The 66807-nt window shown below is 55.8% G+C and overlaps 7 protein-coding genes and 1 long non-coding RNA gene across 11 annotated transcripts in view; 1 reads left to right on the top strand and 7 right to left on the bottom strand.

The window, feature by feature from the left end:
* Positions 1–9105: 9105 nt before the first annotated feature.
* HOXD4 (homeobox D4) lies at positions 9106–13091 on the bottom strand. The gene is made up of 2 exons (XM_062188252.1): positions 11542–13091; positions 9106–10990 (listed from the first exon to the last, which is right to left on the bottom strand). Exons 1-2 carry the CDS (start codon positions 11966–11968, stop codon positions 10650–10652), a joined length of 768 nt encoding a protein of 255 aa, XP_062044236.1. The 5' UTR covers positions 11969–13091; the 3' UTR covers positions 9106–10649.
* A 12962-nt stretch (positions 13092–26053) lies between these two features.
* LOC133766858 (uncharacterized) lies at positions 26054–30314 on the top strand. The gene is made up of 3 exons (XR_009866775.1): positions 26054–26144; positions 27709–27792; positions 29987–30314. It is a non-coding gene; the product is annotated as an uncharacterized LOC133766858 (long non-coding RNA).
* A 182-nt stretch (positions 30315–30496) lies between these two features.
* On the bottom strand, positions 30497–32294 carry HOXD8 (homeobox D8). 2 transcript variants are annotated; one of them, XM_062200645.1, is made up of 2 exons: positions 31730–32294; positions 30497–31342 (listed from the first exon to the last, which is right to left on the bottom strand). In XM_062200645.1, exons 1-2 carry the CDS (start codon positions 32292–32294, stop codon positions 31047–31049), a joined length of 861 nt encoding a protein of 286 aa, XP_062056629.1. In that variant the 3' UTR covers positions 30497–31046. The 2 variants fall into 2 exon arrangements, with proteins under 2 accessions (XP_062056629.1, XP_062056638.1); XM_062200654.1 differs by having other exon boundaries at positions 30497–31339.
* Positions 32295–37641: 5347 nt separating this feature from the next.
* HOXD9 (homeobox D9) lies at positions 37642–40210 on the bottom strand. The gene is made up of 2 exons (XM_062200630.1): positions 38948–40210; positions 37642–38609 (listed from the first exon to the last, which is right to left on the bottom strand). Exons 1-2 carry the CDS (start codon positions 39753–39755, stop codon positions 38368–38370), a joined length of 1050 nt encoding a protein of 349 aa, XP_062056614.1. The 5' UTR covers positions 39756–40210; the 3' UTR covers positions 37642–38367.
* Positions 40211–40693: 483 nt separating this feature from the next.
* Positions 40694–55308, bottom strand: HOXD11 (homeobox D11). 3 transcript variants are annotated; one of them, XR_009866768.1, is made up of 3 exons: positions 54323–55308; positions 53112–53565; positions 40694–40776 (listed from the first exon to the last, which is right to left on the bottom strand). XR_009866768.1 is itself a non-coding variant. In XM_062200612.1 (2 exons), the coding sequence occupies exons 1-2, from the start codon at positions 55104–55106 to the stop codon at positions 53330–53332; spliced, it is 1020 nt and encodes a 339-aa protein (XP_062056596.1). In that variant the 5' UTR covers positions 55107–55308; the 3' UTR covers positions 52709–53329. The 3 variants fall into 3 exon arrangements, 1 of the variants encoding a protein (XP_062056596.1); XR_009866767.1 differs by lacking the exon at positions 40694–40776 and adding an exon at positions 43612–43681; XM_062200612.1 differs by lacking the exon at positions 40694–40776 and having other exon boundaries at positions 52709–53565.
* HOXD10 (homeobox D10) lies at positions 42528–45969 on the bottom strand. Its single transcript, XM_062200601.1, has 2 exons — positions 45023–45969; positions 42528–43681 (listed from the first exon to the last, which is right to left on the bottom strand). The coding sequence occupies exons 1-2, from the start codon at positions 45765–45767 to the stop codon at positions 43404–43406; spliced, it is 1023 nt and encodes a 340-aa protein (XP_062056585.1). The 5' UTR covers positions 45768–45969; the 3' UTR covers positions 42528–43403.
* Positions 55309–61609: 6301 nt separating the features above from the next.
* HOXD12 (homeobox D12) lies at positions 61610–62583 on the bottom strand. The gene is given in 8 exon segments (XM_062200587.1): positions 61610–61771; positions 61773–61849; positions 62000–62261; positions 62263–62316; positions 62318–62359; positions 62362–62511; positions 62513–62554; positions 62557–62583. Coding segments are annotated over 8 exon segments (816 nt in total).
* Positions 62584–66088: 3505 nt separating this feature from the next.
* The window catches only part of HOXD13 (homeobox D13), a 3293-nt gene continuing 2574 nt past the window's right edge, over positions 66089–66807 (bottom strand). Inside the window, 1 exon segment of the mRNA XM_062200574.1 lies at positions 66089–66807. This exon segment is cut by the window's right edge and continues 902 nt beyond it. The gene's annotated coding sequence lies outside the window, so the exon portion shown is untranslated.

Here is a 66807-nt window from a genome sequence, read left to right as displayed (position 1 = left end):
GAGGTGGGAGGGAGCTGGCTACAGCCCGGGGCACCGGGAAAGGAGCTCGGATGTGTAGATGGGCCTGGGTGGACCCTAGTCAGAGTCTGCCCTGAGGTTGATGCCAGTAAGTACCCACGCCATCCTTGGCCTGGGCTGCAAAATACCCAAGAAACAAGCATCCTTTCCACCTCCATCCGAAAACACAGACCAAGCTGCCCACCCACCACTGCTGGGGCTCAGCAGGTGCCGGCCCTGGTCAGGTGAAAGGAGAGACCCAGTCCCCCTCTTGCATCTGCCCTGTGCAATTTGTCCACCCTGTAGTTTGCAAACACTAAACCGCACCCGGGAAAGCCGCACACAAAGCGGTCCCGGTGCTTCTAAAGACCAGAGCGCACAGCCATAAGCCTTTGAAGTGACCTTTGGCTCGCGCCGCAATAACTCACCCCTTAATGAACACCCAAACGGAAGCGTCTCGGAGAGATCCCAGCCCGGTAGGGCTCCTAACTTAGAGGCCTGGCTTCAGCTTCCCAGCCGGCCCGGACCCAGCGGGGCCGGACACCCGCCTCCCGCCCCCAGCGCGCTCTCGGCTGGGCCGGGCCCTGAGGGCGGCGCGGCGGAGGTGCCAGGTACCAGGGTTCTCAAGCCGGCGGGTCCCAAAGCCGCTTTATAGAATACATTCACGTGGCGGACGCCAAATTTCGCATTTTGATCTTTTTTTTTTTTTTTTTTGAAAAGAGGTTCTTTAGAAGTAGGAGCGTCCCTCAGAAGAAGAGCTAAGTTGGGAGGTCACTCAGGGCCACGATGCCCCGACGTCTCTAGCTAGATTTTGCTTTCCTATCACGGAGACTCAGGGTAAGTTCGTGCGCGCCTGGGCGTTCTGGGTTGCGTGGTGCTCTCTGTGCGCAGGCTTGGGAAGGAGAAAGGAAAGGGGACCCCAAGTTGGTCAAAGTTGAGCCATCAGAAGAGCCCCCAGCATCTCCTCCTAGCCTCTCGCCCCTCCCCACGCACCATCCGGCGCCAGGTCTAGCTCTGACCTCCTGCTTGCCCAGAATGGAGAGCTTTAACCGGGCTGGCTCTGGCCAGCGGGCTCCCATAGCCTTTCCACAGCCAGAAGCAGGGAGAGCTGGAGGGAGCTCTGAGAGCTGTCAATGAAGAGCTGGTTCCAGGCAGCACCCCGGGAAAACTCTTTAGGATAGGGCCAGTGTGGAGCCTTGGTGGGGATTATTGAAATTTTCGGGGAAGTTATAAGTGAGTGCTCCATGGGGCCAAATGAAATGCTGCTCGCGGTAATTGGATTCAGCTGACTAAGCTGGCAGGCGTGCAGCTCCAAGGCAGCCAGCGAAGAAAAATGTCCAGCGACTTTAAGTTCTGATGGAGCCAGGCACAGGCCATTGACAAAACAACTTGACTGCTCTCTTTTGATGGTGATGCCCCTGGAAGTCTGTCCCTTTCCTGCCAGGGACCTGGACCAATGGAGACTAAGGGATTGCTCTTTGCTTTTGAGGTTCCATCCACTGATCTGGCCCAGTGTTCCCACGAGTGTGAAGCCACTCACTCGGGCTCATGGAGTCGCTCACTCTGATTTTGGCCCAAAAAGACCTGAGATGAATTGTCCTCTCCTTGTGCAGCCAAGAGCCACGGGGAGCAAGTAAACAAAAGGATAGATGGGTTGCAGGAACCAACATATGATTGAGTTTTCACTCGGGTTTCCTTGGGGAGAAGCACTCAGAAACCCTAAGCCTTTTCTCTACCACTACTGCAGTCCAAACCCCAGATCGGTGAGGGGCAGTGCGGAGGAGTGTCCTAAATTCTTCAAGGGAGTTTGGGGTGCTTTTGAATTGGAGGGGGGAGGGAAGCAGTTCGTTAGCATGTTAACCTCGCAAGAAAAAATACTACACCAACATCGAGAAGTAAAAGCCGCGTGTGTAGAGCTTGCTCCCAGAACAATGCAGGGAGCTGGCTGGCCACCGAGTTTATTTTAAATACATATAAATCAACACGCCTGCACCCAGCCCGGCAGCCCAAGACACGGAATTAATATGACGCTCCATCTTACTTTGGCAGTGACAGTGCAAAAAAAAAGTTTTTATTCATTTCAATTTCAGCCTATTCGCCTAACTGCACATTTACGCCCAAAACACTTCCCCCGGCTCCCAAACCCACATTGTATTGCCTCCTCAAACTGCCACCACCAACCCAAATGCCACCGGCCACCCTCCCAGCCTGGCAAGGTAGTGTCCTCCTAACCTTTTGGTAGGCGGGGAACGTCCCCACAAAGCGCTCCTTGTACGATTAATCACAGTCTTCCATGTATATGTAGAAGTGTATCTAGGTCTATGCGGACTGCCTCACCAATTGGCAATAATCAAGATCACAGATTACACAAAATAAATCATATTTAGCATCCCGCTTAGGGCAGCAAGCAGCCCCTTGCCCAAAGATTTCCATTTTGTCATGCAATTGCTTACCTGGATCCCAATTTATCATAAACCTGGTGTCCTCGGCCTCAGAGTGGGCGCCAGTGGGGGCCAGAGCTAGCTTTCCCCCTTTGTCTGCAGACAACACTGTCCCAACCCTGGTCTTGCGCGCTCGCAGGCGCGGCCATATACCGGAGCACACGGAATTCCCGGTAGAACGGAACCAGGCTGAGGTTCAACTACCAATAAACGCAGGAGGAACGAGTTCGTAGTCCCCGAGCTGGCTTCTCCCGCTCTGCGCGCGGGTCGGTCCGCCCGCCCGCCCGCCGGTCCGCTCCCAGGCCCAGAGCGACGGCCACCCGCGCCCCCACCTACTCCTGGGTTCCTGCCCAGCCCTCCCAGGCCCCCCAGAGCTCGGGATTTGTTTTGCTTTCGGAACTTGGTCCTTTCTGGATTTGGAGAGAGCCCCGGAAACCCCCTCGTAGTCGGGAAATTCAGAGGCTGCCTTCAAATGCGAGCATATTTGTTCACGTGACCCCGAGGGAAGATTGTACTGATTGAGGCTGAAACTTTCACGCCATCCAGCCCCGGAGCGCAGCCAGGCCTGGGGGCTGGGAGGAGGGGAGCAAGAGGCGCGGGATCCGGGCCCCTTCCCTGGGGCGGACGCGGGTGGGTGTGGGGCTGAAGGAAAGCCCCCCAACTCGCAGTTTGGGACAAACCCAGCCCCAGCCTGGTCTTCCCCAGTGGGATGGGGGTTTGAGAATCTCTCCCCACGAAGACCTCTGACCCAGGCCCAGCCTTCTGCCAGACTGGTCGGGGGACTGGAAAATTTGGAAGCTGGCTCTCAGAGACGTCTCTGAAGAGGGCTGTGGAGCAGCAGAGGCCCAGGGTCCCCCGGCTGCCGGCCGCGCCCGCTGCTCCGCATCCTCCCCAACCCCAGACCAGAAGCGCTTCACGCCGCCTCCCCGGAGGCGCCGCTCTCGTCCGGGTGAGGCAGCGGCACCGCACTGATCCCCGCTGTCTGCTGTGGGCTCTCTGTCCTAGATGGTCACCCCACCACCACCAGCCCACTCTCTGGGGGCCTTGGCTCTTTCCACAGACTCCCGCAGCCACGCCGCCGCTTCCGAACCAGAGGAGGCACCCTGCAGCCGGCCAGGACCCGGGGCGCCCTGGCTTCTTTACACCCTGGGCACCCCTACCCGGGTCCTCGGAGGCCCAGGGCCGCCTAGGCGCCAAGGCGCGGCCCGCTGTGACCTGTGCGGCTCCAGATCTGTACATCGCCGCCTATTCCACGGGCCAGAGACTGCTGGGCTGAGGCTTCCCGCTTCTTGCGGCGCCTCCAGGAAGGCCAAGGGGGCTACGGAATCAGTGCTGGCTAGGCTTACCTGGGGATAGGAAACTTCTATTTTAGAAATATTAGATCAGGAAATTATGGCACCAATTCTTCACGGGAGAAGGAGTCAAGCGCGCCCCGGGGACAAGGGGCTATTCTCCAGCTCCTGGCTCGTCGCGAGCTCCTACGGCTCTCCCAGCAGTCCACCCCCAGCCCGGCCCGCACCCCGGAATCCGGCACAGCTGGGAGCTCTTCACCCCATCCCTGAAGTCGGCTTTTATTGCCTACTCTGCTTCCCAGCGGCATCTGGCAAAGAGCTCAAGCCCTGTCGCTGCTTGCAGGGTCTTAGAAGGGCGAGAGCGCCCCGTAGCCACAGACGAGCACTGGAGAGGGGGTAAAGTCTTAGCGCCCCCACCCCAGAGGCGTGGGGAAGGGCCCGGAGGACAGGTCGAAGGCCTGAGCCCCCAGACCTGTTGGCGAGCCCCTCCTTGTGTTCACCTGTTCGGTCCTCACCAGGATCCCGCTCTGGGGTGCCTCTCCCAACCAGACCTTGGGTGCTACCCCCGGCCCACCCCACACCCGAACGACCCCGCCCCCTAGCCTCACGCCGGGGGCCGAGCCCGCGGCCCCGCAGCAAGTGTTAATCCCCAGCCAAAGAGGGGGTACTGCTTTGCGAGAATTTGTCTCCAGGAAAGGATCTAAGCCTTCTTCAATCGGAGCATATGTTCATAGAGCAATAAACCGCAAAGATTTACAGTCCTCGCCCGGCCCCCAACAGCCTCGCACCCTTTCAGGAATTACTTACGATGATTTATCACACCAACTCGGGCAATTGTCACACTGATAAAATAGCCCGGGCCGGTGCCCGCCAAGCCGGGGCCTTGGAGGCTGGTGGCTGCCGGGCTGCCAGTGGGGCTGGGGAAGCTTTTTGTGGGTTCCTCTCCGGGGCCTACCAGGGCACGTCTGGGTGGGTTGAAGTGGGTGGGGGTGGGAGGGGAGATGATTCTCATTGAGAAAAATGCAAGCAGCAAGAGAAAGCGCCCGGAATCGGCGCCCGAGTCACTCGCTAAGCACATAAACATTTGTCATCTTTGAATAATTGAATTAATGTGTTATTGTTTGAATGTATAATTCATAACGGAGGAAACTTTGTTTCTGTCCTGACGGGGAAACATACATACACCAAAAGAAAAAAAGAAAAGAAATGAGCACATACACAAGCCCAAAACAACCGGGGCACGCAGCCAGCCCCGCTCGCCGACAACATCCGAAGACGAGGAGCGCATCTCGCGGGGACCGCAGGGAAGGAAGCCGATGGAGACAGCCTCTCCGGGGGGCGTGCGGGGCGGCCCCGAGGACGTAGACGCCCGCCGCTGCCCCGGGCGAACCGGGGCTGTGATGCGGCAGCGGCGGACGCCGGTTTTCTCGGAGTGCGGGTGAGAGAAAGGCCGGGAACGGAAAGAAGCTCGCTCCGGCCTCTCCGCCAGACCCCCTTCCCCGCAACGTGAGGCGCCTCCTAGCCCGGAGGTCTCCCGCTCCGGCGGCTGGGACGTCTCCCCCCCACCCCCCCACCTTGCTTTTATTTTAGGACATGCAAAAAAATAAAAACAAAAAATACAATACATTACAAACTTATCAAGGGCTGAGGAGGCTAAACTCCTGCCTGGGGTGAGAGGAGCCGCAGAGCTGGGGTCGGGAGGGAGGAGAGTGGGAGAAGGAACTCGGAAATCATTATCTGTTGGTTAAAACCTGCCTGGGGTAAAATTTCAACCCGATTTTATAGCCTTCTATTATGACGCAAAGAAAAATTTACGACCCTCGCTTGAAAAGAGGGCCGGGGCCTTTTCTCGCCGGTTTAAGAATAGGCAGCAGATGCCGTGACAGCGACCATTGTTCCCGGCAGACACAGGCGACCGGGCAACCCCGGCCCGCGCGCGCCAGGCGCGTCCCCCGGCCGCGCGGGTGTCCACAGCGCCCGCAGTGTCGGGGCCGCCTGCGCGCACCCTCGCCCCTCACCCCTCGCACCCTCGCACCCCGGCGTCCGCACACCCCTCCCTCGCCCCCTCCCTCCCTCGCCCGCACACACTCGGCCGCTCGCGGTAATTTTTCATAAGTGCAAAGCTTTGCTGAACCAAAGGTCACCATCCAAGCCACTAACAACTTCTCGCCGGCGCGCGGTTCCAAATCAGGAAGCAAAGGGAACTATTTGTCAGCGGTCCTGACAGCTAAGTTCATTAAGGATTTAAATCTGATGAAATAAAAGTCGCCAAAATATTTACCTGCCGGCCGCGCGCCCTTGCCCGCCGCCGGGGCCCGGGGGTGGAGGGCCGGGGGCGCCGCGCGGCCCCCCTCGGCGGGCGATATTCTTGGGATCCCTGCACTTTCCAAGTCGGAGAGAGCCCTTTGCGTGGCAGATTAATGACGACTCCGTGTTTCTTAAGGGACGTGCTGAATTAATTATTTCGCCAATCACGTGGTCGGGACTTGTAGAAATCTATTCTTATCATCTTCCTCGCACTTTGAAAATTCTCCGGGTTATGAAAGGCCCTCCCCCGGCTGCCGGCGAGCCCTGGCCGCCCAGCCCGGCGCGGGGGGCAGGGAGGGCTCCCCAACATGGCGCGCGGGCGGGCGGGAGGCGCCGTCCGCCGAGGGTCCCGGCTGGCTGCGCTGCACTCGGCGGCCTCGGCGGCCGTGCACTCGCCTGCTCCTCGCCCCTGCCCGCGACTCAGTACACACCACGGTATTGGTATTGATGTATTGGTGGGCACGGGAGGAGCCATTAACCAGAAGACGGGCAGAGGACAATCATAAAATGTGTCTGAATATTTAAACTTCTGTCTGCGCACTTATAAATACACATGTCCACGCGTCTGGGGCGAGCCCTTCCATATATTAAGGACACATGTCTGATTTTATGCATTCTGCTCATTTCCTGTCTCCAGCAAGCCCCCCCCCCCCCCATCTATTTTGGGACTCCTGTCTTGGCCCTCTCTTCCAGGCCAAGATGTGAAAAAGCTCTCTAGGTTAAAAAAAAAAAAAAATCATGCCTGGTACTTTTTATAGTGGGGAGTATTTATTGTTGTCAGAGGGGCGGAGGGGCTGGAGGGAAGGAGGGGCAGGTACCAGAGGCCTCAGTGGGGCTGGGCAGCACCAGAAGAGTAGAAGGAGCCCAAGATGGGAGGCGAGTGGAGTCAGGTCAGAGCAGCCACCAGCCAGCCTCTGCTCCACTCTGCCCAGAACCCAGCTCTCTTCCCAGCTTTTGGGAGCAGGGGTGGAAAGTTCACTCACCCAGGCCATCAGAAAGATCCCTCCGAGGGCTGAGAGGCCGAAGGGGTCTGGGGCTGGCCCTGGCCAAGCAGAGCACCATCCTGGAAGCCCCTAGGAGCCCAGGCCTTGACTTCTTTTTCCTTTCGACAGATCCTGCCCACCGCGCTACAGCCTGAACACAACCCCAGCTCTCCCAAAGCTCAGAAAACATGGTGGCCAAATTGGGAGCTTGTGTCTACTGGGGGTGGGGGTGGGGTAAAAATATAATTGCTAAGTCTTTCACTGTTTAACCTTCAGAGTTCAGGCACCAAACAAACTGGTGCCTAACTTCCTGCAGAAAATGATCAAATAACTGATTTATCCTGAATGTCAGCTTTCACAAAGAAGGCTTCTGTCAAGGCACCAAACAGGAGGGAGACTTTGCTACACTTTTTATTATTTCAAATATAGATCAATGAATTACATCAAAACTACAGGCAACAATTAGTATAAATAATACTTTAATCAGTGGCAGCAAAACATTGGTCAATTCTATTAAAAAAGCATCTCATGTGAACAGATTCCATGGGCTCACTGACAATGTCGTCTCACAACAAAAGGCTGCAATGGACACAGTGAGAGGGGGCCCGAGGAGTAGCGTCCTCAACAAACACTTTACTCCTCCCCCTCTTCCCCCAGCCACCACCCCAACACAGGATTTGTTTTTTTAAACACCCAAACAAACACTCTGGCTCATATTTGGGGGAACAGACTTGAAATAAATAATAGCACTGGACTCTGGGGCCTCCCCATGCCTAGGTTTCTCCAGAGCACGTTCCCAGCTGCAAACCCATCTCCTTTCCTGCTCTAGGTGGTTGGGGGCTCCTGCCCCCTCCCTGGCCCATCCCACCAGTCCAAATGGATGCTGAGGTCTGAGTGGGACTTCAGGGTTGGGGCTGCCCTCTGGGCCATACAGCCTCCAGTAACATTTCAGAAGACAATACCTTGAAGCTGAGGAGATTTGAGACTTACAAACAACAAAGACTTTTTTTCTCTGATGAAGTTACTTTCTACATTGGTAGGGCTCTGTTTGAGAAGGAGCTTGGATTTTCTTCATGGAAATGTGCCTCTTGGCTGTCCTCCGGGGTGGGGGTGAAGGCGGTTAAGCATTGTGGTATTTGGTCTGAAGCTGGGTGAATAACCTGAACTTCTGGGGAGGGGGCAACCTACATAAGAACCTCATATATATATATATATATATATATATGTATATATATATATATATACACACACACACACACACACAGAGTTGGTTGCTGTGAAAACATACATGTCCCCCCTCCTATGGAGCAGGTTCCGTGTATGCACAGACTGAGATTTTAGGAAAGAATCTTAGCAACTTTCTGACTTGCCTAAGGATAGCAGCTCTTTTCAAACGCCACATCCAAAGATCACTCTCCATGTTGGGGGGGGGGGGGGGAAGAAGAGAAGGGTAGCTAGAGTCCAAAAGGTTAAGGGTTTAGAGGTCAGTCCTCCCGGCTGAAATACAGCTAATCGAATAGAAAATTTGTCCTCTGGATGAACCTGATTCTGTAATTTAGCCGAACTTCAGTAAAATACCTTTTCAGCTTCTCAACGTGAGAGCATCAGAAAAAAGACATCTTGACTATGTATGAACTCTGTGCTTTTTGTCATACAAACAATGATGCGAATAATGCAGGAATATCCATCTTTAATATCCCGACGTGGCGATATTCAAGTATTGCCATGTGCAAGTCTGAGAGCCAGGCTCACCCCAAGGAGGAACAAAGAGCTGTCCCCAGGGTCTATTACAAAAGACCAAGGCTTGGAAGATACTTTAGAGAATCGGAATTTCAGCCTAGGGACTCCAGTGAATACCTGCTCTCGGCTCTCAGGAGACAGAACCAAAGAACATGCTTGCAGAGAAAGACTTTTCTGCCTTCCACTCAAATATATTTTCAAAATCATCACTGAATACTTCTAAAGTACTCCTAAGCGCCGAAAAAAAAACCCAAAACAACACCATTCTGGATCTCAGAGTTAAGTCTTAAGCTGACTCATTCTCCCTGCCCCCTTTTGTCACTTTTGGGTAGCTACAACTAGGGGTTTCTTTCTTTTTTCTTTTTTTTTCTTTGAGCCCGGGGCTTTAGAGTCTAAACTTTTGAAGACTTGTTTCATCTGAGAGTATGAACTCTGGTCATTACCTCTGACACCTTACTCCTTATCCTTTAGAAAATGAGCTTTGAACTCTTTCCAGGGAAGGCATAAGAAAAATGACTAAAGAACATCTCTCCAGTTGTTTGAGGGTAATTGTTTTGAAATCAGCATTTTCAGGCAAAGAAGAGGGCCTAAAAACCTTTCCATCTTTACAAAATCTCTGCTTCTAGTTCATGGAATAAGAAAAAACCCTTAGATTTTTTTTTTTTAAATCAGAACTTCAAAGGAAAAAACAAACCTAACACTAATTACTGTGGACTTCTAGATTCAGTGAGTTTTGTTTTTTGTTTCCTCTTAAAAAACAAAACATTCTCACCTTCCACATTCTCCCCAGTGCATGGTCCCTCCCCACTACAGGCCATATCCCAATCCCTACAAAATACTGTTCTGGGGTGGGGGGTATATTTGGAACATTTGGAATCCAGTTGGAACAGAAACTCAGTCATTATCTAGCCACCCCCAGAGCACAGAGGTTTTGTTTTCTTTCCCCAGAAGGAAAATGTTGGACCATTTGGTTCCTTTTCCCCCTCTCCTTTAATCACCCAGAGCTGGTTGTAAGCTCAGTGCTGGGGGGTGGGCGGTGGGAAGCACATGTGGAAATATATTTTCAAGAACTCAGCTTTGAATGGATCCTCTGCCTCCCTCTAGAAGGGTCAAGAGCCCCCCTACACACACTCCCAGGGACCGGATCGGGGTGGAGTTCAAAATGCGTTTCCTGCCAAAACTAAGTCCATGTTATCTCTGATTTAGCTCCCTGAAGCTCAACCCCTGTCACTAGCTTAAGATTTTTGGCATGAAGGTGTTAGTTATTTCTGTACTCCATTCCCCAACAAATAAATACTTCGACAAATATAATCTAAACACAAAATCACCCGTTTCCATTCCCTTCTTAGACATCTCATGGGGCAAGGGGCCGCTGGGAGCAACACTTTTCTGTGTGTTTGTTTTTTGAAATCACACTGGAAATCACCTAGACAGCCCAGAAAGTTCAGAAATCCTGGCCCAGCTCTGGCACTCTTGTACTGCGAAGCACCTAGCACAGGGAGGCCAACCCTGGGCCTCAGCCACCCCACACCTCTATGCCACCGAGCTCTCTGGAGGGGTGGGGTGCCGGAGAGCGTCCCACCTCACACTGGGATAAAGCATCCAAGCTTCCCTGGTAAATTCACAATCCAACAGCGGAGATTTTCAGGAGATTTTACTTTCTCAGGGGATCCTGCCTCGTGATGCCATCCTCCGAGAGAGAATCCCGCCCCCCTCCCAGCCCACCCCGCTCTAGGGAGGGGGCTGCCCTCGGGCAGGGTGCTAACCTGGGTCCCGGGCCCACCCCCACAGTACCTTAGAGCCCAGCGAGGTGACAGCAGGCCCAGCCTGCCCCTGCAGCCTCGGCTCAGCCGGGCGTGCAGGGAGGGACGGGCCCAGGGTCCCCGCTTCTATAAGGTCGTCAGGTCCGTGTGGTGGTCCTTGGCCATCGGCTGCAAATGCTGGCCGGGGGTGGCTGAGGAGGAGCAGGAGGAGGAGGAGGAGGACGAGGAGGACGACGATCTGCCTTTGGTGTTGGGCAGCTTGTGATCTTTTTTCCACTTCATCCTCCGGTTCTGGAACCAGATCTTGATCTGGCGCTCGGACAGACACAGGGTGTGTGCGATCTCAATCCGCCGGCGCCGGGTCAGATACCTGTTAAAATGAAATTCCTTTTCCAGTTCTAGGACTTGCTGGCGGGTGTAGGCCGTTCGGGAACGCTTGGGCTCCCCGCCGGTGTAGTTGGGGTTCACTGCGAGACAAAACAGGAGAGGCAGGTCAGCGCCCGGCCCCTCCGTAGGCCCTGCGCCTCCTCCGCTCACTCCCCGGCGCGCCCCGAGGCCCGCGGCCCTCCCCAGCACTCCCCAGCTCGCTCGCTCGCTTCCTCCCGCCAGCCCTCTCCCCGGCGCACACACTACACACTCACCCCCACCCACCTCCTTGCACCCACCCCCTGCTCTCGGCTCTCGGGCCCCCAAAGGCGCTCCCTTCTCCCCGCCCCTCGCCCCCCAGGGCCCCGGAACCCCGAAGCATTTCCAAGACCTCCCTCTCCTCCGCCGCGCTCCCTGCGCTCTGAAAATGGAGTCCTCCCCCACCCCACCCCTCCCCACCCCCTCGGCGCCCACAGCCAAGCAACCAGCCACATGGTCCCGGCCTGCTCCCTCAGCTATAAAAATTTATGGGGAGAGTAATTGCGGCGCCCAAAGAAGCTCCTCGAGCTCCCACCCACTCGCACCCCCCTCCCAGGGGCCTGGGCCCGCAGGCTGGGGTGGGCAGGGAGGAGGCTCGGGCCCCGCACCTTACCCGAGTTCACGTGCACCTTCTTCATCCAGGGGTACACCACGGCCGGCTGCTTGAGTGCCGTCCCGGGGGGCGGCTGCTTGGGGCCGCCCGGCTGGCTGCAGGCCCGGGCGCCAGGCAGGGGCGCGCGCGGGGGCGCAGGGCACGGCTCTCCCGGGGCACCGTAGTGACCGCCAGGGCCCCCGGGCTCTTGCCCGTGACCCCGCACGGGCAGCGCCGAGCCGGGCCCCGGGCCGCCGCCTCCGAAGGGCTGCTCACCGAAGTCGGGCCGCGAGTAGAGCCCCGGGGGCTGGAAGTCTGCGCCCGGCGCGGCGCCGCCGTAGTAATCTGCGCCCTGCTCGCCTAGGTAGCCGCCCTGCAAATATTCCTCGCACGGAGGGAACTTGGGGTCCACATACTTGGAGTTCACCATATACGAACTCATGGCCATTAATTTCAGAAGGTAGAAAATACTAATTTTTCTCGTGTTGTCTTTTTTTCTCCTTCCATAGGGCCCTCCTACTTGCTGTCAACTGAATAAAGTTGGGCGGCCATGTGACCAGGTCAGCCAATGGGGAGGAAGCGAGTTTATCACCGGGTTGGTGAGCATCTCATAATTTTCACAAATTTAACTAAATAACATACGTGTAATCAACTGACTCGCCCTGGCACATCCGAGGGCCCGACCACATGTTAGCCTAGTTCCAATCCTGCACCCCCACTCCCCTCAAGAAATCCCAGCTTTTGTCTGCCCCTGACTTTGCTAACCCTGGTGCCCTCTCCACTCACCCCCGCCCCGAAAGCAGCACCCCCAGAAAGTGGGCACAGTTCACAGGGGAAATCAGTCCTCCTCTTGGGGTGCCAGGCAACGAAAGGTGGATGGGCACGGTGGCCTCGGAGTTGGGCAGAGTGCCCCAGGCAGGCAGGGCTCCCGCCCATCCCGTGGGAGCCGGGATCCTGTCATACAAAGGCCGGCTCCCGGCTTTGTCTTCATCAGGGTCACCCAAAAGTTACCAGAATCTGGCCAGCCTGAATCAGATTAGGCAATGAGTAACCACCACGCTTTCTGCCCGCGCCCAGGCACCAGTGTTCCTATCAGAGCTGAGCCACGCCGACAGGAATGGCATGGGGCCCATGCAGTTGAGGGGTGGGTCGGGAAGCCGCTGAGGGCACCCTCCCTTCACCCAGATGCACCCCAAATGTTCCTGCCGGCCTTCCTCCCACAGGCGGCTTCTCAATGGCACCGGGCTCCACGTGGGTTACCTTTGCACTCTGTGCCCCACGGAGGGCAGAGCTGGGGCGGGAGCTGGCTGGCTTCCCTTAGTCCCGGGCACCCCACCACCCAGCCCTTTGGCCCTGCGCATTCGCTCAACCAATTGGGGTTTCTTTTTGCAGCCTTCTTGGAAGATTGTTTAAAGGTGAGGCGCTCCTAGAGGAAAAGGCTGCTCTGCCGTGAGCAGGCACAGGGGATCCCGCTGGAGTCCAAGGTAATCAAACAGAAAGGGGCAGCTGAGCCGCACCCGCTGCCTCTGGTCCCCACCTCCGTCTTTGGCTATTTCGGAGAAACGTGAAGTTTTTGCATCGACCATATATTCCCCTAGAATCGAATCTGTGACTATGTGGATACCACACAAATTCGGTTCTACAGGGTATATATAGACAACGTTACAAACTCTGGATCCCACCCAGAACAGATACCCAGACGGCTGCCAGCCCCGGCCTTTTCCTCTGAGCCATCACCGAGCCGCCGCAGCCACCCGCGGATCCAGAGACAGTTCAGGTAGACTGGCGGGCTTGGTGACAATTTGCTGCAACGAGTTCCCTCATTCTTTTGCCAGGGCTGGGGTTACCAAGCAGCAGAGCAACCAGGACATTCTTCTTAAGAAAGAAAAGAAGAAGAAAATAAGCCATCCCAGAGATGGCGGCTTTATTACCCCCTTCTCGGGATCCAAATACACCCCCCCCCCTCAAGTGGTATTTTCCAGAAAGGAGCAAATGCCCTCAGCCAGCAGAAGAAAAACAGGCGAAAAGGCGACTCTGCTCTGCCCAATCCTTTCTGCCACTGCCTGGCCAAGCCAGGTTGGCGGCCAAAGCTCCTTCTTCAGTAGTCGCACATTTACCTTCCCGGGCCCGGAGCCGGCTGGCCTCTCCGTCCATGCTGCGGCTTCAGACCCCGAGGCAGGCGCTGCTCGCAGGCACCGAGCTGCCCAGGGCTGAGGCCGGGCGGGCTGACGGTGAAGGGCAGGGCGAAGGGTCATTCGAAATCATTTACAAACATATCACAAAGTTTCATTATTTTCACTTTGCAGACAGCAGCACACAAGAGTACAAAAGTTCACCAATTGCGCCCGCCCCAGCGCCTCCATGCTGCCCAGGGATCGCCTCTCAGTTCAGGGCACCAGGAGCTGAGCCAAACTCAGGGGCCAGGCAGATTTCAGGGCAGAGGGGATGCCCTGGCTCCAGCGGTGCTCTTGGATGTCTGGCACCAGTCCAAAGGTGTCGTAAATTCTTTTTCATGGTTTTGATTCCCCCGCCCAGTAAAAAGAAAAAAAAAAAAGTTTTAAGCCTTGGCCTGGACCTGGTGGGGTTGGGTAGGGGGAACCCCACCCCCACCCCATCCAAAACCAGTTGCTGGCTTCTACTCTGCACTCTGTTTGCCCCCTCCACCCATCCACTCAGGGCTTCAGTTCCACCGTTTTAACTATTTCCTAGGCATTTACCAGGGTGCCAAGTCTTTCCAGGGCTCCAAGCCTGTGGAATCTGTTTGTGTTTCAGGAGTCTCCCCAGTCCCCCCCAAGGCCAAGCACTTTTACGTAGCTGCCTTCCTGGAGACACTGGGCCTAGGCTTTATCCAGACAAATTGGGGGAACCTGCTGGGCTGGGTGGGGAGCAGGACGATTGTACACATTTTCATATTTGTTAGACTCTGTGACCTGCATTTCACCTTATTGCTCCACTTGTTCAGACAGGTCAAAGCCAACGAGTTATTGATGAACAAAAGCGTTAAATATTCACCTCCCTCTCAACCGCCCATACTAATGCTTTTGATCTCTCGCGCTTTTTGTGCTGCGTTCAGCTGCAGGGAGCCAAACGTGGGTTTGGAAGAGAGCAGCCTCGGCAGACAGAAGCACCTAGAGCCAGGGTACCGGAGGAGAGGGCAAGACCAGGAATCTTGGGGACACCAGAATTTTCAGCCAGGAGCCCAGAATGCCTTTCACTTGAACCAGCCGGTGCTTCCTGGGAACTGTGTGCTTGTGGGATCTCACTTCTGGGTGAGCACAGCTCCTAGGACATTGACTAGGCTACCCAGCCCAGCTTCTCCAACCAGGAAGACAGGGTGTCTCAGAGAGGATGCTACCGCCCATTAAAATAAAATCACCTCTGTGTTGTAGTAAGGGAGGGGCTGTTCCCCCTGCACACACACACACACACACACACACGAATCTTGGATCACCACCACCACACAGACCCCCTAAGAGCTGTACCTGTCTTTCTCAGCCAAGGACTCCCAGTTTCTGGCTCCACCCCACCGCACCCCGCCCAATCTGGCTGTTTCCTGGCAGCACCAGCCTCTCTGATGGGAAATTGTTGAGCTGTAGTTAGAGAGCAGTAGCGGTGAAGAAGGGCCATGTCCCTACTGGCTCAGCCTGCGTCCCAAACTCAGGACTCACACCGCTGGAGCTGGGGTGGAGGAGGGGTAGGAGAGGGATGGGAGTTGGCTTAATGCTCAGAATTTGCAGCCTTTTCTGAAAACGGCCAACTCTACACATTCGTGGCCAAAGAGGGTTGTTTGTTTTGTTTGTTTGCTTTAAATATTAGAAAACTTTTTTTTTTTTTAAGCAGAAGAAGGTTGGGCCAGGCTGGACCTGGTTGATCTGCGTTGGGGTGCAGAGGGGGATCGCGCTGCTTTGGTATTTACTGCGGGAGGCGATGCGAGTCGGAACTCGTTAATAGAGCGGGTTGCTAATTAGCTGCAAGCTCTTAACCGAAGCGAGCACTCGCGCGGAGGTGCACCTGTGCGAGCTCCAGAGGCCCTGGAGGGCCCGAAAAGGGCTGCGGAGGAGGGTGGGGCCCGCGGTGCTGTCCCTGAGGCAGGTGACTTCGACTAGGCCCCAGGAACGCTTTCCAGGAGCTCAATTTAGAAGTCCCCGCAGCCCCACCGCAGCCGCCTCCCAAAGAGAGCTGTCTTCGCTGGCCGGGCCTGGCTCGTTGCCCACTCCCTCCCCAGGGTCAGGACCGCCTCTTCGCGATTCGGAAGACGCGGGAAGGTACTCACCGAGGCGCTCTCTCACCGTCCCGAACCTGTTGCAATGAAAACAGGGGTCACTTAAATTCCACGGGATAATACAGCAAAAACAGATAACAGGGAAATGGCAAGGCCCAGCCACTCGTCTGATACTCAGCCTTCCCTGCTTCGGGTGCCCGCCTCCGGGAACTGCGCGGAAGTTCCCCCCGGAGCCCGAGCCCGCAGTACTCGCGGGCAGAGACACAGGGTAGGAAAGAGGTGGCTCCCACTCCACGCTCCCAAGGGCAAAACCTTACTGCTTGTTTGGCCTGACTCCTGCTGCCTGTGGCAGAGTTTCCCCAGTGGAAAAACGGGCAGCGGGGAGAAAATGGGCCTTTGTTTCCTCCTGCGCCATCGCCATCGGCTGGGTGGGTGCAACTCTGCTGGGAAGAGGTGGCCTCCCCATCTGTCCTCCACCCTAGCTCCCCTACTCTGTCGCCCTGGGAGCAATTCAACCCCCACCTCCTTTCCAGTTCCAGTTTGTTTTCATATTCTCCAGCCTCGAACGGTGAACCCCCACACCTGCCTTTTTGTCCCCAAAGAAAGATCAGCCAAGACTGGGACTTACCTCCCCAGTTCTGTTCCAACTCAAAACAAAGGGCAATTTCCAGGGGGCAATGAGGACCCAAATGATAACCAGGCAGGAGGAAAATCAATGGGTGCAGAGGTAATGGCAATGCTTTAGATTGTTATCCAGCTCTACGGACGTGGCATCAATTTTTCAGCATCGCTGCTGAGAGCCCGCAAAACGCGTCCAAAGCAGTGGTCCTGCCAGGGGCTGGTGTCCAGTTGTAAGTTTTCCATTTGTCCCAGTTTTATGCTAGGACAGCAGTCCTCTTGGAGGAAGCTCAGAGGGCAAAGCCCCTCTCCCCCCACACAGCCCACCACCAAAGTGTCGTCCCACTTCTGCAGCAGATGCTCCAGTGTGGGGAAGAAAGGGCCAGTAAGTTCCGCGTGGGAGGCGGGAGCCCTCAGCTCCAAACTTTCCTGTCCAGGAGGGAGGAGAAGAAAAGTGGGATGCCCCTGCTATTTGTTAATTTAGATTCAGGCTAAAATTAGAACGAACTTCCACAGGACTCTCCTGGGCAGAAGAGTCAGGGCAGCAAGCCCGCCCACCTCTGGAGCCGTCCTGGAGAAGTAGTAAGTGACTTACTGTCTCTCTTTGCCAGTGGGCAGGGGAGCTGCGAGTAGAACTGTCTCCTTCTGAGCCCTGCGCTGGCTGGAGCCTCTCACTTTCCTATCGCTGCTCCAGGAACCAAGCATCTGCACTTGTATGCTCTTAACCTAATTTATGGTGGGAATTATATTTTGGCTTGTCAACTCTCAAGCCATAAAACAAAGTTTATTGGAATCACGTGCTCGTAAATAGCCACTCAGGTCCCATCTCTGCAGAACCATAAATAACCTTTGGCTTTAAACTTTTATTCACTAAATAAAGGCTCACTGCAACTGTTCACTCAGATTTAAATAGTCCCAAATATCCAGGATGCAAGGGCGGTCAGATTCATATCAACACCCCAGGCTTTTCAAATAGCATCTTTCCAGCGAAGGCTATTTACACTGGGAGATAGTACTATTTGGAAAAGGCTGGTTGGTGGGCATGGCTTATGATTCTTTGGCTTCATGCGCTGTGAGTACCATGGCTCTTTATTTCAATCGTTTGCTAGCTTTAGATGTGGTAAAGAGGCCAAAGGCCGCCTCTCACTGACTTAGACCAGAAGTTGGAGGTTATTTGTGATTTTGTTCAAGTTTCAGTAGAGAAGTAGTGGTTAGGGAGAGGCTGGGTGGGCTTGGGGGTGGGGTGGGGGTGGCATCTGGAATTAACACTTGGCTTCCTCCATATTGTCGTGGATGGGCTTGGTGAAAGCCGGGAGCTGAGGGTAGCCATATGCCTAGAGGTTTCTATAATTTGCTTAGATCTGAAAGGGAAGCCTTTGCAAGTGACCAAACTGCTTAAAATAGCAAGACTTGGGGTTTGCTAAAGTGAGACAGGGAAGAATAGCTCCATCGGAATCTTTGGCAACCAAAGCTCTGAAGGAGGTTATAAAACAATAAAACAGCCCTGGTGTGAAGAGGACGGGGTGTGAGGAAGCAAATGAGGCTCCCGAGGTACCGAAGTCCCGGAAGTCATTCCCACACTGCCCCCAAGATCACAGGGCCCCAAGGGCCCAAAGGTGGGCGAGGGTCTTCAGAGGGGCTCCCCAGGCACTGCTGCCCCACTGGAGGGAGAGCCCCAGAGCGCGCCGTCCTGCAGTGCTGGCCAGCCGGCCCGGGCCGAGCTGAGGGGCTTGGCTCTGAGCTGCTCTACAGGGGAGTGAGGCACTCTGCTTGGCAGAGGTGGGGGAGACAGGTGGGGGGATGGGAGTGGGAAGGAGGCCCCCAGCTCCCACTGAGGGGTAGAAGTACAAGGAGAACTGACCCCTCCCATGGCCTGCCACAGTGGCTACCCAACAGTGAGAAAATGTGTGACTTTGCCTATTCTGGTAAAAGTGATTTCACCAGCAGATTCTGCCGATCTGTGTGATCTGCAGAGTGCACACTTGCACACGACTTCTAAACCCAATTCAGTTGCAACCGATCCCATCAGAAAGTCCCAGCCAGCCCTCCTCACAAAGATCTCAGCATCCTAATTTCTACCCTCTCTACCACATTTGCAAGCCCATTTTCTCATTTGACTTTCATTGGCTAGAAAGCCGAGGGCTGTTAGCCTGCACAATAAGGCATTTCTCTCTCTTTGAATCTCTGAATTTCTCTCTCTCTGAATCTCTCTGTGTCTCCCCGCCCCCCCCCCACATTCTATTAGCTATTTAGGAATATCTTTTCCTCTTACAGCACATAGCATCTATTTTAAAAATGTAGGTGAAGACCAGCCCTTCCAAAAATGGCTTCTGATTCTGCCAGAATTAGGTGACCAGTTTTGAAGTTAATCCCTGTTAATCTCCTGTTTAAAAAACAAAACCTGCAAAAATAAAGTTTGGGGAGCTAAACTTTATTTTTCCCAAAAATTAATACAAGCCTGTAAGATTGCTCTGCAATTTTGATGAGGTTTTTCCGGAGGTAGGGGAAGAAGGCAAGGCTGAGGTGGAAGCACTTTGAGCATAGTTGGGGCTAAGGAGATGTGCTTTGGAGTGAGCAGTGCTGAAAGATGGTGACTCGGATTTGCTGGCAGCCTTTACTGTGGCTTACAGGACACGATGAAGCTGCACAGCTTCCCCCTATACACCCAGACAACAGCAAAGTGGCTGGGGTAAAGAAAAGGAGGAAAGAAGGAATACATGGAAGCAGATACCCTCAATTGTCTTGTGACCTTAGGTTAGCCAGGCAAAGTGGTTAAGGAGAGTGTAAGGGTCCACCTTCCTCCAGTCCCCTCTTGTCCCACCCCCCCCCCACCAAGGTCCTGAGCTTCTGTGATGGAAGAGAGTGGTGATAGGGAAGTGAGGCTGAGCAGCAGTGGGAAGAGCCGAGCTAGAACGTGCCCATTTCTCAGGGGCCTCAATGCTGCTGCTGCTGGTGGTGGTAATGGAAGTGGACGTGGGGCAGGAGAAACTGAGCCTTCCTTAAAACTTGTAAGGAAATGGTTTCTGGGTAAAGCGGAACTTCCGGTCCCGCCTCTCCCCCATTTGGCTGGAAAGGGTCAGTTCTGGGACTTCCTGCCTAGCATGCTCCCACCAGACAGGGTGCCTTGAAGGACTCCTTCAGCCCTGCACCCAAGGCAGCTCCCAGGCCAGACAGCGAAGGCAGCGGCCCTGGTCTGAATGTTATGGGGCCAGGCCTCTGTCGTGTGTCACCAGGAAAGTGTCTCCTCGTGGCTCCCATCAGGCCGTTGCCTGGAGGTCGGGCTCTCTTTCCTCTCAAACTAGAGGTCTCTACAGCCACAGGGGAGGGATGGGGATGGGGCTCTGGACAAACTCCAGGCAAAGAGGGGAAGATGGAAGACAGAGAGGCTGGTTCTTAAGGATGCAGGCAGGCGGAGGGCAGAGCCAGGGAAGGGCTGAGCAAGGAGTCCCAAGCAGGAGAGAAATGGGAGTCCCTACTCCCGGCCCTGTATGCCATCACTGGAGGAAGAACACTCCTCTCCCTCCTGCCTTACCATGGAGCACTAGCTTGGCACCTCTGGGAAGAAGAGGTGATCCATAAGGGGAAGGCCAATAGTAGGGGCTTTGAGGCAGGGTGACTGACTCAGGGTCCAGGGCTGGAAAAGGCCACCTGACTCCAGGGAGAACCCAAGTGAGGTCCCATCGCAGCTCAGGGTAGCTTGGGAGCTGAGGTGCCACTGCCCAAGCCATGGGCAGAACTTTGCCTGACACTGTTGGCAGTGGCCAAAGATAGCATGTGTGAGTTGAGAGAAAAGCTGGCCCACGAAGACCCCCAGTTAAGTCACAAGTGGCCGCTTGCCCCAGGGCTGCAGAGGCCCTCTTGGCGAGACTAGGGAGAAGTCACAGAAGTCAGAGCAGGGGTGTGCACCCAGGTGCAGCTTGCAGCTTGATGTAGGACGTACTCGTTCTTCACAACGAGAGACTATCAAAGAATTGGGTCAAGAGAGATTTTGAAGGCTATCTTTCTAAGGCCACCTTGGCTCGCCAGGGGCCTGGTTGGAGCCAAGGCTCAGCCACAATCCTGGAGCCCAAATCAGAGGGCACAAGCGGAAGAAGGGGTGGTATGGGGCAGGGCGGGGCTCCCTGGCCCCCTCCACTGCTCTCTGGACCCAGATGTCAAGAGGCTGAAGAGGGTTCTTGCCCTGTGCCTACAGGAGAAGAATGGGGAGGAGCAGCTGAGTAGGAGGTCAGGGTGGTGTTGGCAAAGGTGGCTGGGGGACCTGTAGACACTGGGACCTGCAGCCTTCTGCAGGAGTGCAAGACCTGCCCGTGTGTGGGTGTCAGGCCTCCCCTGGGGGCACTGCCCACTGAGGAGCGGGGTGGGGCACTTTCCTCCTGGGTTTGGCCTTTACACATGAAGATGCCTCTGAAGCCAGGACAGTGATGGCCCAGATCCCTTGAGCGTGCTACAACTTGGCTGATCAATCCTCTGCCTTGTCTACCACAGAATTCAAGCACTGGGTAAGCCCATTTTCTCTCAGTTCTAAAAACCTAAGCCTGATTGTTGAGCAGAAAACCAGTACAACGATAATAAGGAACATGCATGGAATTTTACGTGCCAGGGAGTTCAAAGTTCTTACCCCATGAGCTAATGTATCTAAGAGCTAGTGTCATGCCTGGCGCCTTGTACTGCACAACCTTTGATGGTAGTTACTACCCCTGCTTTTGAAACAAGGAAACGGGACCAGAGAGTTTGTGCTACTTGCCTAGGGTCCCCCAGCAGGTAAGTGGTAGAGTATGGATTTGAACCAAAGACAGTCTGAACTCAGGGCTTGCCTTCTTTGTAATCTTTGAGCCAAAAGTAAAGGATCCATGCCCTGTCCCTAAAATGGAAGCAATCATTCAGCCTATAGGTAGTGACCTTTTAAGAAAAAAAAAAAAAAAAAAAAAAAAAAAGGTGGATGGAGCCCTGGGGGATGCCTAGCTGTAGAGGAAGAAGAGAGGAGACTTGGTCTTTGGGGAACAAAGAACCAGAGCTGGAGAGGGAGAGAGCGAGCCCCTTAACCAAGCTAATCTCAGACAAAATCGTGCATCCTAATTGCCCTGAGGGAGATGTTTCCAAAATGCGGTCCTGAGTAGCCCTCTCTCTGTACCTATAGCCTTTCTGATTCCGGTGCGGCAGGTGTGGGGTTCGCCCCACAAACCTGCATCACAAAAAAAGAGATTTGGATGCAGCTCTGCACTGCGAACCCCTGCCCTAAAGCGGGAGAGGAAGTGGCAAGGGATGCCTTGCCAGGAGACAATGGGAGATCCGCGGGGTCGGGTCAGGGTCAGCGGCTGCAGTTCAGCGTCTCCGCTGGTGCCGGAAACACCCGCCTGGAGCCCACTGAAGGCCGCCGACAGGCAGAGGTGTGGGTGGTGTGACAGTAGGCACGCTCTTCGGGGTAGGTCCCGAGGCACAGCACGTGGGATTTGCCCCAGGCGCTCAGTCTCCAGAGAGTCCCAGGACCCAGGCCCTGTTCTAAGGCATCAGCGGGGAGGCCCAGCGGCTCGCTGCAGTAAGAATGCGGGCCGCCGGAGAGACTCTGCGGTTTGGGGTGCAGCTGCCCCCTCCCCCACAACAGGGAAGTTGTGCGCCCCGGAGCGCAGCGCTCAGAAATCGCGCCCTCTCCGGGAGGGCGGAGAAAACGAGGTGGCCGCCACCCTAGCACCTCCCTCCAGGCGCCCGGGCCTCGGCGCTGCCTCCACTGCCCTTCCGGGACTGCGGACCCTCTCCGGGGAGGCCCCACGTATTCTGCGCGCGGGGTGGAGCCCCCGAGCAGGAGGGGCGGCTCACGTGTCCTCCCCTCCCCCGCCAGCTCCTGCAGGCGACATCTGCGGCCGCAGCGCAGCCGGCGAGACGCTTGTCCTACAGCGCCTCCTCCTGGACGAGGCGCCGGACAGCAGAGCAGGAAGACTCCACCAGCCCCGGAAACCGAGGCAGGGGGCTTCCTCCGGCGGGCGCAGCTGACCAGGCCCCAAAGGAAGCCCCGCAGGGTCCCCGGGGGTGGCTGGAAGGAGTCGAGGGGGCCCCGAGGCCGCCTCTCACCGCCACCCCACTCCAACCCCCAGCGCAGAAGCAAATTCGTGGCCCTTAAACGCGCATCCCTCATTAAGCAGGCGAGCCCAGGCAGACAATCCCTCCAGCTTGTCGTTTATTTATTTATTTGCCTGCTCTCCGCTGAGCCGCTGGCCCCCACAGAGCCCTAGAACGTGCTGCGCCGGCGTAACAAGATCCGGGAATGGCGAGGCAGAAAGGTCGGCCTGAAGTTTGGCGGTTTGAACAGGCGCCAGGAGGAAGGGCCTTTTCCCAAAACAGACAGGCCAGGGTGAAAAAACCCATTCACACCTCTCCCCCGCCCCCCAGGGTGACACACACAGTAACACCTGCAGGGAATTCTCTTTCCTCTGGCCACTGGCTGGTGTTTGCAGCATACTGCTAACGCACGGGTTTACATCGTGGCAGGCGGTTTATCGTGAGGATTTGGAAATCAGGTGGTCAAGGGCAGAGCTGCCTGGCTATATTCAGAGGGAAGGCTGAACCAAAAGCGGGCCCAGGCGCGAATCCCGCCGGACACGTCGGGTCCCAGCTTCCCGCTCCGAGGCCGCGCGCCCCCGCCCCCCGCCCGCGCTGCGGGAGGAATCCCGGGATCGGGCCACTTCACTGCACATGCGCCAGGCGCCCGGCGAGCGTGCGTGGCCGGCGCGCGGGGGCACCGAGTCGTGCCCGCGCCGTGCGGGGCGCGGCGGCGCGCACTGCTCCCGCGCCTAGCTGCCGAGGCGCCTGGAAGCCCCACGTCAAAGAGACAGGAAATGCGCTCTTCTGTCCCAGGAAAACCTGTATTAAAACCTTGGCCCGTCCTTTCCGATTTGCAAAGCCCTGTTCAGTGGTGCCAGCGGGCGCTTCTCGAGGTTGTCGTCTGGATCCCACATTGCCCATCGGGGCACCGCTTCCCTGATTTCGTCCATCGAGTCGGGGCCAGCCACCCTACCACGTCCAGGGAGCCCAGCTTCTCCCTCACCCTGCAAAGCCTTCACGACCAAGGAACTAGTCCCCAGAGAGCGGGCATCTATTCACTGCGTGGCCCTAAATCGGGTTTGAATGAGAATTCCCAGCGGCCTCTCCGCAGCTTCCGGCGCCCCTGCACACCCTGCCTGGCCGCCGCACTGCGGCGAGGCCGTAAATACCTCTAACAGCTGCCTGCCAGCCCAGGGTGAAATACTGTCTTTGTTCCGATTTCCCTGTGTCTCGAGCTCTGAGAACGGAACTCTGCCGAAATACGTTGACTTGGAGGAACACGCGAGGGGCAGCGTGCCCGGCGGCCTGCCCCGCTGCGTGGCCGTGTGCGTGGCGGCGCCGCAAGCCCGGGTCGCAAGCCCAGCTACCAGCCTGGCCCGCCGTCCCCGAGGCCTGGACGTGCCACCGGCTCCCTCGTGCAGAGACAGACCGAGGTTCGGGCCCACGGCGCTGGGAGCTGCGCTTCCGGGCTGCTGCGCTCGCGGAGCAGCAGTGCTTTCCATTTTGTTTCATTTTGTTGTGTTAAGAGACAATGGAGGCTTTTCCGGCCTCGGCCACAGCGTTCCCAGTCCCCTCTTGGACTGCATGGCCCGGGTTCAAATGCAGTCTGCGGATTATTTATTCCCTGAGATGCAACCGGCCGTTTCTTTTACAACAAGCTCTTCATGCGACCAAGGGGGCTTACAAAGAGCCCCTCAGTCCTCCGTGTCTGCCCTGGACACCACCCTCTGCTGCGTCATCGGACCTGCGGCTCGCCCACGTCTTTAGTCGCCCGGGGGCGCTGGGCCACCAGACCTAGGGACAAGCGACCTAGGCTCTGAACACAGGGTTTGTCCATCGGCGCCCCAACTCCACCCCGTCCCCACCCCACCCCACCCCTGCCGGTGCAGGGGCTGCTCCGGCGGGGCCTAGGAACCCTGATCCGGGAGCCTGCTGCTCAGTATGCAATGGGTTTTAACGACATCGAAGACTGGTTTTAGCAGCCATGGTACCCGAGGTGGGGAAATAGTGACAAAATACAGACGTTCCAATTAAAAAAAAAAAAGTCATCTATGAGTTTCTTATGAATGATCAGTTCCTGATCCAGGAGAACCTCGCGCACATCAACTGGCCACAAAATGTGGTCCTCCATTTTGAAAAGGGCGTGATTGCATCTCTAATCTCTAAAAATGACAAAGATGTCATTTATTGTTCAGAAACACTGTCACAGCGGACTACTCGGGGCCCAATACGTTCGGATTCGCCGCTGGGTGCTTTGGGCTGACACCCGCCACGGCGCAGGCCTGCCCGGTGCGCAATGCGGCAGATTGTGCTAGGGCTTCACGGCTTCACCGCGCGCTCACGAGGGAATGGGCCACAGGATTTTCGACCTGCACCGTCAGGTGCCACTCAAAACCGGCGTGACGAAACTGCAATTTGTGTGTGTTTTTTTTTTCTACAAAGGGTTTTTTTTTTTCTTTATGCATGTTTTGGTTCAGTAGTTCTGAAGTAAAGGGTAAAAATGTTGCTGTATAATATTTATTGATAGGCAAAGAAAACAATACATTTACAAAGAGAAAAGACTTTCTTTTCCTGCTCTGGCAAATGAGAAACACACGCGATGTTTGAACTCAGAAATGCTTTGCATTTCTGAAATGTCTGTTGGGTTTTCCCCCCAAACCTACACCAGATTCTCTGATACTATTATCACCCTTCCCCCACCCCCGCATTCATTTTGTGACATAAAATCATTCAATTTCACCTGACGGATTAACGTTTGTGGAAGGAATCAATCTAGACTGGTTACAGAAATTCTCTGAGAACTAGAGAAACGTCTAAGAATATTTCAGATTGCATCTTACACAAGGCCCAATCAACCATAAACCCTAGAAATTAGCCGGCTTCACTCACCAAAGCCTACATTTAAAAATCAGGCACATCCGGAATACCAGAACCCACCCCACCCCCACCCAAGCCCCAATCCTTAAAAAAAAAAAAAATCACACACAAAAACACCTGTTAGCCTCTCCGGTACCTCTGACCACAGACAAACCGCAAAGCCACCGTTGTGTACTAGAGGGTGCCTTTCGCGACCCGCCAGCGAGGCTGAGGTGAACAGAAACCGTCGACACGCCCTTCTTCCCGGGGGGCCGCGAGTGCTCTCCACCCAGCCCGCGACACGCTTCTCTGGAGAAAATGGGGCTTCTCCCCTCGACTTCTGAGCCCTGCCCGACCCCACCCGGAGCCCCAGGGGACGTGCTGGGGCTGGAGGGACCAGGGGACAGGGGACCAGCGACCCCCAGGTTCCGGGGGAAGGCAGAGGGGGCCCGCCCGGCTCCCGAGCTGCACCGGGCGGTCGGCGCCCTGGGCTCCCCGCTGGCAGCGCTCGGGCGCGGAGAGTGGGCGACTCTTACCCGGAGGCTGCCGAGCTGCGGGCGGAGGTCGGCCCGGGCGGCTGCTGTAATCCATTAGGCGCTGCCGGCCTTGGCGCACTCCCGGCGGCAGCGAGCAGCTCATGCTGGAGAGGGAACCGCGTCGGAGGCGCGGGGCCGCAGTCCCCCGGAGCCGGCCGGCTGCTCCCGGCAGGCGGTGTCAGCGCCGGCGGGGGGCTCGGCGCCTGGGGCTTCTTCCGGGCTCCCCCGCCGGGCTCTCGGCCGGCTCCGGAGGCAGCCGCGGTGAGGTCCGGCTGGGCGCCGGGCGGGAGCCGAGGCCGCTGCGGACCCCGCAATCCCGCAGCCGGCGACTGGAGCCCACCTCTGCAGAGACAAAGGTTAGAAAAAGAGGGGGTGAGGCTCTGGGAAAGCAGAATGCGGGGGAAAATTCGCCTGGGAAATCAGGAAAAAGGCCGTGAAGGAGAGCGGCGCCTGCACATGACCAGCCGCAGCCAATGACGACCGCAAATAGGTCATAAAAAGGTCTATTACCAAGTTGTAAATTTTCTTCAAACAAAAAGGAATTTACTGCAATTCCTTGCGGATTTTGCACAGACAGCTCGCAAGCGCCATGTTTTTCCTCTCTATCTCTCCCTCTCTTCTCTCTTCTCCTTCCTCTCTCGCTCCCTCCCTTCTTTCCTTTTCTCTCTTTCTCTGTCCCTCTCCTTCCCTCAGTTAGCTCCCTAGTGTTCGTTTTCCTGTCTCTTCCTCTCCTCTTTTCTAGGAATTTTTTTTTCTTTTGGTTTGCTGGGCTCCACGTCTCTGCGCAGCGAGCCGCTGCGTGGGAGGGAAGCGTGGGCTCCGTGCGGCTCCCGCGCTGCGCCCGCGATCCCGGAGGACACCCCGCCCCCCATCTCTAGCCCTGCTGGGGCGCTTGGCCTCTCCTGCTCCCCTCTCGCGGAAGGGCCGCCAAGCACTTTCGGTTTTTGTCCCCTTGCTTCTCCCATCAAGCCAATACCAGTGGTCTTGCGCAGAAAACCTGGGCTCTGCAGGCCAAGAAAGCGCCCCCTCCCTCTGTTCCGACATAAACTGGGGTCCCTCCCATTTCCTGGGGTGGTGGGAGGGTCGACGACCCACTCCAAGGCCGGAAATGGCTTCAGGTGCTTGTCAACCTGTCCACAATACCCTCGGAGCGCCGGCTGCAGGGTCCTTGTCCCCACGGAGGCATCTTCCCGTACGGGCTCAGCTTAGGGGGGAAGCAACCTTTCTGAAACCCCTCACTTTAGGTTCCCTCTGAGAGTAGTTCTTATTCTTATGGAATTTAATTCTAGTTACCCCCTTTTCCTCCCCTCCCCCAAATGACTGTCCGTGGAGAAGCCTGCTCACTGCAGCACTGAAGAAGGGATGCATTTGTTCAGGAGAGGTGTGGCTCTCCAACATCAGCCCAGAAAAAAATGTCTGACTCTTTTTCCTCAAAGGCAGGCATCACATCCCCTTTGTGTTTTTCATAGGAACTGCTCCGGTGAGCTCCCCTTTCCCTGAAATGAAATTGGCTGGCCCCCAGCAGTGCCTTTGTGGAACAGGGCTGTGCAGGCTTCTGCACCTGTGTCAGAGATAAACCCCGCCTCCGCCCCACCCAGTCCTTTCCGAGGTAGCCTTTTTAGATTGCTGGTCTATATATATATTTATAAAGCTTCGCAGTGAGTGCCTGTGCCTAAGTTCTCAGCTATGGACATCTTCCCAGTCAGTAAATACCTGGGTGGTGGTAGACTTCAGCACCCTCTGGGGCAGGCCATTTGTATCCATGACCTGAGATGCTTTTTGATTAGACTTCTGTTGTCATCTGTCAGCAAAAGTCACCCTCTTTCCAGAAAAGCCAGTGGGCCCTAACCTTGCTGCAGGGAGCCCCACAGCAGCCGGGGTCTATTAAAATGTCCTCACTCCTCCTTTGTACCCCCCTAGATGCCCAAGGCTTCAGCAGGCGCCAGGAAGCAGAGGACACAGCTGGGATGTGAAATAGCAATACCTGCATTGATGAATAAAACGGTATTTTTAAAATTACATAAGTGAATGGGGCAAGTTGTTGGGCCCTCCCAAGTCCAGAACACTTTACGCTGCTCTATACATAAGGAACTGAGTAAAGCGATTGCTCAATTCCAGGTCTTTTTGAGAAATAATTTCAATCATCATTTTGGCTCATTATCTTCTCCCCTTTTACCCACACAAAAGCTTTATGGCTCTCCTTTTCAGCTTGGGAATGAGGACTGGGCAGACTCAGCACTGAAAGAGCAGCCATATTTGCACACTTGTCCCCCTGTGCGGAGGTAGACAACATACCGGGCTTTGTGGAACCTCACACAATGGCGTCCCTAAACTGACTTTTCTCTAGAAACCACTGAGACCCACATCCTTCTATTGTGTGTTTCTGGTGCTTGCAAACAGAGAACCTAAATCACTCAAGGCTTGCTTCTTTCATCCACTGTTCCCATTGGAGGGTCCTGTTTTTCTCTAAGCAGGCTGCAGTAGTCTAGAGCAGAAAAGCACCACCACCGCCCGGGTTGCAAAGTGTTCTCTGAAGGTTTATGCAAATTTCTGCAGCAAAAATGTCTGCACGTTGCCTCAGTGCAAATGTCGCAAATTTGAGTCAGTCCGGGGGGGCTTCTTGTGCACTCCCCACTGCCAGTCTGTGTCCATGAAACATGACAGGCTATACTAAGATAGAAGGTGGCGAGTGTGTGTGTGTCATTCCGCAAGGTCTTTATTTGGAGACAAATCTACGTCCTTTCCCAACGACAAAACACACACACCTATGTTTATAGACAACATTTTCTGCACTTGTGTCATCTGTGGATGTGTACAAATCCACATTCTCAAATCTAGGCAATACTGCCACTGAAGTGTTGTTTGTACATTAGCTGCATGGTGAATGGCGCTGATGGGGCCAGAAGTACACTTCCACAGCAGCACAGAATGCTAAGGAGGTGACATTTTTATCTCCTCTTGATTTCCACACCCACCCATGCACTAGGAACCCTCACCTGATCATCTCACCACAATCAGTGGCTCTAAAGGTGACATACGGGGAGCGTTCTGTGTGAGAGACAGCAAGTTTTGCTGATATAAACAGAAATCGCTTCCATCAAGGGCAGCTGGAGTTTAGCCAGCACCAGTCTTTGGACAGTGTATGCCCAAGGCTGTTCCCCGGCCATGGTCTTGGCCAGCCCTTGGCATCCTTGCTCTGCACAGCCAACAGCACCCAGAGCAAAAACGGTCCCCAATCCAGTGTGTGCTTGTGCAGCTGTCTCCTCCTGTGCAAATGCTTAAGCCCCCAGCTACCCGAGACTTAAAACTGTCTTTCCTGGCTTAGGTCGGCAAATGTCACAGCCCTGGAGTCTTCCCGAGGCTGGGGCTGGGGGCCTGGGGACTGGGGGGGGCGGGGTGGAAGCCAAGGTGCTGCACTGCCTCTGACCTGGCCAATGCCAGACGTTTCTCCGTCTGTGAAGCATCAGGCAAACAGCCTGCTAATACCTGAGGGGCTGACGCTGGCCCCAAACTAAAGGATTCCATTTTCTTACCTGTTCAATAAAAACTATCCTAGAGATTTAAAAAGTGCTTCTTTAAAAATAAATGAAGCTAGATAAAGCAGAGAGCTCCTCCATGTCTACCTAATAAAGGTGCTTTCTCATTTTCAGAGAAACATTTCTTTACTTGTATTTCTCTTCTCTCCCTCCCTTCACCCCCACCCCCCCTAAAGTGGCAGCTGCAGGAGCAGCCTCCAATGGGAAATGGATATCTTGTTAACAACAGATGCCAAGCCCCAGCATCAACCCGGACGGGCGCAGTGGAGTAAGCTCTGGTGTAACCTGGACTCTGGGTTGTCCCCCACTGGGCCCACAACTCTAGTCCTTTTCAAAGTTCAAAGCTTTCACAGTATCTTAGCAGGATTATTTAGAGCAAGATGGAGTAAGGATAGCCTACCCAGCCCTCTCTGGAATGACAGCCCCCTCCCAGCCGAGGGACTTGTGTAACCCACGTCCCTTTCTTATCAAAGAGAAGCCCTGAGCCTGGAGCCAGTCCTTCCCCAGCGCCCAGCCCATTGTTTGTGACTCGAGAAAGGGGGCATCTGCGGTGGCGCTCAAAGACACTGCCTCTAGAAAGACGTTCACTTCTTTATTCAGGAGCTAGCTTTGTAACCCAGCGGTTGTTTACACTAGGATTTCTCTACGTTGGTTTCAAATAGGTGAGGCCATCATTTTCCTGAAGAACAGCAGAGGACGTACCAACCGACATCAGAGACAGGCACAGCGAGGAGGGTTAAAAGGAGTGTGCAAACGCAGCGAAGGCATACAAATAAATATGGCACCTACTCAAAAACCGGAATCGCAGTGCAGCCCCGCCGCGGAGACAGACCGATTTCAGGCGAACACAAGCGCGGTTCAAAACGAAAGCAAGTTGAGAAAGGAGAGGCGCTCCACGCAGCAGCTCGCCCAAGTGAGAAGTTAAGGAGCGAAAATGTCACAATTGGTTTTTCAAGTATTCCTTCACTTTCGGTTAGTTATTTGCCGTAATTTGCATGGATGAGAGAAGAGTGACTTTGACGTTGTCCTCAAACTTTCGTCACTGGCCCAACAATTTTCCTGAAGTTTAAAGGAGCTGCAGAGCTGCCCTCACTCTCCAGCTACCATGTGCTTTTCAAATATTTGGCCCAGACTTTTCCCCGAGATATTACATTTACAAAGTACTAAAAACAAAACAAAACACCCTTTTACAAGTAAACAAAAGGCACCCGAACCATTCATTATAAAAGCAGAAAGAGAAAACCATAAATAATGTTTTAATCAAATAATATAAAGTACATATTCTGCAGGCATAATTCTTTTTAAAATTAATAGACTTACTTTAATTTACTCACCATAAAGAAACGATTTAAAATGTTCAAGTGCACTTGATTGATTAATAAAGCATTTTATACTCAATTATTTAGTGCTAATCATTAGGAAGTTTACGTTGTTGAGGAAAATCGCCAGTTCAGACTTAAAAACTATCATTACAAAAACTATGGCTACAAGGTCAGTATCAAATTACCCTTTCATAGGACAGCTCAAGGACTGCTTCTATGCGATACTAGAAACTTTAAAAACACCCACATTCCTTTCAAAGCGCAGAAATCTCAAGAGCAGTGGCATGAAGGTAGCTTGCAACACAGGTAAGCTCTTTTCCAACGAAGACCACAGGTGGGGCCCGCCAGCAATGCTGGCCATTCGTTTTAACAGTCTGCGATAAAACTTGGAAGGTGGAAGTTAATCTGCTGGGCCTCCAGCCCCGTCTTCCTCCAGCTCCCCAGCCTCCTCTTTGGTCTCCCCGTGCTTCGCCTCCTGTCGGGAAATGGGAAATCTGTCCTTGTTGTTCTCCTTTTTCCACTTCATCCTCCTGTTCTGGAACCAGATTTTTACCTGTCTCTCCGTGAGGGCTAGGGCGTGGGAAACCTCGATTCTTCTTTTCCTGGTCAGATAAGGGTTAAAAAGGAATTCCTTTTCCAGCTCTAGGGTTTGGAACCGACTGTAGGTTTGTCTTCCTCTTCGTCTACCAGGAGCTGCTGATTAAAACAAAGAAAAAAAAAAAAAAAAGAGGGGGAATAAAGGTTTTTAAAGTGTAATGGTGCCTCTGTAAGTTGCTTGGAGGTTTCTGAACAGGTCTAAGGGGCGAAACACTCAGGCTCTTTAGCGCTGATATATATAGGTGTGCAGGCAAGAGAGGCAGAGAGAAGGTCTTGACAATTATTCTGTCCCCATCAGCTTTACATGGTTTCTACTTAAAAAAAAAAAATGCCTGTATTACTTTATGAATAAGAGCCACTGTGGCTACACAAGAAGGAAAAGGAGGGGGAGAGGGAGAGGAAAGGGGAGTTTTAAAGCTAGAACGTGAGATGAAAGCAGATTTCTCTCCCTCTCCCCGCTTAAAAAAAAAAAAAATGCATCCCAACCTTGTGCTCTCATCCAGGGAAACATTTGAGAAGGAGACGAGCTCTGATTTAAGTGGTCTGGGTCCTCGCCAATATTACCACTGGACGATTTACAGTCAGGATATTGTACCAGCTCGGCCTCTTGCTGGGTCGTAAAAATCGGCTGTCTCTGTAAGTTATCGTATCCGTAAAACTTCGCGGGCTCCCCGTGACAGGCAATCCCGCCGCAGGGGGGAGGCGGCGGCGGAGGCGGAGGCTGCGGGGGGGCGGCCTGGTAGGCAGCGGCCGCGCTGCCCCCGCCGGGCTGGAAGTAGTCCTGGCCGGGGCCCGGGCCCGGGCCGCCCCCGGGCCCAGCGGGCGGCGGGGACGGGTGCGGGTGCGCGTGCGCCTGCGGGGGCGCGTGCGGGAAGCCGGCCGCGCTGTTGCCATAGAGCTGCAGGGCGGCGTGGCGGCCGCCGACCTCGGGCGCGAAGTGACAGTCGTAGTAAGAGGGATTGATGGCCTCGCCCGCCGCCGCCGCCGCCGCCGCCGCCGCGGCCGCCGCCTTGTACTTGGAGTACAGCGGGTTCACGAAGTACGAATTCATCCGGGCGACGGCGAGGGCGGCGGCCGGGGCCGAGCGGGCTGCGAGCGCGTCTGGGCTCGGCCGCACTGCCGCGGGGGCCGCTGGGGCCGCGAGGCTACGTCGCCGCCGCCGCCGCCGCCGCTGCTGCCGCCCGCCCGCCCGCGTCGCCTCTGAGGCCCGGCAGCCGCGGGCGCTCGACTACTGGGCGTTCATGCCCAGCGCTCGCGCCCGCCGCCCCGGCCTTGCGCCGCCTCCCTCGCGGGTCGCGGGGCCTCGCCCAGCCCCCGCGCGCCACCGCCCGCCCGGCCTCTCCCGGCGCGCGCCGGCTCGGCCGCAATATAATCGCCGACGCCCCGGGTGACCTGCCCCGCTGCCTTCACTGTTTCCTCTCAGGCACCAGGCGGCCCTAGCGCACCGGGACAAGAAAAAAAAAAAAAAAAAGTGCGCCCGGCCCACGGGGACACGCTCTGGCTTCTGCTTACAAACCCCCGCTCTGGAGGGAAAAGCAAAAAAAAAAAAAAAAAAGCTCAACGCGCTCTGCCGCCGCCGCCCCTCACCTCGCCCCCCCCGCCGCCCCCTCCCAGCACTCGCGCCGCCGCCGCCGCCGCCGCCGCCGCCACGGCGGCTGCAGCGCCGGTGCGCGCCGACGAGGCATTTTCGCACCACACCGCTCGCGCAGAGGCGGCGAGATGGGGGCGATGGGCGCGCGGAGGGATCCGCGGCGGCGAGCGGCGACGCCCGACGGGACGGCTCACGCCAGCCCGAAGATGCCTCCGCCGGCCTTAAAGGGGGCCCATAAAGCTGCACTGCCAAGGGCTGGCTTTGCCCCGGGCCCGAGAGGACGCGGGCCGCGGGCGGCGGGGAGGGGGCGCGGCGGAACCTTAGACTTGGGGGAGCCAGGGAGGCCACACCCAGGAGGCTGCGGAGTCCAGGGCTCCCTCCCAGAGGCGCTGGAACGGCCCAACAGAGATTGGCCGTGGCTTTCGCATCTGTAGCCGCGCGCGCGCGCGCGCGTAACGCAGGGAACAGGGACAGGCGGTGTTGACGGACCGGACCGTGCGTTTGTTCGGGCCTATCTAAGTGGTTTGATGAAAGGCCGCAAGCGTGACCCCAAATCCTGGCGTTATCAAAGCCCTGCTTTTCCAGCCGAGTGGGCCCTGTGGAAATGAGATGTACATTTTACCCTTGACGCACTGCATGCCTGGCTGAGGCTCCCAGGTTAATTGATATTTAATGGAAATCATGCCCATGAATATAGTTTCCATCATTTCACCCTTGGTGGACGTCAGTACCAGGCGCAGGGCGGGAGGCTGGAGAATGCGGGCGGGGGCGGGGGGGTGGAAGCATTAGCATTGCCGAAGGAGTAAACACAAGAGGGGACAGAAATGTTGCCAGGCGGGAAGGGGGACTCACGCCGGGGTGGGTGGCATTTCCTAGGGCGCGACGCGCGGCTCCCGGGGCTCCGCGGACCGGCGCAGGCTGGGGGGCCCGAGGCCCGCCCGTGCACCCGCGGAGCCCTGGGGCCGGCGTGCGGATCGCGCCGGTTCCAGGCAGCGGCGGGCGGCCCCATCTCCCGCGAACAGCCTCGTCCGGGAAACAGCTGCCGAGAGCGCGGGCGCGGGCCTCAGCCTGGTTACCCCTTCTTCCGAAATAAAAAGATGCGCCCTAGGGCAGAGAAGCGGCCCGGGGCTGGCGGGCCGGCCGAGCGTGACTCGGCCAGGTGCTCCCGGTTTTCGCCGCTCTCCCCAAGCTGCCTGGCCTTCCGCCGCGCACGGGCTCCCCAACACACTCTTTTCTCTCTCCTCCTGTTTCCATGTCCAATAAATGCAGTGAGTCTTGGTTGTGCGTGTGTGTGTGTGTTTCCTCGCCTACTCGGGCTATTTCGTGGGTTCTTGAGCGCGCGGGGTGAAGTGTGGAGGCTCTGAGCCCCTTTTCCACGGAGATCACCCAGCGACGTGATGGTGCCAGGCCTCTGGCCTGGCCTTGGGCACGGATGTGGCAGCCACGCCCGAGCCTAACGGGGGCGCTCGGGCCTCAGCTCAGCGCGCCACGCTGGCTCTCCACGCCAAGCGCGGGCGTCTGGCACCGCGGCCGGTCCCCAGGACGCGGCGGGCGAGCGCCTCCACCCAGCCCTCGTGCCCTGGGGGCCGGCCCTGGCCGTGCGCGCGCGGCTGAGGTCGGAACGGGCGGACTGATCATTTTTACACGTGGAGAAGATAAGGTCGAGAAGCAAAGGCATAGCGAGAACATAACGTGTCTGAATCAGTAGTCTGCACAGGGAGTGGCTGGAAGTGGCGAAGGTAAAGCTAAGACATCTGAGAAGATAAAAACTGAATTCTTAAGTTACTACAGAGGGCGTGCAAAAGACTGTGATGGGGGTGGTGGAGGGCAAGGTTGGTGTTCTGTTTGCTTTTTGTTTTGGTTTTCCTGCAGGTTGTCGCCAGGTAAACTGTCTTTTAAGTCCTGACCAGAACGAACTGATTCTGACAGTTAAAGATTTGTACTTGGACTTTACAAATACCCAATTAAAAGATTACCATTTTCAATAAAGCCTTTGGAGCTCACTTTGTAGTTGTGCCTTTTTCTTTCGCTGTTTGTCTCCCGGTGTGCGAGAGGGTTTGGGAATGAAATGGGAAACAAACGGAACTGAGCTCAGATCTCAAAGCTACAGCGCACCTTCTAGAACTGCGAGGTTCCTGGGGCTGGGGTGAGACACCCGAACACCTTAAAATTCCTATCTACACATTCAGGCCTCATTCAGTAAACATTACCACACAACAATTCCTCTTCCAGCAAAAACAGTTTCTTTAAATTATTTAAGCGTCCTGTCCACAGTATTTATCGAAAAAGAGCACGACTTACTTCGTAAATAAAGACGTACGCTTTTACACGTTTCTGTTTGATAGAATGCATTGATTTACTATAACGTTTTATAGTTTCAGCTGTGCTATAATCCAAATTTTCTGAAATCCCAACTGAGCCAAAATTTTATTTCTAACAAACACGACTGGAGAATTTAATAGTGCACACTTGTTTATTTTTTGGTTAAATTTATCCTAATTTGGGATTAAAACTAAGATTGTAAGTATTTTTAATCAAAACCTTACTCCGCCGCAAGTCCAGCTTTACGAGATCAGACAGTGGAGCAATAGCGCTCTCTAGTGGCCAAATGCCAACTCGATCCCACTGAGTTTAACTTCCCCTTTTATTTGGCTCAAACCAATTCCAGTCTTGTTCTTTAGTTTGACTGGGGCTTGGACCGCTGACACTAATAATGCTTCATCTATTTGATTGTCAACAAGTCAAGTGCAGCAAACAGGCTCCTGAATGCCGAGGATATTCTCATTTGTGCTCCCTAGAGCTTCCAGTAGCGACTTTTCCAAAAGCTTTCAGCCCTTCTATAATCAGCCAGCTGTGCCTTTTAAGCACAATTATAGGACAAGCTAGATTTAACAAAAATAATAAAAATCACAAGTTTCTAAATATCAACTTTAGAGAGACTTTTTTTTTTTTTTCAGAGAAGCCAGGCACTTTGACAACTCCTCCCCCCCCCCAAAATGATAGAAGTCAAACATTGCATTTTATTTTTTTCCTTTAAAGCTGTTGCTCTTCACACTAAATCATGAATATGTGCTTTATTAATTTTGTAATTTTAATAGCTTGGACCATTTAGCTGGGCAATTTGAGAGGGATCGAAGCCAAAGACGAAGCTTTCCGCTGCATCTCTGAATGGCTATTGGAAAGTCCCTGTTTAGCTTGAGTTGGTTTGAATCTATGAACAATAAATGGGATTTTAAAATTTTATATCAAAAGTCACAGACTGAACTGAATTGACTAAGCATTCCGCTTGAATTTTTCTTTTAAAAATAGCGGTTTAGATGCTTCCTGTGTGGTTAATCTTTTCTCTCATTTTAGAAAATACTTTCTGCCAGTTCAGGTGTAACGATTATATTTTTACAAGAGAATAAATATAATTTCCAACCATATTTTTTGCTGCGACGTTTGGAATGGAAGGCTGGATATTTCTGGGACAAGGCAGATGCTTCCTCCCCCCCACACCCTACCCCATCGAATATGGGAAGCTCTCCTCCGAGTAAGCGACTTAAGATCTTCCTACTCCTGGGTTTACAGGCCGATTTTTTAGAGAACAAGCGAGACCCCGTGCCTTAGGCAAAAAATTATCAAGAGGCTCCCTCCCTGGGCTACTTCCCAATACCTGGCGTATTTTAAAAAGCAGAAAGACATCGTCTCCTCCTTCCTACCTCTCATTTTTATTTCTGAGGCGCTTACACCTCACCCAGGGGCGCCTAAGCCTCTGCGCCTCCTTGGTCCTACGCAATCTCGTTGATATTTTATTGTCCAGAATTTAAGACCCAGTTTTGTCTGCGTTTTTCCTTCTCCCTCACAAACACAAACATCAAAATGAGATGGTTTCAAAGCGAAGCGCCTGGCCTGCAGTAAACTCATTACCTCCAGACGTCTCGCCGGCTCGATGGCTTTATGGCACCTTGGCTCTTCCTGTTTTCAAAGAGCTCTAGGTACGGGGCTGGCCGCAGGGGCGGGGGTCCGCAGCACCTTCTGCCGGATCTGGGCCTTGGCTTTCCCTCCCAGCCCCCCTCTGCTTTCCCTTCTAGTCCCCTCCTTCATCAGGATCCCCAAGATCTCCGTCACCGCCCCCGCCTTCCGCCCACCCTGGGCCGCCCGGCGCCGCCGCCGCCTCTGGGGCCTGCTATGGCCGTGCTGCGCGCTGCTCCGAACCCGCACTTACAATGACCTTCATATTAGCCCCTGAATGCAGCCCTCAGAGGCCTCAGCGTTGGGTGGGGAAAGGCGGGCAGTGGGCTGGGGGTGGCCGGGGAGGAGTGACTTGACCCGTTTTGATCCCGTAGGGTCACTTTGGGGCTCTGGTGGGGAGGGGCGGAAGCGGCGCAGGCTGAGCGGCCTGGACCTCCCGGAGCCAGCCAGCCCCTCCGACCTGGGGGAGTTGCTCCAGAATGCAGAGCTGGTCGCTCCCTTGTTTGGAGATGGGGCTGGAGCCTCCTTGAGTCCAGGAGGGCCTGGGGTGCCTGTCCACCCGCACCTCTGCCCTCTGCCCCCCTCCCCATCTCTGTCCCTGCGGACTTGGCTGGGTGCTGCTGCCAGGGTGACACTGGGCTCAGGGCACAGAGTTCAGGAGGCGCTGGAAGCAGGCTGGGGGAGCCCCTGAGCCCCTGTCGCCACCCCTGGGCTGCGCCACGCGAGAGCCCTGGAGGTGGTCGCACCCCGGGTTTTTAGCAACATCTCCCTCCCAGGGATGGGGCGCAAGTCCTGTGAGGGTGATATTTTGCAGAAACACAGAAAGCAGGCACACAAGGTTCAGGGCCAGCGTCTGGGCTCCATTGGATCAGGTCAGCATTTATTGGTAGGAAGCGGTAACATTTACAACTGGTCCTTGGGCAGGAACCGGGAGAGTCACCCGCCGCCGCCACCCACGCGAGCTCGGACCTCCCGGGGAGACAGCAGCTCCTCCACTGCACCCAGGGCAAACCCCCGACCCACCCGAGGCCCCCGTCGCCACGCTAGGCCTCACATGAGGTTTCCGCCAAGGGCCCGAGGGCTCCCTGAGGGAAGGGGTTTGTGCAACCGGGGGCATCCCGGCTGGGCTTCCGCGCGGGGGTGTCGGCGCCGTCCCACTCGGCCTTGGTTCTCCGAAGTGGGGCGCGTTCAGGCCCCTCTGTGGGCGGCGTGGAGGGGTTGAGGGCTAAACTACAGCACTTTTCAAAAACATGGGGGAAATGTACACAGGACAGGAGAAGGCTCCTCAAACTAGCGTGCACTCACAAAATATAGCATTTCCGAAGGAACCCACGGAGCAGGAAAGGGAGGGAGTGGGAGCGGGGAAGACCCCCCACGGCCACTTGGGTTCTCCACGACAGAAGCGAGCAAATACAGAGTCCCCCAAATACCTCACAGAGACCAACCACACAGTCACTTCTACCTAAAGCAAAACAAAACGGAAAGTCCGCGTCGCCGGAGAGTTTCTGGAAACCAAGCACCCACAAAGGGAGAAGCCCCCGCGGCCTCGGAGCGCTCCCGCCGCCGGCGCCACGCCGGGTCAGTCTCCTTTGGGACACTTCTCCTTGCTCATCTTTTTCATTTTCATCCTACGGTTCTGGAACCAGATTTTGACCTGTCTCTCGGTGAGGTTCAGAATCCTGGCCACCTCGTAGCGCCGGTCCCGGGTGAGGTACATGTTGAAGAGGAATTCCTTCTCCAGCTCTAGGGTCTGGTATTTGGTGTAGGGACAGCGCTTTTTCCGGGTGGAGCGAGCGTGGATCCAGTTCGCGGCGGGGTTGTCTACGCAGAGGGGGGTTTGGGAGTGAGGGGCGGAGGGGAGGCAAGGAGAGACGACAGGGTGGGGAAGAGAGGTCGTTAAATTAATTTCACCGAGGATGGCCGCTTTTCACAACTTGGGGGAATTATCATAAAAAGCCTAATGCCCGCGCTCTGTTTACCGTACAAGCCGCGCGCCCGGGGTAGGTGGTTATGGGAAGCTTTTTTATGGATGCGTGTTGCTCGCCTAGGCTTGGGTAGGCGTCTAGACGTTTTTATAGGTTAGTAAAACTATCAGTTTTGCACATTCGAGCCTTACAGGTTCCAGCAATAAATCAGGGGGCAATTTCTTTTGCACTTACTTGGGTCAAGTTGCTGCTGCTGCGGCGGCTGCGGCTGCTTCTCCTCCTCCTTCAGCGGGCAGCCCGGGCTCGGGTGGTCGCTGCAAGCCGAGGGCTCCGACGAGCCGCCCGCCCCGGGCCCGGGTCCCCCCGCCGCCGCTGCCGCCTTGTCCCGCAGGAACGAGTTGCACGAGAACTCGGGGCCGCCGCTCCCCTGGGACTCCCGGGCCGCGGAACACTCAGTCCGTTTGGAGGAGGAGGACGAGGAAGTGGAGGAGGAGGTGGAGGCGGCGGCGGCCGCGGGGGCCGGGACCGCTCCGGTTTCAGGCTTAATCCCGTAGTGGCGCCCGTTGGCTGGGCCGCCGGGGCCGGGGCCGGGGCCGGGGCCGGGGCTGGGACCAGGGCCCGGGCCGCCGCCTCCGCCACCACCACCGCCGCCGCCGCCGCCGCCGCCGCCGCCACCACCGCCCGCGCCGCCCGGGAAGCCCGGCAGCGGCTCCATCCAGGAGCGCACGTAGCGGCCGGGCTCAGAGGCGGCGGCGGCCAGGGGCGGCGGGGGCACATACGGGTGGTAGAGGCCGCTCATCGCCGCCGCCGCCGGGGGCTGGGCGGGCACCGCGGACCACGAGGCGGAGAACACGGCCGATTTGGGGGCAAAACTACACGAGGCGAACTCAGCGGCGGCGGCGGCCGGGCTCTCGGCCACACCTGCAGGCCGGCCCTGCGCGCCTGGCCCCTGCGGCCCGAAGCGCGCCGCGAACACCTCGTCGCCCTCATGGCCTATGAGCGAGTCCACGTAGTAGTTGCTGAGGGTGCCACTGGAGGACATTTTGAGGCGCCGCGCGCTCCCACCCAAGGTTACACTGCCCGCCGCCGAGCCGCTCCCCGCCGGCGCCGGAGCCGCCGACTAGTTCGCAGGCTGCAGCCTCCACCATTGGTCGCGCGGCCCACGTGATCATATTTACCAATACCGGGAGTAAATCAGTCCGCTAAACTGGGGGTTGCTGTGATTTAAAAAAAAAAAAGAAAGAAAAAAATCATCATCAACATAAGCGCCGCAATTAGAGCACGCAGGCCCAGGTCCGTGCACCCGGCTCGGCGCCCGGACCCGGCCCAGCCCGGCCCGCCCGCTGGTGGCGGCTGGGACCACAGGCTCCACGGCGGCCGGAGGAGGCGCTGGGGACTATTTGTTCGCCTCCTTTGAGGCTCTGGGTCCTGCAGTCCCGACCTCGGCGTTGGCTCCCCGGCTCCAGAGCCCCGAACCGTGCGTCCAGGGCGCACCCAGTGCTTGTCCAGAGCCCGGAGCAGCCGGGGGCGCGCAGAGCTGGGTGCCGCCGGAGGCAGGCGGGCCTTCGGGGGCGGCCCCCTGGCGCCCGCGGGGAGTTGTTCTCCCCTCGCCTCTCTCCCGACCCAAACCCACCCCCCTCCTCACCCAGACCCACACACACGCTCGCTCACAGCTTGTCGTGTTGTTTAAAACAGGTGGAAGACCTCTGTAATGATATTATGCCTTTCAATAAAAATTTTATGAGGTGTATTTGATTATAGATTAATGTGTCCCTAATAAAACGGACGGATGGAGCAGCTCCGAGGGCCCCCTCCCCCTGCCACACTCACACACGCCCGCGCAGCCACAACACCCCGACGTGAGGCGAGGCACACGCCGCGGCCTGCGGGACGAGCTGGGGCAGCAGGGCTCGCGGGCCGGGCCGGGCCCAGCCAGGCGCGCCGGCGGCCGCCGCGGCGGGGGCTTCTGTGTGCCCTCGGAAGGGCCGGGGGCGGTCGAGTCGGCATGGTGAAGACGGCGGCGGCCAGGGTGCCTCTCCTTCTCTGGGGCTGCCGGGAAGGCCCTGGAAGAGAACACGCCACAGGGCAGAACCCAAATACCAGCGCGGGCCCGCTCCCACCCGCCGCCCCGGCCCTGCCTCAGGCAGGCCGCCGGGAACCGCGGCTCCCAGGGCGCCGCTGCTTTGGCGCGGTGAGCCCGTGGAGGCCTCCGAGGGGATTCCGGGGAGCTGCAAAACCCTGCTGCATGGGCCAGGTCCTAGAGCCACTCCCTTCCCAATTTTTTCCCCCCTTGCCTCCTGAGGGAAAGCTGGGCAGCCTTGAATCTGAGCGAAATGCCCATTGTCACTCCCAAATCCATGGTACAAAGCCTTGGGAGCCCGGCTGGGAGCCGAGACAAAAGCAGCTGCGGCGGCGCCGGCGGCGGAGGGCATATTCCTTGCTCTACAAGTTGCCCATCGCACCCGTGGAGGGCTCTCAGCCCACCTCCAGCCCAGGAAAGGAAGGGGGTAAATGACTACTTATGGCCTGATTGATTGCCTTTGCCATTGGCTTTCTGATTTTGTTCCAGAGGGGCTGCGTTTGCCTGTAGCACAGGTTTTCCGCTGAGGCACGGCCCCCTATCCACAACTAATGGCGCTCCTCACAACGCTGGGAGAAACAGCCAAGTTGAAAGTACCCAACCAACATGAAGTCTGGGCGAATCCTCTCCAGAGTTCTCAGTCTGGCATTGATGCAGATCTCGCTCTCTCCCTCCTCACCTTCCCCCCCCCCTCCAGAAAATGACACCCCTAAAGGGTTCTGTCTTTGAACGTGGGAAGGTTCTTGGCTTTTTGGGAGGAAGTTGGAAATTCTGAATAAATACTGAGTCCTAAAGGCTGCCAGAGCACCTACATGGATTGTACTTAGGGGGAAGAAGGTGCCGGGAGTTTAAGGGAAAGAATCTGTTTTGTGAAGCTCCTGGAAGCTGTTGGGGACTCTCGAATCTGCAGACAGGACCTGGGACAACGAATTCGCTCTCAACTCTTCCTCCCTTCTCTCTGGCGGGACTAGAAGAGCCTGGGTCCTCGGGGGGATCTTTCAGAAGCGGGTGAAAGCCATGGCCTCCATGGGAAGTCAGGTTCACTTGCAAATTCTCTCAGTCACCTCTCAGGCATTTTCTTGCCTCAGTGGCTCAGGCAGTATTTTGTACTCAAATACAGGGAGGGCTGACAGGGGAGAATCTTTCCGTTTCTTCCTTTAAAAAAATTTCATGTGGGCCTCTAAAAGGTAATGGCTGAGCATAAAACCTTTCCACAAGGCAACCAAGGCAAAGTGGGATGGAAAAACTCACCCATCCTTGGCTTCGCTGGGGCCTGGCTGTCTTGCGCTTGGGGTAGGGCTGGGGATGAGGAAAAGGGGGCCAGAATTGGATGTGCTGCAATGCTAAGCCGCTGCTTTGTCTTGGCTCCGAAACCAAGGCCCCGCAGTTTCCAGGTGGGCAAGACTAATTTCAACCTAGCCCCTGACGATGGCTCGCTAGCCAGAAATCACCAAGATCCCACTGAAAGCATTAAAAAATAGCATAACCAAAACCAATGACAAGAAAACACAGATGGGGAAGCTGAGAGGGAAAAGCGGCTTGGGGCACGCACTTACTCACCAGGCTCGGGCTGGAGGAGGGAGGCTCAGACCCAGTGCGCATGCAGTTACGCTGCTATCATTTAGGGTTGGGAGAGGAGAGGGGATTCCTCTTTGTCCCAATTATGAAAACTGTACACCCAGGCTGATTACCACTCCACTCTCCCCACCTCTGCCAAATTCCAGCACCCTAGGCCTCTTCCAGCTTTTTCCTCCCCTCTCCCTTCCTCTGCTCCTTATCACACCCCCGCCCGCCTGCTCCAAACAGGCAGTTGAGTGTGAAGAGAATCTCACCAAAGGCGTTGTTCATGTCCACCATAGCATTTCCATTTCAGAAAGCAGAGGGAGCAAGCTCATTTCCAGAGTTTATTGCATTATACATGCGACCAGATCATGCACAGAAAGGACAGGTTGCTGTTGTACTTCTACCAGACCACAGATGCACCACAACGGAAAGGCTACAAGGCATAAATCGTCAGTATTTCATCTCACCAAGGACAATTGCTAAGTTTATTTGTGAAAAGATACATTGTAATGTGCTTTTTTAGTCCCCCTCCCCCCAAAGCTTGTGGGTTTTCTTAAAATTTTTAAATATATATGTAATTTTAAAAGTACTGGATGTATTCAAAATGCTATGAGTTCATGGGCTAACCACACACAGAGACCTTTTGTGTTAGGAAGAACATGAATAAGTCACATTGCTGGATAGATGGATAGATGGATAAATGGGTGGATGACTGGATGGATGGACAGATGGCTGCTCTACAGTTCCAATAAGTTAAGACCCAAATGAAAATGCGCAGTAATAGTTACCCTGCATTACGATGAAAAAAATAATAAATTACACGTGCTAAGTTTTTTAATATATATATATATATACTCATAGGGATTACAGATCACTTGCAGCACGAACAGAATGACCCCAAAGTCACATTCTAGCAGGAAAACAAAACAAAACAAAACAAAAAACAAAGAGCAATGAAGGTTTTGTTTCCGCCTTCCCAGTCCTCCAGCACTCGGCCCTGGAACGCGGTGCCCCCTCTCTGATCCTGGCCTCCCACCGGCCTCGGACCTAAGAAAAGGTGAGGTTGGCGGTCAGTTCTCGGATCCGGTTCTCTCGGCTCATCTTCTTGAGTTTCATTCGGCGGTTTTGAAACCAAATCTTGACCTGCCTGTCGGTGAGGTTAACGCTCTTACTGATCTCTAGGCGGCGCTCGCGGGTGAGGTACATATTGAACAAGAACTCTTTTTCTAATTCCAGCGTTTGGTGCTTAGTGTAAGGGCACCTCTTCTTTCTGCCACTCTTTGCAGTGAGCCAATTGCTGGTTGGAGTATCAGACTTGATTTCCTCTAACAAAATCAAAAGGAGAAGAAGAAAAAAAAAAATCAAGAATTTTTTTTCTCTTAGTCTGTTCAAATGTACCCTTGGCCATGACCCTGCTGGCAGCCAGGCCGCTTTGGTAAATGCTGGTAGTTTAATGTTACCTACACGAGGTGGACCCTGGAAGGGGTTTGAAACTGATGCCAGATGAGACCTAAATGCCCAAAAGGACATGATGGGAAAACAGCGCATCCCTTTCTCTCTCTCAACTTTCTGACTTTCGGAAAACAACAGTACAATAGCAAACTTCCCAGGATCTCCTCAGTAACATTCCAAGTGGTCAGCTCATCACAGGGCCACAGTGGAAGAAGCCACAGCCTGAACAAGCCTAGCAACCCCACTACTGCCTCCATCCCCACCTCTGCTGCTCCCCCCTCCCCCGCCCCACTTGCCTGGGCAGCAGGGAACCCCGCAGCCAGGCTTGTATGTGGCCGTTCTATTTCACAAGGTAATCGAGGAAGCAAGAACACCTTCTCCACCCTGTCTGACATTGTTGTACACTCTCCCCCAGAATCTCCTGACTTCTCATGCCTTCCTGTGCCCACACAAAAGCATCCCCTCAGACACGTAGCCCCTACCGTGGCCCACCTCTGGGCGCTGGGGGAAAGGCTCAGGGTTCCTTCTCCAGAGCTAGAGCCCTGGCTCCTTGTCCTAGCCCAGCCTTGCGGCTGGCCCTGCAGAGTGGGCAATGCGTCCCATTCTTCTCCCTCTTCACAGACGGATTGCAAAGCCTGCGGCAATTTCCCCAGACAAAGCCAAGGTTACCCAGCCCGGCAAAGGCAGGAAGCCGTGTTCCCCGACCCAAGCACCAGTCGGCCCAGCCATCCCGTTCCCCTCGCCGCCCCCTAAGCTCGCAGGATGCGGGGTGCACACACTGGAACACGAACACCGTGCCTTGGACCGCCTTAAAATGATCACTGGACGCAAGGCAAAACTGGGAATGCAAATCTGAGCAGGAGAAACGAGGCTCTGGGGCCGTGTTTACGAGCCGCAGGTCCCCTTTGCTCTCTTTTGTTGTGTTTCAGTCTAGCTCAGGAAAAATAAACCCAGCAAGCCTTTCCTCTGTCCGTGCACCATCAGCGTGGGGCCAGGACTGGCGGGGAGAGCCAAGGCAGCGGGGAGAGAAGTGGGGACCATCTCAGGGCTGAGATTGCCCCCCTCTAAGTGCCGGCAGGAGCAGTACCTGCCAGGTCTGGCGCCCGCCGCCGCGGCAGCCTGTGCTCGGCTCTGGGCACCGCGGGCGGGCGCGCCCTCTCCGCTGGTTCCCGGGCTGCGCGCCCCGCTGGGGTGGCAACTCTGCTCATACCGACCTTTGCTTTCCTTCTCCTGCACTTCGGGACTGGACACGGAGACCTCAGCCAGGCAGCTCCTCTCTTCGGGAAGGCCGCCTTTGGCCTCCGGGCTCTCCACCTGGGAGACTTTGGTGGGCTCCTGGCCGCTCGCGGGCTCGTTCATCTTCTTTTCCATCTGCAGCTGGGCGGCGGAGAGCTGCGGCTTGGCCGCGCCACGAGGGTTGAGCTGGAGCATGACAGTGGAGCTGCCTTCGGGGCTGTTATTGTACTCTTGGGTTTTCCCGGTGGCGTAGGTCTGACTCAGTCTAAAATATCCAGGGACAGGAACCTCAGGGTTCTCAACGGGACAGGACTCGGGGACCAGCCTCTGGTACGAAGGGACCTCGGCAGAAATGAGTTTGTTGCGCTTATCAGAATACATGCAGCAATTGGATTCTTCTTTAATGTTGGTGGTGAAGGAGCAAGTGGGGACTTGCTGTGTAACAGGTTGCTCTATTCGACAAGATCTGTTCGGGTCTGTCCAACTGTCTACTTGAGGTATATAAGGATGCACATTCATACCCATATTTTGGTGGTTCACTTCTCTTTTGGCCAGAGACGGGAGCAGTCCACAGGTTTGCATTCCATAGGTCCCCATGTCTGCGCTAGGTGGTGGCATGTACATGCTGGCGCTGCTCGAATAAAAACTGTCACTCCTGCAGGCACTGATCAAGGAATCTACTAAAAAAGTATTAGCAGCAGGAGAGCTGTTGGGAAAGGACATTTTGGGGAGGAATTTGAAGAAGAGAGATTGTGTCCTTTGTAGGCTGACATCTCTAGGAAAACATTCCCCGTGTAATTGTGGATGCCTCTGCCGACCACATGACAACCAAGCCAATGAGATTTGAAAATGGCCTTGAGCCGCAGCCTCCTTGCAGGTCACGTGCTCCCGAGCTCGGCCGGCCAGCCGCGTAAGCACGGACAACAGCGACATCTACTACGCGGCTGCGATAGTGCGCGCAGGAGACAGCCGGCCCAGAGCTCTCCGCCGCCGGCCCGCCCGCCTCCCCGGGGATCCCTCGGGCCGCCTGCCCCACTTGGCGTCCCACGTCCCGGCTGCCGGGCCCGCCGGCGGAAGGAAAGGCTTGGCCAGAGGGGCCTCCGGGAGGACACGTGCGGGGAGGGCAGCCGGAGCGCTGTGGCGCCGGCACAAGGAGCATTCCCCTTCCCACACTCAGGCAGAACGCGCCCGAGAGGACCAGGTCCCGGGGAGAGGGTGGGGGCGCAGGCTGGTCATTTTAGTACCAGGAAAGCCAGGGAAGGTGAGTAGGATTCTCGGGTCCCTGAGGCTCCCCCACCCCAAGGATTCACAGACAGGGTCTCTGGCGCAAAGACGCGGCCAAGGTGTCCCGGAGAGCGGAGGCGAAGAGGGCCGCGAGTGCCGAGAGGCTACGCAGTTGGCCGGCCCTGGAGCCCCCGAGGAGGGGTCCAGTCCCGGCGCCGTCCTCTCCTTCGGCTTTCCGCCGCGGCTCCGACCCGCTCCGCGCCCCGCCAGCCTCCGGGAGCCCTGGGTTCTCACAGGAGCCACACCCTGACCTCGGCGGGCCGGGGAGATTTCAGCCGGCAGCGAAGCCTTCGCCGGCAGCTCCCTTGTCCACTAAGGCGTCTCTTGCGCTCTCAGCGGGAGAACGAAACCGAAGTTTCCTTCCCTACACGCCCTGATAATGGGGAGCAGCGAGGAAGGAAGAGTGAAAGGAGAAAAATGTAAGGGTAAAACTGACCCTCAGACCCCAGAAGTTTTGGAAAACTGGGCCGAGAAGGAGCAAAAGAAATGCAAAGGTGTCATTTGGTTCGTCTGCGAAGAAAAATATGTTTTCCTTTTATGGATTTTGTAAAAGCATTGGTTTCTGACAAGTGCAAGGTACAAAAGGTTGTGGAATTTATTAATACATATTAAGAAGAATCAGGGCGATCAATAAAATTCTCATCTACATTCTTGGGCTACTTGGTAATTTTCTTGCTTCTGAAGGTTTTTAAAGAGTTATACCCGCTGTTGCCACACACGGGAAGATATTTTATTAACAAATCAATCGAGACTTTGTAAAGGATAAGATTAATAGTTAAGATTTAGCATAATGGCGTTCGCTTTATGAATTATTGAAAATTATACTATTGATTTTTCCCCTTCACTACCAACCAAGAAGGTCAATTTTTGTTTTAACACAAATCGTCAAATATAAAAAGCTATACTTTTGTCAGAACTTGAATTTTATAGTTTTGGACAATGCCTAAAATTATTTGACAAGGGTTTGCTCGGCTAGGGGGGTGGGGAGGGAGGTGAATCTGAGTCCTCTGTTTCCTTTGATGAGGCAAAGTTCTATAACAAGGATATGGTCTGGGGTTGGGGTCCAGCTCATTAAAGAACCACCACCACCATCACCACCATGGAAACTCAGAGTTTTATGAGAAACTTCAACAACTTCCTCCCTCCTCCTCTGGTTGCAGGCGGTGAGCCGCCCCGCGGAAGCCTCGGCCCCAGGGCAGCAGCAGGGAGCTTTAACCTTGATTTCCAAAGGCTCCCGGGGTGAGGGGCCCCGGCCAGCCGGGATGCAGGAGCCGTCCTTTGGCCTCCCCAGGTCCACTTTCCTCGCAGACAAGAAACGCAAACGGCCCGGGAAACTCTGACCGTGAACCAGTTCTCTGGCCGGAAAAGCATTCGCGTTCTCTTCCCCACACTCGCCTGAGCCTGCACTGGCCTTGGATTTCAGGCTCAGAGACTGAACTTGTGAGCAAAGCCGATTTCTGCCTCGGTTGTTTGGAAACCAGTAGCCGATCGGCTCCTTAAAAAAAAAAAAAAAGAAAGAAAGAAAGAAAAAGAAAAAGCACCCCCCCCAAACACTTTGTGCCCCCTCCCCAAAAGGAAATTCCACTGGCCTGGCCGAGGAGGCAGTGAACATTATTTTCGGCCTTGGGACTGCTCCCACCATCCCCTCTCTGTGCCCTCACCCAAACAATAACCCCTTTTAAAAAAAACTCCGCGGTGGCAATGAGACAGACCTTTTAAACCTTTACGCAGCTGTTCAAATGCAACATCATTGTCAGGTTAAAAGCCTGGCGCCTCTAACTGTTCTGGCTGCCACATCTCTGCAAAGCCAGGGGTTTAAACATTACCTCTGCACCAGGATAGTCGTTTTTAAGCTTGTGGGTGGGGATTGAAGAAGGCAGGAAAAACAAAAAAAAAAAAAAAAAAACAAAACGAAAAACAAAAACAACTTTTGACTATTGACAGTTAAGGTTCTGTTTAACACTAACAGCCACTAATCAGCACCCCCAAATTTGCTTTCTGGAATCACAGAGATCTTGTTCTGAGCTATGGCTAACAGTGCCCAGGGCTGGACAAACTGCCCGGTTCGCGCTCTGCCGGCAGGCGCCCTGACGCCAGCCTGGCGCCCCAGCATTGTCGTCCCTCTGCGTTTTGGCCAGGAAGCCGCCAGAAACTCGGTTACCCCATTTTTTGTATCCCAAGCCAGACAAGACTGTTCAATCTAATCAGGAATTTTATGCCCATCAAATGCCCTTTCATAATCTTTATTTACACTTGAAGAAAACATCCAGGCAAAAAACAAGCAATTCCTTCTGGAGCTGGTAGATATACAGAGTGCCTGCACAGGCGAGATCTGTCTTCCGAATCTGGGGACCCTGCCTGGGTCTGCTCCCAGTGGATTTGAGTTCAAAGTCACCCTACATTGGATTAGGTTTTAAATAAGTTTTCACTGGGGGGGGGGGTGTAATATCAATATAATTTTGAGCTTATTTCTCATAAAATTCTATTTTGTTTTCAAATTTCTGCCTTCAGAGTGGCTCCTTGAGGCTAGAGAATTTCAATATTTTACAGCAATTTTACTATAAAAATATCAAGCAAACTGGAAATAATACAAGAGAATGATATGGGCCAAGGAGGATGGAGAGTGTGTCCAAGACCCTAAGGCTGAGATAAAGCAAATGGGATGAAAAAGCAACAGCTTTAAAGGCCAGCCTTTATTTTACTTATAAGTATTTAATATAGCTGCTGTTTTCGATCATCTTTAGATCAGATGGAGCCGTTACCATTAATAATAAATCAATATTGCACCATAAAGGAGATGAATACCCATATTTGTATCCAGACACCCTTCTCCTTGGCACAGTTCTTTCCAGAGAAAAATTAAAGGTGTCGCTTTAGCAAGAAATTAGTATTTATAATCAAAAAGTGACTGGTTATTGCATTCCGCTGTTTGGGGGAAGAGGAGTGGAGGCTCTGGGCCCCTGAGAGGTGGGCCTTGAGCTGCCTCTGGGCTTCTTCCCTCTTTGGGGGGCAAATTGGAAGCTGCCTTCCTTGGATGCCCCTTTTGCCAAGATTAACAGAAATGGAGGGGACAAATGGGAAGGCTAACAGAAAGGCGGTAAGGAATCGAGGGCGATGTGTAAACCAGCCAGCAGCCCAAGATTTCCTCTGCACACACACACACACACACAAAAGACTCCTACTTCCCGCATTTTCCCTCCACTTCGGCGTCAGAGACCTCGGCGGCGCAGACTCCTGAGCCGTGGGGGGAGGTGACAGCCTTTTAGCCCTGAACGGTCCCGATCCGATCCCCGGGCCCTAGTCAGGCACGCCTTGGGTGCTTCAGGGACGAAAGGAACCGTTGACCGCTGAGCAACCGTGGTCCACAGGCGGCTACCAGCCAAGGCCAAGGGGCCCCGCACAGCCAAAAACGCCGCTGCTGCCGGGGCCACCTAACAAGTTACACAACGACGTTTGGGGAGGGGGTTCCTGGCCCACGGAGACGGAAGCCCCGGTTAGGTCGGCGCAAAGGTCCCTTCACAACAGATTAACTGGATCCACGACTACACTGGTGGAGCCAGGGACACCCTGGGCTGGGGGTGGGGGCACCCACGCCTCGCCTCTCGCTGGCGCCTCACTGGGGGCTCAGGGCGCCCAGCCTCCCTGCCGACGCCAGCTCCCAGAGATGGGAGAGCGCCAGCGCCTTGGTCTGGGGCTTGGAGCGCGGGAGACAGAGACCACCGAGCCGATGAGGCGGGCGCTCATTCTGGGAGCTGCGGGCTCTTCACACTGAACTTCGCGGGGCCAGAGGAGCAGCCATCCCCTCTCGGAGAGGCCCACGTCCTGGAAACCTGCTCACAACCTGTAGGCTAGCGGACGCGGAAAGAGACGCTCCCCAATGTCAAAGGCTTTGCCGGGGCTGGGAGGGCGTGCGGCGAATAAACTGCTTCTGAGAGTCGGTGCCAAAACCAAGCTCCGCACCTCAAAGCCGGCGGGCGACCTGGAAGGGTGGCCAGGGTTCTGTCGAACGCGAACCCCTTTTGCTTCAAATGCATTCCCGTTCCACAAGGCCTCGAAGTATCAATGTTTCCCAGGACTGCCGGCTGCCTCCCGCGGCGGCATCCGGCCGGCGCGGCCCCGGCACCCCAAATCGCGGTGCTGCCCGCGCCTCCCCGTCGCCCCGCGTAGCCCTGCGCGCGCCAGACGTGTCCCGGGCTTCCTAGCCCCAAACGGCCACCTCCGTGCCTGAGGAGACTCATTTTCTCCGAGACCACACTCAGCTAAGTTGCCGGCGCCCTGATCCGTCTTAAACAAAAGCCTTTTAATCATCGCAGGCGGTCTGAGAGCTCGCAGGACGGACGCGGTTTTCGGGAGGTGGAGAAGGGGGGCTGGGGGGAGGACTCCTGCCTCCGACATCGCTCTACACGCTCAAGCCAACAAGAAAATTGATTTCCCCTAATTAAATTAACTCTCGGCGGCCACGACCTATTTCAAAACCCAGATTTGTCTATGAAAAATCTCTCCTCTTTATCATCAGGTTATAGCCAAGTATTCTTGGAACAGCTTTATTTTTAAGGAGACAACGGTTAGGTGATCCATCTCCTATCTGAAAAATATTTTTTTGCTCCCTTTTCTCTGTCTCCAGACAACTTGCCACACCTCGCGGCTGCTTAGAACAAACAAACAGCGAACACCTTAGCTGCCGCCTGTTTCTAACGGGCTGAAATCGCCCATTACAACCCAGTCCTGGAAACAGAGGTACCGTGCGGCCTCAGGGCCGAGCGCGGCTTCTGGAACGTGAGCGCGCCCTCGTGTGGCTCTCTAGGCCCCTGCAAACGGGGAATGGTATCTCGAGTTCAGCCTGACTATCGTGGTGGGCACACAACCTTGCTACATTGAGACGCAATTAAAAAAAAAAAAAAAAAAAAAAAGGAGAGAAAGAAATAAACCAGTTTTAACTTTCTAGAACGATCTACTATTACAGCAACTATTTCAACCGATATCCAGAATTCCAAACAAAGGAATCCCCTTCCGAACGAAATTATTCCAACGTAGGCTTTGTTTCTATTGCCATATTTTACCAAAGGTTGAGAGATGCTTTCTAAAACAATATAAGTATATTTTCTTGTGTCCCATGTCATAGGAGGTTCTCTAATTTATTTGACAGGGTGGCAAATTGCTTTCAAATGTAATGAAGGTGTAAGCCTGAAGAGAGCTTCCTCTTTCAAGTGCCTGCTTTAAAAGCTGGTTCTTCAATAGAGGAAAAAAAAAAAAAAAAGACCACAATCTAAGATCTCCCCAAAGACCCCCAACACTTCTTAGCCATTGTGAAAACACACTCATAGGCATTTCAGCCTAACCTGTATTTTTCTAAAGAAGTCAATTGCTATTGAATTGCACAAATGTTTGGAGGGAAATTAAGGTTATTGATCCTGAAATTAGGAATTTTCTTAGATTTATGGTGGGCCCCTGATATGATTTTGTGTGGTCATAAATGTGGGGCAGAATCTGGAAGTGTGTGAGCATGCATGTGTGAGGGTGGGTGGCGGCTGAAAATCACAGAGGAACCTTAAGGCGCCTAATTATTCAGAAAGGTTAAAGGTGATGACCTTGACATTTTGGAAGTTCAAAGGCATACACTTATGCACTTATGTTTTTCCTTCCCCAAAGAAGCCTTAATTTTTAAAAATTACATTTCGAAGTGCACACCTATTCAAAAGATGCATGGGGTGCTGTGCATCTCATGGATTTATATTTTTACTTTAGACTTAGGAGAGGTTAAGAGTCATAAGATTCACTTCACTCTTTTCAGAGAAAGAAGATTTTCTCACTTCTCCAGTTTATTGCACATTGCGGAAATCTCTTTTGGGCCCACCAGAAGGTGTATAATATAACCCAATTAAGCTGTTTAGAACTCTGGCTTTTATGGTGTTGTCTAGACAGTTCAAGGTTTTGTAAACAGCCTGGCCTGGCCCTGCAGCCCGAAGTGCGCTGTAGCCCGGACCACATTCTTTACCTGGAAGCAAGGCTCGGGGAGAAGTGGGTGTGGGCCCCCGCCCTCTGCCAGCCAGGGGGCTCCCTCTCCCTGCTCCTGGACCTCTCAAGGCTTCTCCGCCCACTGAGAGATAATCTTTCCACAAATTCACCCCCACCCCAACCCTCCATGGAAGGTTCTAATTGTGGTGTCTTCTTTTAAGGGACCCTGAATCCTTGTCATTTTATGAAGAGAGACTTTGGATTTTCTAACCGGTTTTTAAAAAAATTTTTTTTGTTATCTTCAGAAATTCCAAGTTCACTGGATTGAGGTGAGGATGTTAATCTGCTTCTTTGGTTCCTCATCACTAACGTAATTTTAAAGACAAGTGTAGCCTGCAGGAGGTGGAAGGGAATAATTTCTATTTTATCAGAATCAAAAAGCAGTTCACCAGATTTCCAGGTGCATGGGGGAGAGGGTTATTGCCGCTAAAATATCCTAACCAAACTCTAAACTTCACAGAGGAAAACCCATACAGTGTATTGAAGCTTTAACCTCCATTTTACTAGAAACCATTTATTCACACAAAAAAGACAGGGACTCATGCCTCGACATGACAGACCAAAGGTACATTTCCCGGAGTTTAAATAATCTGCGTTGACCGACGAGAAAGGAAGGGACCGTTCAAGCTCAGAACAAAACACCAGCGCCTTCTAGCCCCGCGGCCTAACTCCCTGCAGAGCCCACCGCGGCCCCACGAGGACTTGGAGAGGGGGAGGGGTAAGGACAGCACATTGGCGGTAAAATTGTAAAGGGACGTTTTCATTTACCATTTTCCCCTTATTAGGATCCGCTCGGCCAAGTCCCCGGCCTCGTCCGCAGGATGCAGTGGTCGCTGGGCGGTCCCGAGTTGACCGTGGGAAGGACTGGTGAAGTTCCACAAGAAGAGGCGGCATGAAACCCAAGGACACTGGGCCTGCGGTGGGCAGGCTGGTGGGGAGGAGGGTGGGTGAGTGGGGCTCGGGGTAGGGGACGCTTCCTGGAGCTCTCAAAATAAGGGGTTTCCAGTGAAATACTGCAGACGGTCTCTGTTCAGTTTCTTTTCTTTCATCCTGCGGTTCTGGAACCATATTTTGACTTGCCGGTCAGTGAGGTTGAGCATCCGAGAGAGTTGGAGTCTTTTCTCTTTGTTTATGTACACGTTAAAGAAAAACTCGCGCTCCAGTTCTCGGATCTGATACTTGGTGTAAGGACAGCGCTTTTTCCGGGACCGTTGGGGGGCCACTGCAAGGCAAAGAGATCAGGGGTGAGAGGGGCCGCTGCCTGCCAGCCCCCACCCGCCTTCTCGGGCCACTGAGCGAGGGCCAGGCCCCAGCCCCGTTGGGGACGTCCCCTGCTGCCGCTGAAAGGCCCTGCCTGCGTCGTGGGGGATGATATATGGGCGGGCACAGGAGAGAGTGCGGGCGTGGACGTGTGTTCACGCCCGGAGCCACACACCACACACCACACACACACACACACACACACACACCCTGGCACCAAGGTGGGAAAGCGGAGGGCGAGGCAGGCTCTGAACTGGAACCTGAGGGCAGGGAGACAGGAGCGCGCCCGCAGGGGCATCTGCTCCACTCCAGAGGCGCGCGTCAGCCAGCGGCTTGGATAAAGTCCAGTGCAAGGATCAACACCACCCCCCACCCTCCCTTAAAAGCGGGAGGCTCCGGTGTCTGCACTCACAAACTGTCTCGAAATCTCTCTCCCTCCATCCATGGTCCCTAGCACCCCCCAACCCCTCCCAGGACGGGAAAAGCTCTCTGCAACCATTCACGTCCTCCTCGAAGTCTACCTTAAGCCCACCTAAATTGGTTTCCTATCATAAACACGCTTTACAACGACCCGGGAAATCTTATAGGATGTATAAACCCCTTCGAATGCTTATAAAGTAGCACATAAAACGGCGCAAGCAGAGGGAGGCCCCCGCCACCCCCCCCCCCCGCGCCCGCGGCCCCCGGGCCCAGCCGCGCGACCCGTGCCCGGTGCCTACCTGCGCCGCTGCTCTTCTCGGATCCCGCCTCCCCCGGGGGGCCCTCGCCCTCGCCGCCGCCGCCGCCTTCCGCTGCCCCTTTTGGCTCCGAGCCGGGGGTCGCCTTGGCGCAGGGGCTGCCCCCGCCGCCACCGGCCCCGGCCTTGGGGTCGCCCTTGTCGGCAGCGCCCTCGGGCTGCGGCGGCGCAGGCGGCGGCGGAGGTTGCGGCCCGGCGAATGGGGGCCCGGGGGCCGCCTCGTAGAACTGGTCGAAGCCCTGCGGCAGGATGCCATTGCGACCCACCGCGCTGTAGAAGTTGGAGGCGGCGCCTGGTGGGCCGTGCGGCGGCCCGGGCGCCGCGCACACCGGCTCGGGCGCCTTGAAGAGCACGTCTGGCCGGCGACCCGCGGGCGGGAGCAGCTCCCGCTGCATGGCCGCTTCCTCGGCCGCCGCCGCCGCCGCCGCTGCCGCCGCCGCCGCCGCGTAGTAGGGAGCGTAGCCCCCGGCGCCGCCGCCGCCCCCGCCAGGGCCGCCCCCGCCGCCACCGCCCCCTGCTCCGCCACCGCCGCCGCCGCCACGGTATGGCCACTTGGCGCGCTCCAGGCCGTAGTCGCGGAAGGCCACTTCGCGCACCGGCTGGACGTGTGGCGCCAGGTTGGAAGAGTAGGGGAAAGTCATTTGGCAGGACGACGGTTGCGAAAGGAATGACGGCTTGCTAGCGAAGTCCGACGGGGCCACATAGTAGGCGCAGCCGGGCAGGTACATGCTGGCTGCGCTCGGGCCGCACTCGTCAAAGTCGTTCATGGCTCCGCGGCGTGCACGCCGGCAAGCCCCGGGCCGCTCCCCGCGCCGCCAACCTGAGCCATCGATTGCACAAGAGGCTTGGGCCAGGATCAACTAAGCAAAAATCCCCACCGGGCGCTGACGTGCAATTCATCTTGATTGATTCTGGTGGTAATTATGTCACGTGACGCCATGGAGAGAAATGTCCTTATATCTATATCAGCACTCGCCAACACGCCCCGGGACGGCTCCTGGCGCCGAGACGCGCGCGCGCTGGGGGCGGATCTGCCTCCCTCTCCCGCCAGCTCTCCCCAGGCGCCCCCTGACCAGGCTGCGCCGCAGGCCGGTCACCTGCCCGCCGCCGGCGGCTGCCACCGCTGGGCGCATCTGCCACCGCCCGACCGGGCCGCCCGCCCGCGTCCGCCCGCCCGCGCCGCTTTAAGTACGCGGACCGAGGCCGGCAGGGAGGAGGAGGGAGGGGGAGGAAGGGGGAGGAAGGGGGAAGGGAGAGAAGCGGCGAGCGGAGGGGGGAGCCCCGGCCCGGGGCACAGGGGACTAGGTGTGAGGGTGTGAGGTTCCCACCCCCACCCCCTTCCTGCAGCCGCTCCCTCCCCCGCGACGCCGCCACCCTCTGCAGCTCACCCGCCGGGAGCTTGTTGCTTCTTGTTCAGGGGGCGTAATTGCGCCACTCTTCAGGGCACAGGGAGCCCTGATTTACATATTTCTCTGCCCAGCGCCGTGTTCACCTAGGAGTATCTTGGCTCTCTCAGGTTCTGACACCCCTACCCCGAACGCTGAGCCTGGGTTCTGGCCCCAAAGAGCCCACGCCAAGCCCTTGCCACGCCCTCACCCCAGCCAGGGCCTCAGTACCCACTCGGCCCTATCCGCCCTTCTCTCACACAGGCTCTCTCGCTCTGCTCCTGTCTCTCTCCTTCCTTCGGCCCTCTTCTGTCTCCTGTCTTCTTTCTCCAGCCCCTCGTCCCTCTCTCTTCCTCCTCTCCTGCCCCTGGCTCTGAGTGCCCCCACCCCCGTCTCCTTTCCTGCAAGCTGTGTCACCGTCTCTCTCTCTCCCGTTCACCCTCTGCTTTCTCTCAGTACTGAAGCAGAAGGGAGCTTGGCCGCTGGAGACACCCCGTGGCCCTGGCCTCCCAAGAAGATGGGGGGGTGGTGTCTGGCGAACAAAAGGATCCGGAGCCCTAGGGTCGGTCCCAGCCTCCTGCTCGTCCCTCAGGGGACAAACCCCTGACGCCTCCGCCCTCCTCACCGCCTCAGCGTTCGGGCCTGGCCTGGGACCAGTCCGCTGTACACTCAGACCCTTCCCTGCGCGGCAACCCCACCGAGGCCTGCGCATCCCGGCCGCGTCTCCCCGAAGCTGCTCCGGCGCCCTTGGGTCGCATGGTCATTGCTGCCCCCGGGGAGACGGGCTGGCTCTCCGGGGGCATTCAGCAGGGCCTGCCTCACCGCTACAGCCTCTCCACACCAATTGACTCTGAGGCGGTCTCTTCAGCCCCCCCATCCACTCGACCCAAGGCCTCACTCTCTTCCTCGGCTGCCGCGACCCTCTCCTAGCCCAGAGATCCAGGCGAGGCCTGGGCTCCCATCTCCCGGAGAGCAGGCGCTTTCCAAAGGTAAAACAGTCTCTCGCCAAACCCGAGTCCCAGAAAGGAGGGCCAAAGGCTGCCCCTTTCCCCAGGATTCCTCTGCCCAGGCAATCGGAGCCCTAGGGCTCGGGCCTCAGCCCGATGCCCACAGCAGGCGCCGCTTGCTGTGATGCTAGATGCCTCCCGGCCCCGGCGCCCGCCGCAGTGCCGATGCTGTGTGCTCTGCCCACCGTGCCGTGCGGACAAACAGAGAAAAGGCGGGTGGTCTGGGCTAATATCTATTTTCTGGCTGGTGTCTCCCCCCCTTCCTCTTTTTCTGCTCCCTCCCTTTCTCCCTTCCTCTCTTTCCTCCGCCCCCTCCCACGTCTGCTTCCCTCCCCCTACACTGCGCAAACAGGTCGGTGGCGACTGGGAGGGCACCGAGCCTCTCCCCCACCCAGAGCTGCTCGCCCCTGTGTGCCCCCTCTCCACAGCTGGCACTCCCGCTCAGATGCCAGCTGGCACCCTTCCCCTCGGCCCAGACCCCAGGCACACTTATCTGCCTCCCCATCTCCATCCCAGGCCCAAGCCTCTGTCTTCGGACTCGTGGTCGACGCCCCGGATCTCTCTCCTAAAATGGCTCCCCGGACACTGCACACTGGCCCTTCAGTCGCTCAGGACCCAGGGCAGCGGCGGGGCCCCCAGCCAAGTCTTTATTGTGGTTGCAGGGTGCACAAAAATCTCGCACCTTCTCTCTGTTCACTGTGTGGGGTGGGGCGCAGGCAGTCCGCCGCCCCCAAAGTGAAGCCTGCTGACCGCCGAAAAGGGAACTGGGGAGGACGAATCATTCAAGTTCAACGACATGGCGACGGCGGCTCCGGCGGGAGCTGCGCTTTGGCGGGGGAGGGTGCGCCATCTGCAGCGGCGCGCGGGTGCAGAGGGGAAGGGGACGGTGGGACCCTCTCCGTGCCTTAGCACGGACCCTTGCTCCCTAACACGACCCAGGACTTTCGTTCGGGGGCCCAGCCCGCTTCGCTTTTTTGACCTCAGCCCCCTCCCCCGTCCTCACCCCGAAATCCAGGGAAAACCGCAGCCTCCCGCCCCGCACGTCCCGCTCGAGAACCTACCGTAAAGACCCCGGCGCTGTGGCCTTGTCCTCGCCTGTGCAGCCCCACCCGAAGCGCGGGGATCGCACCAGGCCTTCGGGGCGCAGCCGGCAGCTCCAGGAGCGATGGCTATCCGCGCCGCGCCGGAACGGGATGCGGTAATTTTGAGCCACCCAAGATAAGACACTAACTTGACCTTAACTTTGTCAGGGCGCCCCTGGTATCTGGAGAACGTGAACAGACACTGTCTGGCAGCTCTCGTAAAAGCTGACTGGGGAAGGGATTCTGACTCATTTCATTTATTGCCACTACAGTTCTGCAAGAAAGCTTTTCCTCCCTGCCAAACTTTAATTATTTATGCTCTTTTAGGAAACGAAAGAAGAGAAACGTGGGGAAAACACCCGGAGCCAGTCCCTTCCCTGCAGAGCCTTCGGAATGGGCTCCTTGAGTCAAGCGCCTGGAGAACAAAAATGTGGGGAGATCACCTTTGTCCAAGGACAGTCGGACAGGCGCCGCGCCCCCTCCCCCCAACACTGAGGGGGTGGATGCAGCAGGGAGAGGCGGGTGATGGGGCACACACCCCTCCCCCCCCCACAACGGACATGAATATTTACAAGGATTCTGGATTTCTCCTCCGCCCGCCAGCATCCCGGAAGCCTCCCCAGCCCGCCTCCCTGGGGGAGAACCCCCAGGCCTTAAAAAGCTTCCACTGGTCGGCCTTCTGAGCTCGTCACCGATTGAATGCCAGACGAAAACGTTTCCTTCTCGTTCAAAAACCATTTTCTTAGCCAAAAGCCTCTCCTGGACTGCAGCGTTGTGAGGACGCATTTGTTTCTCCGCGAGGGAACCTGGAGCACTGAGATTTCAGCAGCATTTCTCTCGGCCGTTTGTTTCTTAGAATTTCCTCTGGCTCCACATCCCTGCCAAGACCTCGGCTAGAAAAGGAGGCACTGCCGTCTTTGGATTTGTGTGGATGAGTAAAGGTGATGGATTTGTAAAACATGGCTGAACCAAAAGACAAGATTTTACGCTTGGAGCAATTTAAGTCTCTTCCCACACCCCATCCCAGGCTACAGGGAGAGAGCACCTGGATGTAATGGTATATTTGGGGGAAGAGGGCCCAGCCTTCTGTGTGTTGTCCCAGGGCCTGGGCTGAAGTTTGGTTTTCTCCTCCTTTCCCCAGCTCTCGGGTCCGAAGTCTCAGCGAGGCTTTGCCTTTGTTCGCTTGTTTTCCAGGAGGCAATCCTCTGAATACAGGCTCAGACTCGAGCCCTGGCTCTGGGTGTCACTGCGTCTCTGCCCCCAGCAACGCTGGGGAGCATTTCTAGCCACAGGCCCTGTCCAGTCTTTCATCTTGCCTTTTCCTTGTATGTTATGCACTTTATATGTATTTTTTTTAAAAGAGCAATCACATTTAAGCATACCTTAAATTTAATCAAGGAAAGAGAGTTGGAATGTCAAATATATAGTACTAAGTATTAGAGATTTAGCAATTTTGCCAATTTACCATTTAACTAAAAGCTAGTCTCTGCTTCCATTAGCTAGGGAGCTAGGATTTGTAAAAGGACGAACACAGAACAGGCCTTGGATTCTCTGGCCTGAGCTAGTGCCTCTGAAGCTGTAAGGGGTTTGGAGGCCATGTTTCCCAATGGAGAGTCTGCCGGGCTCCGGCTAGGGGTTTGGATATTAGAGATTTTCACAGGGCATAGCCTGTTCCACAGAAGTTTGACCGAAACTCAGCAGAGACATGTTTTGCTTTGAAATCTGAGGAAACTCAAATCTTGGCAGCCCCCACCCCATAATAACAACCTTTAAAGTTTGAGAATTTAGGCAAAGTGCAGAAGCTGCAGCCAGGGGTGCCCTTCCCACGTGAGACACACTCAGATCTGCCCACCACCTTCCCCCTTTGGGTTTGTCACACACATTTTGCTCATGGGTTTTTATACACCATTTCCTGACTGCCTTGGAAGCCATTTTCTCATTTAATGAACAGTCAACAGCCAAGGTGAAACCACAACCAGGAAAGAAAAACGAATTTGGTGGCCTGAAAAACATTAGGAAGGAACTCAAAAGCATTTTGAAAAACTGACATCAGGCCCTTCAGAGCTTGGCTGGGACCTGGATATTTATTTCCATTCAAAACATTTCTATGTGTCTGATATATACAAGCCATTGTTTTTGACAAAATCAAAACAAAACATGCATGATGACTATTAGAAAGCACAGAAAATGAAATCAGTCTAAATGTCGACTGAGATCCTTTGAACTCTTGAGCTCAAGTCTCCCTGTGAGGTGCTCATTCCAGCTCTAGGCCCTGGTTTCCCACTGAAAAGAAACTACTGGACTCTGGGAAGGAATCTGAACTCTTTGGTTGTTGTGTATCTTGCTACATTTCAGAAGGAGGGGGAGAAGAGGCTGGGGTAGTAGAAGAAGTCGGAGTTGGGAGAGGGCAATGGAGTCAGTGAAATGAAGGCTGGATACCCTAGCATGCCCAGAGCAGCTCCAGCTGGCATTCCGGAGCCCCAGCCTTCACAAGGCAAGCCTGGCAGGGCCCAGGGCCTCGAAGGCTCCACCGGTGCAGCACCAGACATGCTACAGAAGGGGCACCATGCTTGGACTTCTGGTGGAGTTGGTGGGGAGTGGAGAGGGTGAGAGAGAAACTTCTAGCTCTGTGTGCTCTGTCAAGAGCAGTAACCAGGCGCTGAGAATCTGCGTAGTCTCTTTCCCTACCCTGTGATACTCCAGGAGGAGTTTTTGCCTCTCCTTGCAGTAGCCATTAAGGTGACTCAGGAAAGACTTGTGGCCACTTTGGCCCACCTCAGGTAGAAGGCCATATTTAGGGCTGGTGTGTAGGAAGACCCCCCTTCCCCTTCCTGACTCCCTTCACCACTCCCTGGATACCGAGACCACCTCCCTGAGCAATGCAGCCTCAAAGCAGACCAGCAGCTCCCTACAGCAGAGCTCAGCTCTGGGGCCCAGTTACAAGATGCATGGGCTTAGCCCATGTGAAAAGCTGGAAGTAGGGAGATTTTTGCCAGTCTTGTCTGGAGACTCTAGCTTGCTCTGTGGACGGAGCCTCCCTCATCCCTTCTCTGGGAAGGAAGCCTCTGAGCCATTCTGTCCAACTACAGGGGCCAGCCCAGTCCACATTCCAAGGTGTCTGACCACCCAGCCCCTCCCCTCTCCTTTCCTCCAGAGGTCTGAGGTCTAGGACAGCTGTAGTCCTCCCAAATTGGCCAGGGTAGAAAGGTGGGTGGGGGGAACCAGGAGGGATGGCACCCCATCCTTCCTCCAGACTGGAGACCCTGGCTTTGCCACAAAGGGCTGGTGGCAAAGACACCGAACTGTATCCATAGCTCTTTCCACGGTGCTGAGGCCTTCCTATATTCATTTGCACTCTGAGCTCTGAGTAGGTGCCTCTTAAATGCAGTCAGGGAAGGGAAGGGGGGGGAGGAAGAACTAAACAGGCGCAAATAGAGAAATCCAAGTACAAGGGAGCAAAAGTGAGTCCTGGGCGCAGTGTCCCAGCAAAGAGTAAGTACGGGTGACCCGAAGTTCCACACGCGGAAGCCGTAAGGCCAAGGTTGCACTCCAACTCCCGAAGGCCCCCTCATCAGCCTCTCCGAGAGGAGGAAAGCGAGGAGGCCCAACTGGTCTCATCTCTAGATCTGCTAGCTTCTGGGGCTGCAGGCAGAGCGGGAGAAGAGGACGAACCAGTGGAGGGGGGAGAGGGGGGAATGGAGGGAGGAAAGCCCCAGCTCTAGCCCCAGCTCCTCCTCCCCACGCCAGGCCTCGATCCAAAAGGGCAGGCCCGGACTGCCCACGGCCACGCGTGCGGTCAGTAGAGCGCTAGCGCTTGCTCGCGCAGCACCACGCGCTTTTTCTTCATGCGCCGGTTCTGGAACCAAATTTTGACCTGCTGATCGCTGAGGTTCAGCCTGTTGGACAATTCCTTGCGTTTCTGCCGGTTGATGAATTCGTTGACGAGGAATTCGTTCTCCCAGCTCTGCGATCTGCTGCTTCGTGTAGGGTTTTCGCTTCTTGCGGGCCCTCCCCGGGGCAGCCCCCCATGGCAGGCCTGCAACACAACCCCAGCGCACCGTCAGTCGAGCCCTCTCCCTGTTGGCTGCCCGTGAGCCCCCCACTTCCTCCGGCAGCTCCCCTTCCTTTACACACTCCCCTGCACCCCACCTCCCATCCCGGCCCAAGGAGCGTGGGCACCGTTTACCGTCGGGCAGCGAAGGTCTCAGGCAAGAGGAGACGCCCGCCGCCTGCACTGTCATGTTCAAGTTGAGCGTGCCCTTGGTATCCTCCTTGAAGCCGGCGGCGCAGGGGGCCCCCTGGAGCAGGGTCGCAGAGCCCGGCGCGGCACGGCCCATACCCGCGTAGTCGTATTTGGCCGCCTTGAGAGCAGCGGCTGCAGGGGCCAAGCTAGACTCTGGGGCGAAGGGCGGCCTCGCACGGCCCCGCTCCTCCGGACTGGCGGCCGCTTTCCGGCGAATAGAACTTGGCCTGCTCTTCGGGTCCGTCCTTGGCGCCCGGGGGGCTGCAGGCCCAGAGGCCCGGAGCCCGCCAGGTAGGACTGCGAGAGAAGCCGCCGAAGGCAGTGGCGCCCGCAGGCTGCGCGGGGGCGCACGAGGCGGGGCGTGGCGGCCCAGGGCAGCGCGCGCCGCGAGGGTACGAGATGGGGGGGAGCGCGGCCAGCTGGCTGCCATTCGGCCGCAGGTTGGAGAAGTAGAAAAGAGTCAGGCGACTGCAGATTGAGAAGCGAGCCCACATAGCCGCCGCTCTGTAAAGACTGCGCTCACACATCTCCAACAAAGGGCTTCGCTGCGCTCGCAACAGTATTTAGTTACAACCGGGAATAAGAGGACAGGCTCAGGCGATTGGACGAAACTTTGCCTGCAGGTTCTTCAAAGCCGGTCATTTCAGCACCGCCTACATCCCCCGGCCCGATTTCCCCCCCTTCAGGGTATTTATGATAACACCCGCAATGTTCGATTGGCGAAGGACGAGGCTGCCGGCTGAGCCGAGACATGTAGAGCAATGGCGAAGCCTGCGGGGTTTCCCCGCCAGGCTTCGGGAGCTGGGAGCATCCGGTGGAGGGGGTCTTTTGCCCCAGTGTCCCTTGGGACCCTTCGCGGTCTTCATTGGCTTTTCCATCCCGTTTTCCGCAGGCTACCTGGGCCTGGCCTGTTTCTACCAGCTTTAAGTTGCGGCTGAGGCATTTTCCAGTAACGGGCGCCTCTCGCCTTGTCCAGAGAAGGTGCGGCCTGGCAGAGCCGCGCCAGCTGTGTTCCCGGGCCTGAGCAACACCACTCCTACGCCAATCCCTCCCATGGAGGCCTTCTTGAGGGCCTCTGCCCAGGGATCCGGCCACAGAGATCCACTTGCTGCATGGGTCCACAAGCTGCAGACAGCCTGAGAGACCTGCTAAAAGCAGAGAGGTATCACAAGGTATCCAAAGTTTGTGGCTCCCAGGAAGGAGGCCTCACACCACTCTTGGTGTGTGTCTCACCACCACCACCACCACCACCCCCCAGGCCAGGAACTCTGCTCCTTAGGAAAGCTGCCATCCAGGTCCATGGAGCATGCAGGCCAGGCAACTTGGCAGCTCCATGCACCAGTCGTGGCCAAAGGCTACATTCCTTTTATCGCCAGGATCACCTTGGGCGACTGATCCTGCAAACCAGAACTCCAACGTATTCATCCACCCCGAGGCTGGCAGAACAGTGCTCGATCCCCAGACCGCGTGTGGAAAAGCGGAAGAGCCAGAGGCCACCTGGCCGCGCAAAAAAAGCAGGAGCACCGAGGCAGCCGGCAAGCAGCGTTCCTTGCCCCGGCGCCTCCCGGCGGGTTCACGGGTCTGGCGAACAGAGGAGCTGGACGGGCAGTGGTCGCTGGGCGGGGAGCAGTGTGCGCAGCAGCCCGGAGATCCTCCTATCTAGTCTTACCAAAGGAGTAGGGGTCCTCCCCCCCTTCCTCAGGTCCCGAGGCCCCCAGAGACCGGGCGACGGGCGTCTGCCCCAACCCGCGGCAGGCCTCGCGGTCCCCAAGCCAAGATGGAATTGGTTAGACCGCCAGCTCCGGCACCGAGACCACACAGGCGCCGCCGGAGGGCAAGGCTGACCACCGCGCTGTGACTTTATTGTGTGAGTTATGGCGACCAATTGGGCGGCTCTGGGGAATGCAATCAGCTTCTTCTCCCGCTCTGAGGAGGGGGGTAGCGGGTGGGGGTGGGGAAGCCCAGGGGCTCCTCAGGGCTCTGCCAGTTTTCTTAGGAGACTTAACTCCATTTCATGTTGCAGGCACAAACTACAGCTCCACTTCCTAGAAACGGGGCCTTAGGTCCCTAATAGCTTTCATTTTGGGGAATTCGCCCTGTTTTCAAGGAGCCGCAGCCTCTTCAGGCCGGAAATCCACAGTCACAGGGGTCCCTACGCTCCCCGCTTCTCGGTGCACAGAGAACCCCCCCCCCCCCGTGTTTCTAAGCCCAGGGGCATCTTCCTCGGACCCCTTGGCGGACTCACAGCGGCTGTTGGCCCCTCAGGACTTAAAGGCACGAAGGAACTACAGGAGACAACAAAAAAGACCAGAACGGCTAGACGCCCTCCGTAGCTCCTTGCCCAGCCGCCCAGCTTCATCCCCCCGGGTTTATGACTTTCTTCGAGGTCTGGCAGGCAAAGATTCCTGCGGGGAACTGGGAGCTGGGGACCTGGAAGGAGGGGGAAGGGCGGGAAGGAGGCTTGGCCCGTGAGCCAGAGTGGGAAAGCAGGATTTGGCCGAGGAGTTAAGTGCCGAGCTCTGCCAATGCCGCCGACCGCCCAGGAGATGGCGAGCGCGCTCCACGCCTGGCGAGGCGCCGCCGCACGGTCAAGATCAACAGTGAAGGGCGGCCCGGGGTCGCCAGCCCGCGCGCGGTCACGGCCCACAGCCTGGCGCTGCTGAGCGCTCCGGAAAGCTTGCAGATTGTGCCGGCCAGGCTGACCCGCACGGCGGAGCCCAGGGAGCCCGCGGGCTGCCAGACGTGGAAAAGCATTGCGATTGCTCCTTTGTCTGGCTTTTCCTTCTCCGGCTTCGAGGCTTTCCCGCGCCTCTCGAATCAGGCACCGACCACGCGCGCCTCGGTCCCCCGCCAGCGGCGTTAGAAACCTGCCAGGTTTCTGAGGCGCTCTCCCTCCTGGTCCCCCAAACTGCCTTTTGCCTTCCTCGGCCAGCCTGGGCCACTCCGGAGCTCCTCGCCCTCCCTGCGCAACTCGGAATATAAAAGGGGCGCGTATAAATAACAAAGCCTTCATCTGTTATTGATTTAGCCGTCAATCCGAATTCCACCAGAGAGTGTTGGAGCGCAATTTTAATCTCCAGCCCACCTCCCCTTTCTCTTAGGCGGAGGGAAACTGACGAGCAGCCACAGATGAAAGGGAAACCTCGAGGCGACCCTCGGTGCCCGCGCTGGGAAACCTGAGAAATGGACCCAGGGTCTGGAGTCGACGAAAACTGACCGGGGGAGGGGGAGGGGAGAGAGCCGAGCGCAGGCCCGTTTCTGGTGAAAACACGTCTGGTGAGACACGCAGCGAAAGGACCGCGGCCCTCTCGAAGTGGAAGGTCTGGACCGCGCGGCGGCACGCTCAGGCGTCATTTCTTCAGCAACAGGCGCCGGCGTCTCTGCCCACCGGGGCTGGCCCCACGCGGGCCGCCGCGAGACGCGAGGGAGCCAAACCCGGCCCGAGAAACCGAAAGCAGCCCCCCCTCGCCTCCGCTCTCTGCGCGGGTCTCTCCGCCGAGCGGGACCCCGAGCCCCTCCGGCAGCAAGGTTTACGAGGAGGAGTCCCCCCCCCCCCAAAAAAAAAAAAAAAATCCTCGTGTACCTAAGTTACCTATCAAAAAGTTACCAACCACGACCCTGACAGTACCAGGAGCCAGCGATGACGAACGTCCCAGTTCTGCGGCGGTTTCCCCGGGTGGTAAAAAGGCTTCGAAGAAAGTTCCTAGTGTCTAGAAAGTGTCCAGCGCTTTAGCGTGCGTAATCGGGTTTTCAGCTGTCAATTGCTATGTGCCTGCTGCTTAGAGAAGGAGACACGGGGGACGCCTGAAATGTTTCTTTTTTGATTGCCAAATAAGGATATGTCTTTATAATTTCAAGACCTTCCAAGTAAAGACATTTATAATGGCTTTCTAGGTTGAAAACTTGCAAATAAATAACTTTTCCGACACCTAGGCACACAGATATCCATACCGACTTTTAGAACAATAAATAAAAACTATTTAACTAGAGTTGATAATGTTGAAAGAGAAGTAAAATTTTATTGGAGATGTTTTTGATCTGGTCTGATAAAAATATCATTTTAGACGCCACAAATCATATCCTCATTTAAAAAACATCGCTATGTTAAATCCACAGGGAAGGAAGAGGGGGCAGAAGTGGAGAGCGTGCAGGTTTCAGAAAGCAGAACTGGTGTTGAGTATCCTTCATCATAGTGTTCAGGATAGCAAGATTTTATAATAAATAAGAAGAGTTTCTGGAGGCACATAAGCTTGTAAAAAGAAAACGAATCTATGAAGACTCACAGGAAACGAGAGAGTGAGACAGTTCTGTTTATTTGCATCTCCCTAGGAGTAAAAAGTGATTTTTTTTTAATGCCTGAAGCACTGCCCACATATCCCAGCTCACAGACATTGCAACTACAAAAATAATCTCTCAGTTGTATAAATATGCAGCACTTTAAAAAGTAGTTACTTATCATCGCTTTCAGAAACATCTTTCTTTTTTCTCCTTGGACCCTACAGTGAGCGCCACATTTTTTGCATTTGTTAGGTGTTTTAAAGCTCCATATGAGGCCTGATGCATTTGTTCAGACAGCAAAGCTCTTCATTGGGTTTTGGACAAAAGTTTCTATCCACGGCGCCACGCGATTCAGTCTGTTTGAGGGATTGAGGTGGCCTCAATCCCATTCTTACAGATCCAAGGCCAAGGAAATAGGGTGCACTTATACCATCCACGGGTCACTCTGCCAGTTGCACCATTTAAATGTCTGC

The sequence above is a fragment of the Lepus europaeus genome, chromosome 1 (assembly GCF_033115175.1).
Source record: "Lepus europaeus isolate LE1 chromosome 1, mLepTim1.pri, whole genome shotgun sequence".
In the NCBI taxonomy this organism is placed as follows: Eukaryota; Metazoa; Chordata; class Mammalia; order Lagomorpha; family Leporidae; genus Lepus; species Lepus europaeus.
This window is presented reverse-complemented; position numbering and strand designations above follow the sequence as displayed.

What these genes read in the sequence shown, in the direction of transcription:
- HOXD11 (XM_062200612.1), bottom strand. Translation starts at nt 55,106, where the DNA reads ATGAACGACTTTGACGAGTGCGGCCCGAGCGCAGCCAGCATGTACCTG. An exon ending in CGAGAAGAGCAGCGGCGCAG is followed by an intron (nt 53,566 to 54,322) that starts GTAGGCACCGGG and finishes TTTGCCTTGCAG; the next exon opens with TGGCCCCCCAACGGTCCCGG.
- HOXD4 (XM_062188252.1), bottom strand. Translation starts at nt 11,968, where the DNA reads ATGGCCATGAGTTCGTATATGGTGAACTCCAAGTATGTGGACCCCAAG. An exon ending in GAAGGTGCACGTGAACTCGG is followed by an intron (nt 10,991 to 11,541) that starts GTAAGGTGCGGG and finishes TTTGTCTCGCAG; the next exon opens with TGAACCCCAACTACACCGGC.
- HOXD8 (XM_062200645.1), bottom strand. Translation starts at nt 32,294, where the DNA reads ATGAATTCGTACTTCGTGAACCCGCTGTACTCCAAGTACAAGGCGGCG. An exon ending in TCCCTGGATGAGAGCACAAG is followed by an intron (nt 31,343 to 31,729) that starts GTTGGGATGCAT and finishes TGTTTTAATCAG; the next exon opens with CAGCTCCTGGTAGACGAAGA.
- HOXD9 (XM_062200630.1), bottom strand. Translation starts at nt 39,755, where the DNA reads ATGTCCTCCAGTGGCACCCTCAGCAACTACTACGTGGACTCGCTCATA. An exon ending in GCAGCAGCAACTTGACCCAA is followed by an intron (nt 38,610 to 38,947) that starts GTAAGTGCAAAA and finishes CCCTCTGCGTAG; the next exon opens with ACAACCCCGCCGCGAACTGG.
- HOXD10 (XM_062200601.1), bottom strand. Translation starts at nt 45,767, where the DNA reads ATGTCCTTTCCCAACAGCTCTCCTGCTGCTAATACTTTTTTAGTAGAT. An exon ending in GCAGGAGAAGGAAAGCAAAG is followed by an intron (nt 43,682 to 45,022) that starts GTCGGTATGAGC and finishes TGATTTTGTTAG; the next exon opens with AGGAAATCAAGTCTGATACT.